General features: G+C 40.7%; 1 protein-coding gene across 3 annotated transcripts; it reads right to left on the bottom strand.

Annotated features, from left to right (window-relative positions):
- Positions 1-18,203: 18,203 nt before the first annotated feature.
- On the bottom strand, positions 18,204-50,110 carry LOC145347894 (zinc finger and BTB domain-containing protein 41-like). 3 transcript variants are annotated; one of them, XM_080195852.1, is made up of 12 exons: positions 50,042-50,110; positions 48,715-48,808; positions 40,629-41,918; positions 39,846-40,053; positions 38,120-38,189; positions 36,969-37,116; positions 33,967-34,096; positions 33,011-33,106; positions 30,116-30,222; positions 29,633-29,738; positions 27,262-27,350; positions 18,204-22,378 (listed from the first exon to the last, which is right to left on the bottom strand). In XM_080195852.1, exons 3-12 carry the CDS (start codon positions 41,740-41,742, stop codon positions 21,726-21,728), a joined length of 2,721 nt encoding a protein of 906 aa, XP_080051978.1. In that variant the 5' UTR covers positions 41,743-41,918; positions 48,715-48,808; positions 50,042-50,110; the 3' UTR covers positions 18,204-21,725. The 3 variants fall into 3 exon arrangements, with proteins under 3 accessions (XP_080051978.1, XP_080051979.1, XP_080051976.1); XM_080195853.1 differs by lacking the exon at positions 48,715-48,808 and having other exon boundaries at positions 50,042-50,108; XM_080195850.1 differs by lacking the exons at positions 48,715-48,808; positions 50,042-50,110 and having other exon boundaries at positions 40,629-41,782; positions 41,880-41,896.
- Positions 50,111-51,004: the final 894 nt, after the last annotated feature.

The raw sequence follows: 51,004 nt of genomic DNA, 5'->3' as shown, positions 1-51,004 counted from the left end.
TCCAATCAGAGCTCGGTCCTTCAAAAACGGCTCGCTCAATGACCATGCGCGGCTCCTCCGAAACATCGAATCCCCTCTGAAGGTTCGAACGACTGACGGTTGGTGGGGGGCGGGGCTGAAGTCTGGACTCTTTTTAAGGTGAAACCAAATAAACAAACGCAAGTTAAATCAGGACAAAATAAAAGGGGCAGCTCGCCAAAAGGAGGGGGAACTGCCCGAACAAAATCAAAGTACAAAGGAAACTTGAAAACATCAAATTAGAATGTGATGATTAGGGTCGATAATGCACCCCAGCCCTTGCAGTGCCCAACAGCGAGGAAGGCGTCAATTGCACTTGTGGTCACCGCATGCTCCCTCTCCAAGGACACCTGGCCGCGAATGTGGCCGCAGTAGGGAGGCAGACAGTCAGGGTGGGCGGCCCCCTCGATTGCCCGCTGCCTGGACCTGTAAATGGCGCGCTTCGCCAGGCCCAGAAGCAGGTTCACGAGGAGGTTACCGTCCCAACCAGCCCCTCTGCGCACCAGGTGTCTAGATCCAGAGCATGGGACTGAAGTGCAAACAAAACATTAATAAAAGATTCTTCAGGAAAACAAAAAGGGAGTATAACCTAAGACACAAAACTGGGGCGGATCTGTAATGTGTGGGCACGAGGCCCTTGGGTGGGGCCATCCCATTATCCAACTTGGGTTTCTGCCCATTGGGCATTGCAGGGGCTGGGGTGCATCATCGACCCAAATAATCCCATTTTAATTTGATGTTTTCAAGTTTCCTTTGTACTTTGATTTTGTTTGGGCTGTTCCCCCTACTTTTGGGGAACTGCCCCTTTTACTTTGTCCTGATTTAATCTGAGTTTGTTTATTTGGTTTGATCTTAAAAGAGGCCAACTTGGGTTTCCATGGTTTCCTCATTTTCGCTATAAAACATAAGGGCTTCTTCATACTCTCTGATTTGATCATTTGGTTAAATAAAATAATATCTTCAACATCGGTACACTGTATTTTGAGTCTTGTATTAGCTTTAGTAGCACCTTGAGAGGAAGCCCCCACCTCGTCTACAATTTGGCACTTCAGAAGGCAGGACAGGACTCCGCAGTGGGGGTGAGTATAGTTTTATATTGACTACCTCAATTAGTTAGAAGAGTCCTTGTCAAGACATCAGGACCTGTAAGTTGACTCACCTGAATCACTGCAAGGGGTTGTGGAGCACAATGTTACTGAGGGCTGGAGAAGCTGTGAGGAGTTTGGGATGCTTAATATGGAGGACCGGGGTGAAAAAGACTCCAGTTCAGTCTGGGTGCAGAGCCAGAGAGAGACCCATGCCCACAGGGAGCCGCACATCGGGTGACGAGTCTCCTAAAAAGAGAGGGAGCTGCACCACATTAGGTGACAAGACTAACAAAAGGTTGGCACAACAGTGAGATTATGCGAAGGGTTTTAAAAATAAAGAAGAAAACAAGAAATCCCCAAGTAGGGAGATGGGCAGGAGAGCAGTGAGAGTCCCAGTTGGGCTTAGAGCAGGACTCAAGGGGTTAACAGAGACAGTGCAGAAGAGATTTACAAGAATGGTTCCAGGGATGAGAAACTTCAGTAACGAATATGGAAGGGAGAGGTTGGGGCTGTTGTGCTTGGAGGAAAGAAAGCTAAGAGGAGATTTGATAGAGATGGTCAAAATCATGAAGTAGTTGGACAGAATGGATTGGGAGAAACAGTTCCCACTTGTAAAAAGATCAAGAATAAGAGGACACAGATTTAAAATGACTTACAAAAGAAGCAAGTGTGATCTGAGGGAAAAAAAACTTTTTCACACAGTGAATGTTTCAGGTTTGAAATGCACTGCCTAGGAATGTGATGAAGGCATGTTCAATCAAGAGGTCAATATATGATTGTTTAAGTAGAAGCAATATGCAGGGGTATGGGGAACAACAGGGGAAATGGCATTAAGTCATAGTCCAAATTTGGAAAGCTGATGCAGACATGATGGGCCAAATGGTCTCTTGTGCCATAACAATTCTGTGTGTTTCGGAACATTGCAGTAACAGTAGATTGTTTGGTCTGTCAAACATGCCCCACCATTCAGTTAGATCATGGCTGATCATCTACCTCAATGCTACATTCCAACAGTATCACCATATTCCTTCATGTCATTAGCCTCCTAAAATCTATTACTTTCTATCTTGAACATGTTCAATGATTTAAGCTTTCAAAGCCCTTCCAAAGATTCATAGCCCTCTAAGTGAAGAAATTCCTCCTCGCCTTTGTCTTCAATGGCCTGCTCCTTATCCTGAGATTATGTCCCCTCGTTTTAGACTTGCCAGCCAGGTGAAACATCTATTCTATATTCTTCCTGTCACAACCTGTAAGAATTTTGTGAGTCTTAATGAGGCCATCCTCATTGTGATGGGATAGTTCTTTCTCAGGTTGGAGGGCAGTAACCATTGGGGTGCCACAAGAATCAGTGCTGGGACTTAAGCACTTCACAACATGTATGAATGATTTAGAGGAAGCCAAATCTGCAGATTATACAAAGGTGGCAGGGAAGCAGATTGTAAGGAGAATATAATATGTTTACAGAGAGGTATTGACAGGTTAAGTGAGTGAGTAAAAAACTGGCAAATGGAATTCAATGTGGGAAAATGTAAGATTGTTCATTTTGTGAGAAAGAATGAGAAAACAGATTATTATTTAAATGGTGAGAGACTGCAGAAATAAAAGCACAAAAAGACTTGGAGGTCCTTGTTTATGAAACCCAGAAAAGTAACGGCAAGTGATGCTGGTTTTTATTTCAAGGGGTTGAGTATAAAAGTTGAGTATAAAAGTTGCAACTGTACAAGGTATTATGAGGCCACATTTAGAATACTGTTTACAGTTTTGGTCCCTTCATTTAAAGAAAGATATTGGGGGCAGTACAGCAAAGCTTGTTCTTGAGTCCTGAGAGACTGCCAATATGAGGAAAGATTAAACAGGTTGGGTCTGTACTCCTTGGAGTTGAGAAGAATGAGAAGTGATATGACTAAAAATTACAAGGATAAATGTTGGGAGGATGTTTCCACTCATGGGAGAGTGTAGGACCAGAGGGGTTAGTCACAGAATAAGGGGTGCTCAGTTAAGAAGGATTTGCAAAATACACCAGGTGAGGTCTCACCAAGGCTGTATATAACTGTAGCAATATATCCTTTTTCATGTCTTCACAAATAAATACGCTCTGATTTTATCATCAAAAGATTTCCAATCAATCAGTGGAGATGTTTGACCTCTTCAGGGATGCCATCTTGAAAATTTCCTGCTGTGACCATGTTCCAAGAAGAGCAGTTAGTTCAGGAGTCTGGCGTCAGGCAAATAAACAATTTGGCAGATGTGTTGTTGTAGAAGGGAGTGAGTTTCTGTAGGCATATTACCCTTCACTCCCCTAATCAGCCTTCGCAGTTCCCTGTTATGTTCCTGGAGGAGAGAAAGTGGTGATTGTGAATGTGTGTATGATGCCTTATGTAGCTGAAGAGCTGTATAATGTGACTGAGCTGTGATTAATTTCCATGAAGGATGCAACAGTGTAGGGTGTAAGAACCTCAGGCTACATTAAATGGCGGATGCTGTTGTTGAGGTCATGATGCTGCTGTTGGTGATGGTGGTCATTGAGCAGTATGTTTGAGATGAAACCTTGCCTTTCTTAAATTCATTCATGGGACTAGCTGGCCAGTATTTATTGCCCATCCCTAGGATTTGGAGGATCTTATGAAGGCAACATGATCCTTCTCCAATGCTTTGAAATGCCTGCTGCAGGTTGCCCAAGTTTCCAATGCATTATCAGAGAACAGGGCTCACTGCTGTTAGACTTGGGTTTGAGTTCCTGGTCCTCAGGTATACTTTTCCTCAGTCAACCAAAGGCTGATCTGGCACATAGGAGGCAACAATGAATTTTGCTGTCTGTTTGCTTTTGTTGAGAGAAAGCTCCCAAAAAATGAAAAATGATCCACATTTTCCAGAATCTCACCATGCTGCCCTGAGTAAGAGGGTGGATGGAATGGCCATACTTCAGAATTGTCACACTGTCATAGCTCTGGGAAGATCACATTGCTGTACAGTAGGGCCTGGTCACATTGCTATATTCTGGGAGATGGGTATAGTGCCTCTGAGCTATTGTGTGGCCACACAGTATTAGGACTACTGCTCTTGCTAAATATAAACATTAGCATGGGGCTAGCTGATTGGAATGGCCAATGTTTGTGTTACAGTTTGATGCAATACACTGATCATTACAAGTGTGCTGCAGTCATTTCATTTATTCATTCTCAGGATGTAGGTGTAATCTGCAAGCCAGCATTTATTGCCCATCCCCAATTGCTCTTGAGAAGATGTTGGAGAGCTGCCTTCTTCAAACACAGCAACCTCTATGGTTAAAATACTGTCATGGCATGGATAACGAGGGAGTTCCAGTTTGATCTGGTGACAATGAAGGAATACCAGAAGATGGAATGTGACTTGGAGGGGAACTTGCATTTGGTAGTGTTCCCAAGTGCCTAATGCCTTTCTCCTTCTAGGTGATAAAGTTTGCAGATTTGGGAGATGCTGTTTTATGAAGTCTTGGGGAGTTCCTACAGTGCGTCTAGTAGATGATTGTGCAACCATGTTGCATTACAGCCAGAGGAAGTAAATGTTTCTAGTTTGCTATAGGACAGCAGGGACTACACTTCAAACAAGCACTATTAGCTGTAAGGCACTTTGCAAGGCCAAATGGTTGTGAAAGGTACTAATATGAATGTTATGTCTTTCTATAGGCTGGTGGGTGAGTTATCGATCAAGCAGGTTGCCTTGTCCTGGATGATAATGAACTACTTGTGTTGGAACTACAGGCAAACGAGGGGCTGACTTGTACGTTGTAGATAGTGGAGAGCTTTTGGAGAGTGAAAATTTGAGTCACTTAAAAGCAGTTAGAGATAGGATTGCTCAGCTCTGTATAGCATGCTGCTTCTGTGAGTAGTATTTCCTGTGTTGCAGCTTCATGATGTTGGCACCTCATTTTTAAATGAATTTAAACAATTCTGGAAGATAGCATTTCTAAAGGGATTAGGTGAGACAACGGAGAGGTCAAAGGGAAAGAACATATATAAGAACATAGTGGAACCATGATAGGGTAGCTGTTTAGATCTCACAACAGACAGTTATAGATGGTCAGAACTCCCAGAAAGCAGTGTGCACAAAGCTGAAGAACCAGCTGCTGTTAGCCTTTGAGGACACCCCAAGAGAAAACAGGTGATAAAAATTACTGGAATTTTATAGCTTTTAAAATCTATAATGAGTTGCTGAAGAAAAAAGGGAAGCTTAGCTCTGAAGTTACTTTAAGATCTTTTGGAACTGTTTTAAAGTATTGTGTTATTCTACTTTTTTCTTTTATTTCTTAATAATTACTTTACTATAATATCATCACAGAGAAATAATTTCTGGATTACGGAACCTTTCCTCATTATACAAATTGTCAAAAAAATCATTTTGGTAGCTGTTTCAAGTTTCCCTTCCGGGATTGGGGCAGCTTGGCATTTACCATCGGCCATGCTATGACACAAGACTGAGATTTGTACTTTTCTATCACCATGAATAAGAAAAGTCTGGGATAGTCTGTTGGTTGCAGCAGTCCAATGCTCAGTTTGTAGCAGGCCAAATAGATGCAATATTAGGTTAAATGGTAGAGTTTCTTGGCTTTGGATAAGAAGGGCTAAAGACAGGAACAGAATGGGAGTTTATTGTAACCTTCATTTAATCAAATAGACTGAAAATTATAGGTGAAGTATGTGATCCTGGCAATTAGTAACTATACTTAAATATGAAAAATCAAAGAGTTGCATAGGAGTCCTGTAAATATTGTAAAACATATAAAGCATATATTTTTTAATCTTGACCATGACCTGAAAAATGATGGAAGTGCTTAGTCAAACAAAACAAAGGAAAAAATATTTTCACATAAAATCTTAGGCTGTCACCTAAGTGTTTACTGTGCAAACTGCTGAAGTAGCCAAAAGAAAGTTGGTTATTTTAATCAGACTACAGTTTGGAAGTCGGTAAGATACTTTTTTCAAATGGTCAGATCAGGTGCTTGAGTTGAATGATAAATAAGCTTAATGCTCTTTCATGCATACACATTTCTAAAAGCACAAACACTATTGCAAAGTTTTGGGGTTACCAGAAAAAGAACTATAGATTATAGAAAATTGTTATGGTATTAAAGTCGTAGAGGTTTACAGATGGAAACAGGCCCTTCGGCCCAATTTGTCCATGCCGCCCTTCTTTTTTTTCAAACCCCTATGTTAATCCCAATTGCCCGCATTTGGCCCATATCCCTCTACACCCATCTTACCCATGTAACTGTCTAAAGGCTTTTTAAAAGACAAAATACTATCTCTGGCAGCTTGTTCCAGACACTCACCACTCTATGTGTGAAAAAAATGCCTCTCTAGACACTTTTGTATCTCTCCCCTCTCACCTTAAACCTATGCCCTCTAGTTTTAGACTCCCCTACCTTTGGGAAAAGATATTGACTATCTAGCTGATCTGTGCCCCTCATTATTTTAAGGACCTGTATAAGATCACCCCTCAGCCTTCTACGCTCCAGAGAAGAAAGTCCCAGTCTATTCAGTCTTTCCTTATAACTCAAACCATCAAGTTCCGGTAGCATCCTAGTAAATCTTTTCTGCACTCTTTCTAGTTTAATAATATCCTTTCTACAATAGGGTGACCAGAACTGCACACAGTATTCCAAGTGTGCATACCAACGTCTTGTACAACTTCAATAAGACGTCCCAATTCCTGTAATCAGTGTTCTGACTGATGAAATCAAACATGCCAAATTACTTCTTCACCACTCTGTCCACCTGTGATTCCACTTTCAAGGAGCTATGAACATGTATCCCTAGATCTCTTTGTTCTGTAACACTCCCCAAAGCCCTACCATTAATTGAGTAAGTCCTGCCCTGATTTAATCTACCAAAAATGCATCACCTTGCATTTAGAACATAGAACATTACAGCGCAGAACAGGCCCTTCAGCCCACGATGTTGCGCCGACCAATTAAGAAAAAAGCAATGACCCTCTAACCTAAACCAATCCCTTTCCATCCATAAACCTATCCACGGACCTCTTAAACGTCCCCAAACTAGGCGCATCTACAACTGCAGCAGGCAGGGCATTCCATTCCCCCACCACCCTCTGGGTAAAGAACCTACCTCTGACATCCGTCCTATAACTACCACCCCTTAATTTAAAGCTTTGTCCCCTCGTGCTAGCTTTCTCCATCTGAGGAAAAAGGCTATCACTGTCCACCCTATCTAAACCTCTAATCATCTTGTATGTTTCAATAAGGTCCCCTCTTAGCCGCCTTCTTTCCAACGAAAACAACCCCAAATCCCTCAATCTCTCCTCATAGGACCTTCCCTCCATACCAGGCAACATCCTGGTAAACCTCCTCTGCACCCTCTCCAATGCCTCCACATCCTTCTTATAATGTGGGGACCAGAACCGTACACAATACTCCAAGTGCGGCCACACCAGAGTTTTGTACAGTTGCAACATGACGTTGCGGCTCCTAAATTCAATCCCCCTACCAATAAACGCCAAGACACCGTATGCCTTCCTAACAACCTTATCGACTTGATTTCCAACTTTCAGGGATCTGTGCACATATACACCTAGATCCCTCTGTTCATCAACACTATTCAGAGTCCTACCATTAGCCCTATACTCTACACATCTGTTATTCCTGCCAAAGTGAATTACCTCACATTTTTCCGCATTAAACTCCATCTGCCACCTCTCGGCCCAGCTCTGCAACTTGTCCAAGTCTCTCTGTAAACTATGATACCCCTCTTCACTATCTACCACTCCTCTGACTTTGGTGTCATCAGCAAATTTACTAATCCATCCTTCTATACCCTCATCCAGATCATTTATAAAAATTACAAACAGCAGTGGCCCAAAACAGATCCCTGAGCCACACCACTTGTAACCGAACTCCATGACGAATACTTTCCATCAACCACCACCCTCTGTCTTCTATCAGCTAGCCAATTCCTGATCCAATTAACTAAATCATCCTCAATCCCATACATCTGCATTTTCTGCAGAAGCCTTCCATGGTGAACCTTATCAAATGCCTTACTAAAGTCCATATATACCACGTCAACTGCCTTACCCCCATCCACCTCTTTGGTCACTTTCTCAAAAAACTCAATAAGGTTAGTAAGGCACGACCTACCCTTCACAAAACCATGCTGACTATCTCCAATCAATTCATTACTCTCTAAATAACTATAAATCCTATCCCTAATAATTTTTTCTAATACTTTGCCCACAACGGAAGTAAGACTCACCGGTCTATAATTCCCGGGGAAGTCTCTATTCCCCTTAAACACTGGGACAACATTCGCTATCCTCCAGTCTTCTGGCACTATACCTGTGACCAACGATGACCTGAAGATCAGAGCCAGAGGCTCTGCAATTGCCTCTCTTGCCTCCCAGAGAATCCTAGGGTAAATCCCGTCCGGCCCAGGGGACTTATCTATTTTCAAACCCTCAAGAATATCTAGCACATCCTCCTTATCTACTGCAATACTATCCAGTTTACAACCCTGTAACCCAGTGTTCTCCACAACTACATTTACATCTCCCTGCGTGAATACCGAAGAGAAATATTTGTTCAGTGCCTCTCCAATCTCTTCCGGTTCCATACATAACTTCCCACTGCTGTCTCTGACTGGCCCTAATCTTGCCCTAACCAATCTTCTATTCTTAACATATCTAAAGAAAGCCTTAGGATTCTCCTTAATCCTATCAGCCAAAGTCTTCTTGTGTCCTCTTTTAGCTCTTCTTAACTCACTCTTTAACTCCCTCCTGGCTAATCTATAGCTTTCCAGTGCACTACCTGAGCCCTCAAGCCTCATCCTGACATAAGCCTCCTTTTTCCTTTTAACCAGTGAATCAACTTTTTTAGTGCACCATGGTTCCCTTGCTCGACCATTTCCTCCTTGCCTGACAGGGACATACTTAGCAAGGACTCGCAGTAGCTGCTCTTTGAATAAATTCCACATTTCGGAGGTTCCAAGCCCCTGTAGTTTCCTAGTCCAACTTATGCTCCCTAATTCTCTCCTAATAGCCTCATAATTACCCTTACCCCAGCTATAACTACTGCCCCGAGGTTCATGCCTATCCCTTTCCATCACTAAGGTGAACGTAATCGAATTGTGGTCACTATCACCAAAATGTTCACCGACTTCCAAGTCTAACACCTGGTCTGGCTCATTTCCCAGCACCAAATCCAATATAGCCTCACATCTAGTTGGCCTATCTACATACTGAGTCAAAAAACCTTCCTGCATGCTTTGTGTAAAAACTGACCCCTCTAACGAGCTAGAGCTATAGCTATTCCAATCATTAGTAAAGTTAAAGTCTCCCATAACAATTACCCTATTACTTTCACTCCTGTCCAGGATCGTCTCTGCAATCCTTTCCTCTACCTCTCTAGAACTTTTAGGAGGTCTATAAAAGACTCCCAACATGGTGACCTCTCCTCTCCTATTTCTAATCTCAGCCCATACTACCTCAACAGATGAGACCTCATCAAACTTCTTTTCTGTCACTGTGATACAGTCCTTGACTAATAATGCTACTCCTCCCCCACTTCTACCTCCTTCTCTACTCCGACTGAAGCATTTGAACCCCGGAACCTGCAACAACCATTTCTGTCCCTGCTCTATCCATGTCTCTGAAATGGCCACAACATCAAAGTTCCAGGTACTGACCCACGCTGCAAGTTCATCCACCTTATTGCGAATACTCCTCGCATTAAAGTATACACATTTCAAACCATGCTCTACTCTACCCCCACGATGCCGCGTTTTGCAGTCCTCATCTATGACCCCCTCAATTTCATCCCTGCTACTCAGGATCCCACCCCCCCCTCTGAATCAGTTTAAACCCCCCTGCATAGCCTTTGCAAATTTTCCCCCCAAGATATTGGTTCCCCTCTGATTCAGGTGTAGACCATCACTCTTGTAGAGGTCCCACCTTCCCCAGAATGAGCCCCAATTGTTCAATAACCTGAACCCCTCCCTCCTGCACAATCCCCTCAGCCACGAGTTCATATTTTCCCTCTCTCTGTTCTTCTCTAAACTATCCCATGGCACAGGCAAGAGTCCCGAGATAACCACTCTGTTTGATTTGGCCCTAAGTTTCCACCCCAACTCCATAAATTTCTGTTTAATATCCCCTTCCCTTATCCTCCCTATGTCATGTGTCCCCACATGAACTATGACTTGGGGCTGACTCCCCTCTCCCTTGAGAGTCTTAAACACCCGCTCTGAGACATCCCGGACCCCAGCCCCTGGGAGGCAACACACCAGCCCTGAGTCCCTTCCATTACTGTTGACTCTCCTATCTGTCCCCCTAACTATGGAGTCCCCAATCACCAGGCCCAATCTTTTACTTCCCCTACCCACCTGAGCCTTCACAGCAGGCTCACCTCCAGAGACCTGCTCCCTTTGGCTATGTCCAGTTAATTCTTCCTCAACTGTAGCCTCCAGGACAGAAAACTTATTTTGGAGGGGAACAGCCCTAGGGGATTGTCTCCCCGATTGCTTCTTACCCCTCTTCCTAGCAGTTACCCAAGACTCATTTTTAGGAGTGACTATCTCTTTGTAACTCCTATCAATGTCCGCCTCAACCTCCCGAATTATCCGGAGTTCCTCCAATTCCAGCTCCAGCTCCTTAACACGATCCTCCAGAAGCTGCAAGTGTACACACTTCCTGCAGGTAAAATCAGAAGAACACTACTGGTGTCCCTCACCTCGTACATACCGCAGGAGGTGCAGCTTACTGCCTGAACCGCCATCTCTGAAACAATTTCCAGGAGGGGAGAGAAAAAAAACTTCCCACACACTTATTATTAGGTTAGAGGAGGGGGGAGGGTGGGATACTCTACTTGTGTAGCGGATCGGGTATCCTCCCTGTACCAATTTATAGGGTCAGAGGGACAAAAAAAAACTACAACTACCGGTAAGTCTCCTAATGACGACTTCCGGTTTCTAGCTAACTTAAAAAAAGAAAAAAAACCACCGCTGCTCGCAACCTTAAACTAGAAAGAAAAAGTTAAATTTTTTTTTAAAAATTACCTTAACCTCGACCTCCACGCACGCCCAAATCGCTGCCTCTCCATGCTGCTCCACAGGAACAATGAGACCGATACCCGGAGGTAAGTGCTTATAAAGTTAAAAAAAACTACAACTACCGGTAAGCCTCCTAATGACGACTTCCGGTTTCTAGCTAACTTAAAAAAAAACCCACCGCTGCTCACAACTTTGAACTAGAAAGAAAAAGTTAAAAAAATTTTTTAAAAATTACCTTAATCTCGACCTCCACGCACACCCAAATTGCTGCCTCTCTGTGCTGCTCTAAATTAAACTTCATCTAAATTAACTTCATCTATCTAAATTAAACTTCATCTGCCATTTGTCAGCCCACTGGCCCAACTGATCAAGATCCCGTTGCAATCAGAGACAACTTTCTTCACTGTCCACTATGCCACCAATCTTGGTGTCATCTAGAAATTTACTAACCGTGCCTCCTACACTCTCATCCAAATCATTAATTTAAATGACAAATAACAGTGGACCCAGCACTGATCCCTGAGACACACGGCTGGTCACAGGTCTCCAGATTGAAAAACAACTCTCAACAACCACTGTCTGGCTTCTGTCAAGAAGCCAATTTTGTATGCATTTAGATACCTCACCCTGGATCCTGTGAGATTTAACCTTATGCAACAACCTACCATGCAGTACCTTGTCAAAGGCCTTGCTAAAGTCCATGTAGACAGCATCAACTGCACTGCCCTCACCTACCCTCTTGGTTACCCTTTCAAAAAACTCAATCAAATTTGAGAGATATGCTTTCCACTCACAAAGCCATGCTGACTGTCCCTAATCAGTCCTTCTGTCTCTAAATGCCTGTAGATCCTGTCTCTCAAAATACCTTCCAACAACTTACCTTCCACAGATATGAGGCTCACTGGCCTGTTGTTCCCAGGTTTTTCCCTGCAGCCCTTTTTAAACAAAGGCACAACATTTGCCACCTTACCTGTGACCATCGATGATTCAAATATCTCAGCTAGGCAACCCGCAATTTCGTCCCTAGCCTCCCACAATGTCCTGTGATACACTTCATCAGGTCCTGGCACGTTATCTACCTGGATGCGTTTTAAGACTTCCAGCACCTCCTTCTCTGTAATATCCTCAAAACATCACTATTTATTTCCCCAAGTTCCCTAACATCCATGCTTTTCTCAATTGTAAATACTGATGAGAAATATTCATTTAGCATCTCACCCATCCGCACACAGATGACCTTGTTGATCCTTAAGAGGCCCTACTCTTTCCCTTGTTAATCTTTTGCCCTTTATGCATTTGTAGAAGCTCTTTGGATTCTCCTTTGCCTTATCTGCCAAAACAATCTCATGTTGTCCCCTTTTTGCCACCCTGATTTCTCTCTTAACTCTACTCCTACACTCCCTATACTCTTCAAAGGATTCACCTGATCCCAGCTGCCTATGCATGTCATGTGCCTCTTTCTTCTTGACCAGGGCCTCAATATCCAGGGTTCCCTACTTCTGCCAGCCTTGCCCTTCACTCTAAGAGGAATGTGTTTACCCTGAGCCCTGGTTAACACACTTCTGAAAGCCTGCCACTTACCAAATGTCCCTTTGCCTTCCCACAGACTCCCCCAAATAACTTTTGAAAGTTCTTGCCTGATATCATCAAAATTGGCCTTGCTCCAATTTAGAATTTTAACTTTGGGCCAGACCTGTCATTCTCCATTGCTATCTTAAAACCAATAGAGTTATGATCACTGGTCTCAAAGTGATCCCTCTCTAACACTTGTGTCACCTGCCCTTCCTTCTTTCCAAAGAGGAGGTCAAGTTTTGCCCCCTCTATAGTCAGGCCATTCACATATTGAATGAGAAATTCCTCCTGAATACACTCAACAAATTTCTCTCCATCCAACCCTCTAATACTATGGCTGTCCCAGTCAATGTTGGGAAATTTATAATCTCTGGCTATTACTACTCTATTTGAATGCAAAGCTATAGCTGAGAATTTAATTTAGTGCCTTTTCAAAACTAAAGTTTTGTAAACCACTGGGTCAATTTAAAATGCAGGTGCCTAATTAGAAACATTTCTACACATGAATAGATTGATACTCTCTTCTGCAAATTGAAATTAGTATTGGATTAATTTTTAATGGTAAAACTGAGAAATAGATTTTTATTCAAGGATATTAAGGGATAGAAGAAAGACAATAATATGGAGTTAGGCCATAAACCCCCAATTATCTCATTGAATGTGGAATAGGCTAAATGACCTAGTCCTATTGTTCCCTCTCCTTCAGCACATCATCTTGTTAATGTATGCCTACTTGTGATACTAAGAAATAAACTTCCTCAGAACCACATTTCACAACTTGCTCATCCTTAGATATCCACTTTTCACAAGCTCCATATTCTAGCCCACAGTCTGAGACTTGTCATAGTCTTGAATACCTTTTCTTAAGATCTCACTCAGTCCTCTGCTGACCAATCCTTTGGAGAAGAATGCATTCTTGTCATTGCTATTTTAGGTCTGATTCATTTATGACAGTTACCATCTTCTGACAAGTTACTTCCCATATACTAAAATTGTAATCCCTGTTCCAGCTGCTGACTAATTATCTTGACCTCTGCTTTTCCACCATTATTTCTTCCAATCCTCACTATTTTGTCTCTTATATATTCATGTTGCAAACTTTTACCACTTCATTGATTCTATCCATTATTGCTGAAGATCTTCTGCTTTGCAAACCGCCAGGGGGCATGGTTATCTGCAAATTTTCTACCTTCACCAATTGACCTCCTACTTTGACACCTTTTTGTGCTGCACCTAATTCTTTAACATCTATGCAGAAGCCATGATAAAAGAGCAACGGTGATAATTGACAGCCCTGTCTCAGCTTATGTCCAATTAAACCAGTTCAAAGAACAAAGAAAATTACAGCATAGGAACAGGCCCTTTGGCACTCCAAGCCTACACCGACCATGCTGCCCGACTTTACTAAAACCCCCTACCTTTCCGGAGACCGCATTCCTCTATTCCCACCCTATTCGTGTATTTATCAAGACACCCCTTAAAAGTCACTTCCACTACCTCACCTGGCAATGGGTTCCAGGCACCCATCACGATACGTGTGAAAAAAAACCTGACTCTTACATCTCCTTTAAACCTTGCCCTAAAACCTATGCCCCCTAGTAATTGACTCTTCCACCCTGGGAAAAAAGCTTCTGACTATCCACTCTGGCCTCATAATCTTACAGACTTTCCATCATTCCAGTGAGAATAAATCAAGTTTCTCCACCCTCTCCTCATGGCGAATGCCCTCCATACCAGGCAATATCCTGGAAAATCTTTTCTGTACTCACTCCAAAGCCTCTCCAAACCATCCTTCTGGTAGTGTGGTGACCAGAATTGAACATTATATTCAGAGTGTGGCCTAGCTACAGTTCTATAAAGCTGCAACATGATTTGCCCGTTTTTAAACTCAATGCCCTGGCTAATGAAGGCAAGCATACCGTATGCCTTCTTGACTACCATTTCCACCTGCATTGCCACTTTGTGACCTGTGTACTGTACACCCAGATCAATATCAATAAGGGTTCTGCCATTTACTTTATATTTCCTATCTGTATTAGACCTTCCAAAATGCATTACCTCAAATTTGTCCAGATTAAACTCCATCTGCCTTCTCTCGGCCCAAGTCTCCAACCAATCTATATCCTGCTGTGTCCTCTGATAATCCTCATCGCTATCTGCAAATCCACCAACCTTTCTATCATCTGCAAACTTACTAATTAAACCAGTTACATTTTCCTCCAAATCATTTATATATATTACAAACAGCAAAGGTCCCAGCATTGATTCCTGAGGAACGCCACTTGTCACAGCCCTCTATTCAAAAATGCACCTTTCCACTGCTACCTCTGTCTTCTTTGACTGAGCCAGTTTTGTACCCACCTTGCCATCTCACCTCCGATCCCATGCGACTTCACTTCTACACCAGTCTGCCATGAGGGACCTTGTCAAAGGCCTTATCGAAGTCCATGTAGACAACATCCACTGCCCATCAAATACTGTCCTGAGTGTAGCATTCTATCTTGGGTACTGTTGCAATCATTCTTTTACCTCTCCAGTGAGCTTTGCTCACTTCAAGCACATGAAACAGTTTATGCCAGTTCACCCATTCAAAAGCTATTTATAATCCACAATGTAGGTGTACAATTCTTGCTGGTATTCTACGCTTCTTTTACTGAACACATCACTGTTACAACTTTTCTAGTTCCACAACCCTTACTGAAATCAAATTGATCAAAGCTGATATCATGGCTTAATATGACTTCCAATCCACTTTCTAGAATATTTAACATTCCTTTTGATGAATGTGTAACCAACTTATGATGCAATGGCCTTCCCATTTTGTGGTAATTACCTTCTTCAATTGGACAGCCATGCTCCTTAGAATGTCTTCTTGCCATTCTCCCTTAGCGTACAGGGAATCAATTCTCTTGCTGTCTTCTTTCCAAGTTCACTTATCATTTCTGCAGGGATTCCATCACATCCTTCTGCTTTTCTTAGCTTGTGTTTTTTTTAAATAGCTCTAAATATTTCACACTCCGTACTGTTAAGCTGATAAATATCAAGCTGGTCAAATCTCAGAAGGGAAATTGGAAACAACTAATTTCAACTGTAGTTGCAATTTGTATTGTATGAGGTTTGAAATCCAGAAAATAATGATTTAGTATATGTTTATTTAAAAAATGGAGGAAAAACAATAAAGTAAACAATAAACACATTTAACTGAGACAATGGTTTTACACAGTATCACTACTTTAGATAGTTCCAAACAGTCTGAACAACCTTCAAAACTAACTCTCTTAAAATCTCTCAGGTGCTGTGGAACAGATTGGAGATTGATAAAAATCCAGGAACTTTTAACTCACCATGTTTTTATGTCTGAGTTGCATCTAAAGTAAATCAGCAATTTTTCCAAATCAAGCTTCCTTCATGGCTTACTGGGAGATATGATGTGGGTATGCCGGCGTTGGACTGGCGTAAACACAGTAAAAAGTCTGACAACACCAGGTTTTAGTCCAACCGATTTATTTGATAATAGACTCACAAGCTTTTGGGGTTAGCCCCTTCGTCAGGTGAATGGAGAGTTCTGGCCTCAGAGCATATACAGCACAGACAGTTGAGAGATTACTGATTAGAATGCGAATCCTTACACCTAACATCTTCATGCACAGGTTCGAACAAGACTTCTTCACTGCACAGAATCTTCAACCAATGCTGTACACTAGATACATCGATGACATTTTCTTCCTTTGGCCTCATGGTGAACAATCACTGAAACAACTATATGACGGTATCAACAAATTCCACCCCACCATCAGACTCACCATGGACTATTCCCCAGAATCAGTTGCATTCTTGGACACACGCATCTCCATTAAGGACGGTCACCTCAGCACCTCACTGTTCCGCAAGCCCACAGACAATCTCACAATGCTCCACTTCTCCAGTTTCCACCCTAAACATGTTAAAGAAGCCATTCCCTATGGACAAGCCTTCCGTATACACAGGATTTGCTCAGATGAGGAGGATCGTGACAGACACCTCCAGACCCTGAAAGATGCCCTCATAAGAACAGGATATGATGCTCGACTCATAGATCGACAGTTCCGATGCGCCACAGCGAAAAACCGCACCAATTTCCTCAGAAGGCAAACATGGGACACAGTGGACAGAGTACCCTTCGTCGTCCAGTACTTCCCCGGAGCGGAGAAGCTATGACATCTTCTCTGGAGTCTTCAACATATCATTGATGAAGACGAACATCTCGCCAGGGCTATCCCCACACCCCCACTTCTTGCCTTCAGACAACCACACAACCTCAGACCATTGTTCGCAGCAAACTTCCCAGCCTTCAGGAGAACAGTGACCACAATACCACACAACCCTGCCACAGCAACCTCTGCAAGACATGCCGGATCATCGACATGGATACCATCATCACACGTGAGAATACCATCCACCAGGTACATGGTAAATACTCTTGCAACTCGGCCAACATTGTCTACCTGATACGTTGCAAGAAAGGATGTCCCGAAGCATGGTACATTGGGGAGACCATGCAGACGCTACAACAACGGATGAATGAACATCGCTCGACAATCACCAGGCAAGACTGTTCCCTTCCTGTTGGCGAACACTTCGGTGGTCACAGGCGTTCAGCCTCTGACCTTCGGGTAAGCATTCTCCAAGGCGGCCTTCACGACGCGACAGCACAGAGTCGCTGAACAGAGACTGATAGCCAAGTTCCACACACATGAGGACGGTCTCAACAGGGATCTTGGGTTCATGTCGCACTATCTGTAACCCCCGTGACTTGCCTGGGTTTGCAAAACCTCACTTACTGTACTGTCTGGAGACAATACACATCTCTGTAACCTGTGATCAGTGCTCCTTCCACTCACATTGTCAGCCACTTCAGGTCTTGAACAGCAGGTTAGGTGTAAGGATTCGCATTCTAATCAGTAATCTCTAAACTGTCTGTGCTTTATATGCTCTGTCTGAGGCCAGAACTCTCCATTCACCTGACGAAGGGGCTAACCCCAAAAGCTTGAGAGTCTATTATCAAATAAATCGGTTGGACTAAAACCTGGTGTTGTCAGACTTTTTACCGTGTTTACTGGGAGATATACAGCTATTCTTGTTGTTGCCCAAGATCCAGAACCAGCTGTCTTGCATTGGTTTCACTATCTGCTTAAATACAGTTTTTCCCTGTGATCTTTCTCTTATGACCTAATTTCTTTAGAACTGCACTCTGCTAGACTTGATCCTCCCCAAATCTCTCCACCACTCTACCATCTTTTCCTCTTTAAGGTGTTCCTTAAAACCTAACTATTTGCCATTCTCCTGTAAAATGACTTGGGATATCTTTACTGTAAATGTACACTATAATTGCAAATCAGCATTGGTTAATCTGAAAGACCTTTAAAGGTATTGAGGGGGCTGTTATTTCAGGAAAGTGATACAACAAGTGATTAATAGCTTTTAAAAAAGTCAACTACTGCAAACCAAGTCAATTATGTAATAGCTTCATTATAATCTCAAAGTTTATCAGTGAATGAAAAATGAGTTGAGGCTTTCAAACAAACAACAGTATTATTAATGCTAGAGCGACAAGCTTGGAGCTGTTGCCTTTAGGCCAGGAACAAAGTCTTCGTTAGAATTTATTAGCGATAACAATATCCACAGTGAATACACACAATCATGCAAATTTTTTGTGACATCTTACATTACAATTGCTAAGTTTCATTACAGTAATTAAACTTGTGTCTTTCCTACTTTACTATGGTCTTGGCTTGTTAAACTCAGCTGAAAGCCATTATTGCATACCTCTTTCATGAACTTCGCTCTTGATTTTATACAAATGGGTGGATTTTGAGGGCAAAGCATTCGCTTCATCATTACTGGACATTGAAGAGGCCAATTTCCAGAAGGCACGTGTACACTAGAATGCACTAAGACACTACTCTCAAGGGTTGGCGATTTCAAACATCAAATAAGGAACCAGAGTGAACTTGGGCCAATTGCTGCTGGTACCTACTTAATTACTTTACACTTGTAAAGTTTTGAGGCGAGCAGCCTCAATACACAAATACTTGAACTAAAATGGAAACATTCCTGAAGAGCAGACATTATAAAATCTGATCAATCTTTTTAAAAAAGCAAATGTTTTTTAAGAATGCCTCTGCGCTGGAACCCTGGGTTCGATTCCAACCTTGGGCGATTTTGTGGAGTTTGTACGTTCTCCCTGGTTTGTGTGGGTTTCCTCCAGGTGCTCTGGTTTCCTCCCACAGTCCAAAGATGTACAGGTTATGTGGATTGACCATACTAAATTGCCCCTTACTGTCCCAAGATGTGTAGGTAGGGGGAAATTAGTGGGGTAAATGCGTGCTGTTATGGAGATAGGGTGGGGGTAGACATAGTTAAGTTGCTCTGTTGAGTCAATGCAGGCTCAGTGAGCTGAATGGTTTCCTTCTGCACTGTACAGATTTTTGATTAATCATAAACTTGTTTTTGCATTGCATTGATTGTAAACTATGCCTCCAACTGCATGCCATTTTCACTCAAACTAATCTGTGCTGCTGTGCCTCACAGCAACCCACACCACTTGGGAATGCTTCCTCAAAATGACTGAAATTTTCACCACCAAGACCGTGATAGGTTCATGGAGATTTGTTCGATGTCGGCAGCGACTGCTGACTGCAAAATCTGAGCCATTATGTTTTCAAGAAGGATATCTTCTTATACATATATTTGTTTTTATTCAAATAGTTTCAAACATTTGGTATTTCACTAAAGTGCACAGTGCATGTGCATATATTTTAATATAACATCTTTATTCCCGCAATAGTTTTCACTTCGTTTCTTCATATGACTTTAAAAATCTTTATTTAGCAACAAAATTTAAAAACATCGCATTGGTTTCATACTTCAGAGGTCTGTTAGATTCAGTTCAATTCAACAATGAGCTGACTTACAATCTATTATACATTAAACTTATCTTGTCTGGTAAACTCAGGATGCCTGTATTTTTAAGACATTTTAAGTATTAACATCCTTGATTTTCCTCCACTGTGTTTAAATACATTATTTTGATGCATCAGTTAAGTTTCTTTTTTCCCTGCTATTGGCAAGCTAAGTACCTTATCAAAAGCAAATCTAATGTTTTTTCTGAAAGTGTTACATTTATAACAAATCTTTTGAAAATATATATTAAACATCAATCTCTATCTTTGAATTCTTCACATCATCGCAGTTAACTTTTGGCAAGCTATTCAGGCAGGTGTCTCTGGTGTCACCCCTCTGAAGTTTGGGAAAGGAAGGAAAAAACACGTGCTAAGCAGTGCAATACATGATTGATTAAAATAGACAAAGAAGTTGTTCATCTTCAGTCTCTCCTGAAATATTGAAATTCAGAAAAGGCTAGGAAGAGGGAATAATTCTGAAACGAATCAATCTATTTTAATTTATTCAAGGGAGCAAACATTCGCACGGGCGATATCCTGAACTGACTTAAATCAATGTTTCACCTAACTGATTCCAATGTAGTGATATAAAAGATTAGGGATGGCAAATGAGCTCAGGAAAATTACTTTCAGAATTAATTGCAGAGAAAAGTTATAAGGTTAAATACATAGCATTCGCAGGACAATTATATTCTCTCAAAGAATGTAAATAGACCAAGGAATACTTTTAATATAAAATACTCCAATTCAAGTATTTAAAAAATTAAAATGCCTACTTTGTAAATATACCTGGAATATTTTCCTATCCTTCTTGCCTTCAACTGTCATTTCAATACTCATCTGACCTATAGAATGCAGGCAATTTGTATCGATCAGTGGCTTTTTTCATTACTTTGAAGTTACTTAGTAAGGATTTCAGCGAGAAACTTCAGTTCCATCTAAATATATGGACAACTTTGACCATCAAGTACTGATGCTGCTAATTGCTGAGTGCTCTTACAAGTGACATCAGATTGAGTAACTGAGATACACATGTAAATTACGTAGAGCTACCTGCAACTCCGCAGGGTGAAGGACCTCGTGCTCATGATGTGTTAAGTAAAATCAAAAGGATGGATTTTCCACCATTTTGGTGCGATAATTGTAGTTCTTCAAATTAAAGTACATTGGTATTGTACTTCATGCCTCCCTGGATTTATTTGCTGGTTTTCTTGAATGGCACATTCGTTCTCTGCTAATCTAAACTCCAGATTCTTGTAGAGAACGAAAGCTTATCTTTGGAAGGATCATCACATGGTCTATTTTGTTTTCATTTACCAGCTGGTTTAACATTAAGATTTCTTATTCTGGGTTTAAGTTATTTTGCTATCTAGCAGTTTTTCATACAGAAAAAAAATTACATTTCATTTGGTACATGTTTCCCATAAAAATTCTCTATCAATTTATTTTCAGCATTAAAAAAAGGTCTACTTTCCTTTCAATGGGACTGAAGAGAATGGATCTTGCTATTAGCAAGTTTGACAAGATATTTCCACAACTCAAATTTGGAAAACCTAGGTTCTTACTAAAATGTTTCTTAAAGAATCAGACATCCTTCAGACTTTTCAAGTTGAATTTTTAACTAATGTAGAATATAGCCTTCATCAAACAAGGATGACAAGACCTAAAGCTCAGATATCTTTTCATCTTCCAAGAATGAAGATATTGTGGTCAAACAATAAATATAATCAGTTTAATATTAATCTTTGGAATAGGTTAATATATAAAATCATTCAAGTCCTCTTATAAACAGTGCTGAAGCATAATTTCAGTTATATACAATATGTGCCTTGCACTGTCACTCAAATCTGACTGGAAGGGCAGGATGTAAAGAGAAACATGATAAATACCTCCTTTTTAAAATACATTATTATGACATACCTGGTATCAAAACACGGATAACTGAGGGAAATTATACCAATTTGCAACATAATTTGTAAGCAATATCAAACTAGCTTTGATTTAAAAGTTCATTTTTTACTTTTCTGGATAAGACAGTGACTCTCTAGATGGCAAACTGTTCATTGCAATCAATGGTCTGCATTGGAAATAGTTTGTACTGGTGTACCCGTGTCAAGTCCAAGTAAAGTTCCAAGATACGACTGCTCTCTTGGGTCTAACATTTGATCAGCACGAACTGGATGCACAATATTAGCTGGTTGGGGTGTAAGAGTGTACTTCTCCAGAAATGCAAGGTCTGTAGTTCTTTGATAATCAGTCTGCTGATGAGGCTGTTGGGAGTGAAGGAGGACATGAGGTTGCGAAGCCAAAGTTGCAACATGTTGGGCTGCATCAGATTGAACAGTACTATCAGCAATCCGTACTGGTACAAGTGTTACATCTCCATGAGTGTTCTGAATTGCTGTTTTGCCATCTCCTTGGTAAACCTTATTTTGATCCAAATATGATTTTGCATCTGTTTGGTACATTTTGTCGTCTTGTGCATATAATAACTGCTGGGATACCATTTTCACTTCAGAAGCAGCCACAATTGACTGTTCTGGAGACTTGGTGCCATGAACATGATCCATATGATATTTTAGCTTGTCTTTCCGTTTGAACGTTGCATTGCAATGATGACAGTTGAAGGGACGGGCATCAGAATGAATAACCATGTGTTTTGTTAAAGTCTTCTTAATTCGAAACGCTTGGTTACAAACTTGACATTTGTAAGGTTTTTCACCTTTAATACAGAAAACATCTTGACTATTTGAACTTTAAACAATTTTGAATATTGATCAATTTACTATCAATAACCTATTCAGCACTACTATTTTTCAGAGAGGAAGTAATCATTAGTACTACAGAAGTTATCTGGAATAATGTATGCCATCAAGCCCAAATTAAAACAACTCAATTTTGCACAAATTAGTAGAACTCAGTGTAAATTCTCAGGACTTTCACTAAATTCTCTAAAGAATCAAAACTGTTGAAAACAGGATCAGAGATTTCTTAGAAGTGATAGCAACAGTCTTGCATGAGGGCGCCAATTCTTCCACAGATATTGTGGGACCTTGCACTTAAAACCAAAACGGGACTCTGTACCCTCAAGACAGGAAAAATACCAATTATATCACTTTTTCCAGAATTAGTAATCGATTCAAAGAGCCATAGAGCCATACAGATATATAAATTATATTTCTGCCTATATATACACTTACGAACAACGTATAATCTTAAGCAAAGTTAATATAGATATTTTTGCGTTAAGGTAAAAAACGGTTTCAGTTTCATTCAGGTTTTGTTCATGACCCTTGGTGCCTGGGTGTCTGGATAGACTTGTAATGAAAAGGTTTCAGGTCATTTGGGTTTGTATATTTACATTTACATTTTTAATGAAGTCTTACATCCCCTGAAGTTAGAAAGATGGGTTAAAAGAGGTTGAAAGTTCAGCGATTTGGGAAAAAAACAAAGTAGAAAAGCTTGTCGTTGCCTAGCGACAATGATCAAGGGACAGTAGTTAACTGAATGATCAGTTACAAGATTCAGTAAGGTGATCAGTTTAAAGGAGGTGCTACTGGAAGACATGGCTTAGGGATCTGCAGTTGAAGAAGCGGTAAATTCGGAGTATGGTTTTTGGGTCTCAGGGAGAGATATGAGTTGGGTGAATGCAACTACACCAGTCTCAAGCAAGGAGCTTTTGTGTCAACTCTTTGCTGGTTTATATGTCTGCAAAGATATTGCTGCAGTAAAGGAATAGTGGGAATTTGAATTAACTTGTATTTTTATTCAGATCTTTCCAACCTCTTTGTCTGGTGTAATATAGTTCATTTTTCTTGTTTAAGAAAAATTTTCTTTTGTGTTAGAAGTTCACCAGCAGACTTCTGTGAATTTGTTCAGTAACTTTCCTCCAGTTTCTAAAAAAAGTCAGGATCTATTAAGCCAGGTTTCATTCTGACCTGTCCAGATTTAACAGCAGCTGGGATCATAACACTGTACAGTAAAATTTGTAATTGTAATGCCAAACAAAAAATAAAATCTATCACATGCTTTCTCAGATCCTTATGCATTACACAATAGATCTGTATCATAACTTGCAAGGCAATTACAAACATTTGTCATAAATTTCTGACCTGATCACGCAAATTCAAATGATAGTACTTATTAGGTTGCCTTGAGTTGTGCAAATACATCAACGTATATGATGAGTGTGGATTCAGTTAGTACATGCTAGGCACCTTCATTTATGCAGGGGATTGGGCAGAGTTTGCTCCATAAAAAAAGGCCCACATACCTTCTAATGCCTCTCCATTTGCAAGTAAAACCCATGCATCTAGTACTTGGAGTGGCCCACAAATAAATATTGCACAAAAGCAGCATGCACTATGAAACATCTTCACTACGGATAGTCTATAGTGGGACTTTTGGGAATAGCACAGTCTTAAAGGCAGTGCCCCCGAAATGAATTCAGCAGAGGAATTCCTGGATTTTTTTTTAAAAAATTGGTGTCATATATAGGCTTACATAAGAACATAAGAAATAGGAGCAGGAGTAGGCCATCTAGCCCTTCGAGCCTGCCCCGCCATTCAATAAGATCATGGCTGATCTGTCGTGGCTCAGTTCCACTTTCCCGCCCTCTCCCCATAACCTTTAATCCCCTCGCTTATCAAAAACCTATCAACCCGCGTCTTAAAAATATTTAGCGAGGTAGCCTCCACCACTTCAACAGGCAGAGAATTCCAGAGATTCACCACCCTTTGAGTGAAGAAGTTCCTCCTCAACTCCGTTCTAAACCGCACCCCCCTTTATCTTGAGGCTGTGCCCCCTAGTCCTACTGTCCTTTCTGAGCAGGAAGAGTCTCTCCACCTCTATCCTATCCATCCCATTCATCATCTTATACGTCTCAATGAGATCTCCCCTCATTCTTCTAAACTCTAACGAGTACAAGCCTAGTTTATTCAGCCTCTCCTCATAGCTCAAGCCCCTCAACTCCGGCATCAGCCTAGTAAACCTCCTCTGCACTCCCTCCAAGGCCAAAATATCCTTGCTTAAGTGCAGCGACCAAAACTGCACACAGTACTCCAGCTGCGGCCTCACCAGTGCCCTATACAGCTGCAGCAAGACCTCCCTACTTTTATATTCAATTCCCCTCGCTGTGAAGGCCAGCATCCCATTAGCCTTCCTGACCACCTGCAGGCTGGGTTTTTGCGACTCATGCACAAGGACCCCGAGGTCCCTCTGCACCGTCGCCTGCTGCAGTTTTTCGCCACGTAAGTAATAGTCCTTCCTACCATTATTCCTACCAAAGTGGACCACCTCACACTTGCCAACATTAAATTCCATTTGCCAGTTCCTGGCCCATTCGCCCAGCCTATCTAGATCCTTCTGCAGACACTCCACACCCTCCGCGCGATTTGCCGTTCCACCAATCTTGGCGTCATCAGCAAATTTCGACACCATACACTCGGTTCCCTCCTCCAGATCATCTATATAAATGGTGAATAGCTGAGGCCCCAGCACCGACCCCTGGGGCACTGCACTAGTCACCAACCGCCAATCCGAATAGCACCCATTGACCCCCACTCTCTGTCTCCTAATGGTAGGAAGGACTATTACTTATGTGGCGAAAAACTGCAGCAGACGACAATGCAGAGGGACCTCGGGGTCCTTGTGCATGAGTTGCAAAAACCCAGCCTGCAGGTGCAGCAGGTGGTCAGGGAGGCTAATGGGATGCTGGCCTTCATAGCGAGGGGGATTGAATATAAAAGTAGGGAGGTCTTGCTGCAGCTGTATAGGGCATTGGTGAGGCCGCAGCTGGAGTACTGTGTGCAGTTTTGGTCGCCGCACTTACGCAAGGATATTTTGGCCTTGGAGGGAGTGCAGAGGAGGTTTACTAGGCTGATACCGGAGTTGAGGGGGTTGAGCTATGAGGAGAGGCTGAATAAACTAGGCTTGTACTCATTAGAGTTTAGAAGAATGAGGGGAGATCTCATTGAGACATATACAATGATGAATGGGATGGATAGGATAGAGGTGGAGAGACTCTTCCCGCTCAGAAAGGACAGTAGGACTAGGGGGCACAGCCTCAAGATAAAGTGGGGGGGGGGGGGGGGGGGGTGGTTTAGAACGGAGTTGAGGAGGAACTTCTTCACTCAAAGGGTGATGAATCTCTGGAATTCTCTGCCCGTTGAAGTGGTGGAGGCTGCCTCACTAAATATTTTTAAGACGCGGGTTGATGGGTTTTTGATAAACGAGGGGATTAAGGGTTATGGGGAGAGGGCGGGAATGTGGAACTGAGCCACGACAGATCAGCCATGATCTTATTGAATGGCGGGGCAGGCTCAAAGGGCTAGATGGCCTACTCCTGCTCCTATTTCTTATGTTCTTACCTTCTCCAATAACCTCTTGTGAAGTACCTTGTCAAATGTCTTCTGAAAATCAAGAAAGACCACATCCACCGCCCTAGATACATCCTCAGAACTCCAATAAATTTGTCAGACACGACTTCCCCTTAATGAAACCGTGCTGCGTCTGCTCTATCAAGCAATTCCCCTCAAGATGCCTCACTATTTCCTCCTTGATGACGGATTCTAACATTTTACCTACAACAGAAGTTAAACTAACCGGCCTATAATTCCCTGCCTTTTGCCTGCCACCCTTCTTAAACAACGGCGTAACATTAGCCGTTTTCCAATCTTCCAGCACTTCCCCAGAATCCAGTGACGTTTGGAAAATAACCAAGGCATCCACTATCACCTCCGCCATTTCTTTCAGAACCCTCGATGCATTCCATCCGGTCCTGGGGACTTGTCCACAATCAGTACCTCCAGTCTGTCGAGCACCGCCTCTCTAGTAATAATAATGTCATTGAGACCCTCCAGTCCTACCATCCAGCAGATTATTCACGTCCTCCTCCGTGAAGACCGAAACAAAAAAGTTATTCAAGGCCTCCTCAGCCATTTCCCCATCCCCTACCACTAAGTCCCCCCTCTCATCCTCTAAGGGTCCAACGTTCACCCTAGCCAGCCTCTTCCTTTTTATATATTTATAAAAACTCTTGCTATCCTTTTTTATATTAAGCGCTAGCCCAGCTTCATAGTTTCTCCTACCCTTCTTTATCAACTTCTTTGTCAATCTTTGTTGACTTTTAAACCTCTCCCAATCCTCTTCTCGCCCACTACTCTTAGCTACTCTAAACGCCTCCGCTTTTAATTTAACACTTTCCTTCACCTCCTTCGTTATCCACAGCTTATTACCTCTCCTCCTACGGTCCTTTTTAACCATCAGAATAAATTTCCGATTAACACTGCAATGAAATTACTGTGAAAATCCTCTCGTTGCCAACTCTGGCATTTATTCCGGTACACTGAGGGCGAATTTAGCTTGGCCGATGCACCTAGGTAGAACGTCTTTCAGACTGTGGGAAGAAACCACACCACCCAGAGGGAACCCACACAGACATGTGGGAAGAATGCATAGACTCCTCTCAGACAGTGGCACAAGCCAGGAATCAAACCCAGGTCCCTGGCACTGTGAGGCAGTAGTGATCGCCACTGTACCTCCCCCCATTTATACTGAAAAACGTTTTCATCGTTGTACCTTACAAAAGAAGATCTATCAGCTTACCTGAATGAGTCCTAAAATGCATATCCAAGCTTGATTTCCCTTTGAATTCTTTTTTGCATACTTCACATTGGTGAAGAGTAGCCTTGTACCTATGATTAGTAAAGAAAAATATTAGATGTACTTATGTTACCTTCTTAAAAAAAATCTTTAAACTCAGTTGTCAAAGACAGTTTAATCCAGATCAATTATAATTTGCATCAATTTTACATATTCACCTGCCTTTATGAAAATGCTGGAAGACATATCTAACTTGCTTATATGAACAGTATCCATTCTGAACAGTCAACGTTCTTCCATTTCTTTTTTTTTCCAGAAGCTGTGAAAATTGCCACAGCAACTTTCAAGGAATTGCATCTTCAGTTATTAAGAATACAAGACAGCAATTCAGCCGTCTTGGATATGATCAGATTCTCCAATTACACCATAATGTTTCATGCATTAAGTGTACGTTTCATTACTGGTTTGTTCAAGGCCTGTCCATGTTAGCTTGGATCTAGCTTGAAATGTATGCTAATGAGACAGCTTTCTAACCCTTCATTTCAATATTGGACTTCTTGTCCAATATCTTGTCTTAGATGAGCCATGTCTTCTATCAGCTAAGGATGGTACTGGCTTTGGTTCCATCCAGGCTTGTACTGTCGCCACAGATTTCATTCCCCTACTAGGCCATTGTCTGTGGCTGAATCAAAAAGACTGTATTTACACCTCCATATCATCACCCAACCCCACTTCTACCCTCAACACATCTGTTGTTGAAATTTCCACATAAAATTTTGTTACTTCAAGTTTAACTACATCAATGCTCTCCTAGCTCACCACCCACTCTCCATTAGCTTCAGCTCATCTAACTCTATGTTGCATACATCCTTACCCAGACTAATCCTCGTTCAGCAATGTCATAACACTGCCCAGACTGCACTGACTTAAATTTTTGTCACTCTTCCTGGGGTTGAGTATCCATTTTCTTTAAACTCATGTTCACATTTGTCCTATGTGAAATGTACTAAATGCAAGTTCTTGGTAACCACCAATCAGGCATATCCATAAATGAGGACAGAGGAAAGACAGTTACAATCAAGGATGGTAGTCCATGGGGCCAGAGAGTACTCAGGTGCAGGCCAAGGGAGTCCCATGGAGGATTGATGCTGGTCAGTGCTATAGTTACCTAGAAACTAGAAGTGATTTTAGTTCTTCTAATTTTTATCAGGGTAACTATTGCTATAACACCATCCAAAATTTGCAATTTAAATACATTTTCAGCAGTGCAGGGTAATTGGCCAGAGACAATTTGAACTTCCCAGATAACTGCCATGCAATCCTTTCCTGGGGACCTCCAGGGATGGTGTGTCCCCAGGATATCTTTAGGATTCCTCCAGATACACTGCCCTGGAGATTTGAAGTTATGACCCATAAATATGAAAATTTGTGTTTTCTAAAGTACTGTGTTAAAAATGAACACATGTAGGTTTTAGCCAAGATCTCCTTATTCCCTGGCGACAGAGGACTCAGTGAAACCCCACTTCTACCCCGACACCCATCCCACACACATGCCCCTCTTCCCAACACCTGTCCCCTACACACACAATCCCTCTTATACCACCCTCTTCTGGTCTTCCACACCCCACCTCAATTTGGTATTTCCTACTGCCCCAGCCTCTGCACAGAGTGCTGTTTGTGATTTTGACAAGAATAGTTTGTGCGCTGTGATGGGACAGAAATGAGATTGCAGAATTTTGGTCAGTGGTAGGGGTGACGGCACATGACTGAAGCACAAGAATACATTCCAAGATTTTGTCAGAAAGGAAACATTTGGAATGGAACAGTAATTAAGAAAAGGATTACAAGTTTGAAGGAGAATTATCTGAGAAGGATTTACTTATTTTAACTGTTGTTTGAGGAATTCTGGATCACACCAGAGGATACTGCAAACTTGGACACACAGAAATCCACACATTTCTTGCCTTTACAGCACAAAGGAAAGATGAAGATGGCAATTTGTAAGGAGGGAGAGATGCGGAACTAGTGGAGGTGTCAATATCAATGTATGGCTTTATGCAGCCTGTCAAGCTTGCTCTGCAGATCAGAGAACACTATTAACAAAATAAGAGAGCAAATTAGGGGAATTTTTCTTGGGAATTTGAAAAATTTAAATAGTCAAGGATAAAGCAAGAAACAAAAAGGGTGGTGGGGATAATTGGAAGGAATTGACAGATGAAATGAGGAACTGAAGGGAAAAGGAAAGTATTCAGCCAGGAAAAATAAATCTAATTATCTAGTCATTTTAATTATACAATTATAACAATAGGCTTATTTCCCCATAATTATTCAAGTATCAGGTATAACTCCAAATGAAAAGCAGTACTCGACTTACTTCTGCCAGACTTTTTCACCCAAATGGACGCTTCTATAGTGCACACTGAGATGATCCCGACGGCCAAAACATTTTCCACATTCTTCACATTGGTGAGCTTTTTCTCCTTTGGAGAGAAAACAAAGTTTGATATCAATATATGAAGTGGATTGCTATTCAAATAATTGTATTCCTCTACTCTAAACAGTTCATGCTCCAGACAAAAAAAAGTTATAAAGACAGCAAAATCTTATGGGAAATCAGAATGGATGAAGATGCTAAAACAGTGAGTGAATGCAGAAAATTAAAGGGTGTCTTTTTTGTGAATTTAACATCCAATGCAGGAAATAGAAATTTGAAACATAAGGGATGGTTAGTAGGCAGGGACAGAAAGTTAAGGAGAACCACTCCTCCAGTCAGCCAACTAATTCAGGCATTGACTGGAACCATCAAGTCATGTATTTGCTCTTTGGACAGTGTGCATGAGAGACACAAATACTTCACCTGAATGAGTTTTTCGGTGTTTTGTGAGATGGTCATGACGAATAAAGGTTTTTCCACAGTCTTCACATTCGTAACGCTTGTCATCATGGTGCACCCGGAGATGTAGTCTAGTAACAAAATGCAAGTTTATAAACATTTCAAATAACATTTCTTGCAACACCATTGACCTCATGAATCTAAGCAACATGTCCAAAACATATAATTAAAATACTTCTAACAAAAAGAACAGAATAACAATTGCATTTATCATTGTAAGTTCACTCCTTTTATTTGTAAAGGTTTTAACAAAGTTATTATTCATTTTAGTAAAAATTAAGAATTTTGCCTATACCAAATGTTCTTGGAAAGTACTCTGATGTTACTACAGAAGACTGAGGTGAATGCAAATCATCTGTATTCACAGAACAAAAAGGCCCAATGCATACTTAAGCATGAGAGAACTTTGACTAGTGTCACTCTTAATTGTAGGCAAATTTATACTAAACTTCGCAAATTTACACAGTCAATCTTATTCAATCATTCTACTTCTAGTGTCCAAAGATGCGTAGGTTAGATGGATTAGTTGTAGTAAATATGTGGGTTTACAGGGACAGGACAGGGGAGGAGGCCTGGGTAAGATACTCTGTCAGACATTCGATGCAGACCTGATGGGCCGAATGGCCTCTGTGATTCTATTACTGATTCCTTAACCTCCAATAAGATAATTAAGTAAAAATGCAAAAATCCAAACAAACTAGGTATGTGCAAAGTTTAAGATTTTTCCACAATAACTATCACCTTTAGCATAACTTACTCATGCTCAGCTCTTTTTCACAAAATGAGAAATAATCTTCCAGTCATCATTCTAATTTCAGTGCCCCCCCCCCGGCCTGTTAATTGGCCTGGATTCTCCTCGAGAACATGAACCAGCATTCATAGCAAATACACAGAACAATTTTACCATCCAGTCTTCAAAACACACACATCTTAATTCCATTTTAAGCAGTGTAATAATGGTCATGTCCGTGCAAGAGTACCCTTTAAGTAGAACACAAAATTTACTGCTATAATCTACCACACATTTTCTGTTTCAACACTGAATATTAACAATGTCACTTGACTTAATACACCAACCTCTGAGCAACAACATCTACTAATTGACTACAGTTCTCACGTACATAGTGTGTTAACAAGCCAACCCTGTAAAGCAACAGCTTGTAACATACCCAAGATGATCCCCAATATATATATCACAATTAACATAACTTTGCAACGCAAAAAAAAATGTACAATTTGTCAAGGAACATCATCGCAGATGATTCTTATCAGTCAAATATCCACACTCAGCTCTGACTATAATGGATGCAGATCTTTTTTATGCATTGGGCAAAAGGAAAACAGTTCATTGTGAAATTCAGGCCTCATTTAAACAAATCAGTGATATTCTCATTGCAGAGATGCTTGTTGTCAACACTGATGGGAGTAGAAATTAGATCAGGAACTCAAGGGCTTGCAGGGACCCAAGGGAACAGTCCCCAACATGTCATTAATTCTGAGGAAGGGGATTTGCAGAAGGGATATCTTAACCTGACCTGTTTTCTGCCTCCAGCCCTGGTACAGCTGTCAATTTAGTTATCAGATCTGAACTTTTAGCTATGAAGTGGGTCCCACTGGTCTGTGGCTTAGTCGGCCTGCTATGTTAGATCTGAGATCAGTTAAGGTGATGAAAAGCAGGAGAATATTGGGAATGTGGTCTGACTGTCCTTGCCACCTTATCCCTTGTTTGCAGTGAGTTGGGAGTTGTAATTGACTCGCAAAAATCCTATTTTTTTTTAAAGTTTATATATTCAGAAAAAAGTACATTTCAGGGACCGTTTTAATTTGAATGAAATGAAATTCTGGTTTTACCTTGCTCTCTATGGACTTCAATGCAGATTACAACTGGGAAGGTCATAGAACCAGTATTACATCCAATTCTGTCGGTTTCCAATTAGAAACAAGTGTACTGCAGTATTTATTAACTGATTAGGGAAAGCCAAGCATGAAAGGGCACACAGCGGCAAGTACTGCTGCCTCACAGCACCAGAGACCCAAGCTCAAATCAGGCCTTGGGTCACTATATTTGAAGTTTGCACATTCTCCCCTGTGTAGGTTTCCTCTGGGTGCTCCGGTTTCCTCCTGCCGTCCAAAGATCTGCAGGTTAGGTTGATTGGCTATGCTAAATTGACCCTAGTGTCAGAGGGATTAGCAAGATAAATGTGTGGTGTTATGGGAATACGACCTGGGTGGGACTATGGTTGGTATAGACTCGATGGGCTGAATAGTTTCCTTCTGCATTGTAGGTATGATTCTGTACTCCTAATTTAAGAATATTTAAAATACAAAATGCTATGGTCTATTAGAAGTCTGAGACACAATGCCCAGGAGCAGCGTTTTTAGTTTGTATCCATGATGCCATATACGCAAAGTTCCAATCATAGCCACAATACTAAGAGTAAAGAGTGAGCAATACTGGGTCACTTTCATATACCTCTGATGGTAGAATTGCAGCATGAATGCAGGTTACCTACTACTTTCTTGGCTAGAGATTGCTTGCATTCTCTGCAAACAATGAAAGAGGAAGAAGAGAATAAATCTTTTGTACAAACATCTCAAAAATTACCTTGAACTGAGATTAAATGTCCTAGCTAAGACCCAGAATATTCCATAGGACACATTTAAAATAAACCTGATTGCCACCCATGTTAAAATAAAGCAGATTGGAAAATCAGTGTTTTGTGTGTGTCCTGGAACAGCAGGTCAAGTAGAATAGAAGAAATGCATTATAAATTAACATTCTGGAGTTGTATTGGGTTACATTTAGAAATCAGAAAATGATATTGTACAGGATCATTTCTTACTCCTGCATGTTGTTACCTGTATGAACTACCGTGCCGGAAGCTCTGTCCACAAATGCTACACAGATGTGGCTTTTCACCACTATGGATTCGGAGATGTTCTTTTAACGTGGTTCTGTATATTATAAAAATAAAATGGGAAAATAAATTGAAGATGGCTTCAAACACGTACTTGAGTTTTGTTCTTTCACCACTGAAAATAAGCAGAGCTAACTTCTCTACCCCCATGACTCCATAAACAACATATCTCAAAAGAATTTTAATTTAATATATAGAAAGAATATGGCCCAAGGAAGACCTGAATAAAGTTTAACGTTAAAGTTGGAAGATCTGGAATATTTTAAAAGATATATTAAAATAAGGAGATAGGATAAATTTACTTATTTTTAAAGAATTTTGTGGCTGTTTGATTTTTTAAAAATTATTAATTGTTGTGGAATATTGTGGATTCTGTCAGCTGTCAACACTTCAGCATAACTTTCAGAGCAGATTGTTGAATATGGATTGACTTAAAGCCTCCTCAGTGAGATGGAAGCACTTAATAAAAAGATTTATATTTTCAACTTTATAGTTACAGGGTAACAACCAGGCAGGGAAAAGCTTCAATGAAAAACCGAGTAATTATAATAACATTATAACACAATATGGCAAAAGCATGCACTCCAAATGCCTTCTTCACTTTTTCATTATGTAACCATTACTGTCAAATTATGGGCATAGATTTCAAACTCAGTTCAATTCAAAGCTAGTAAAGAAAGAACAAAATAATAGCATGTATTGTAAATGAATGTCGCCATTTAAACATCACCATGGTTTTCATTTTACCATGCAGCATTAATAAAATAGCCTATTGGGTGAAGTAGATTTATAGATACAGCTTTTTTTCCACATTACATACCAGAAATAAACATATCTATGCCTTCTCTAACAGAGCCTAAAAATTGCAGCTATTTTTTGTATTTAATCTAATTTTACCTTTCCCTTACTGATTTCCCACAAATAAAGCAAGTCCACTTTCTTTTTCCTCCATGAGTGCACTCAATATGACGTTTAAGGTTCCCAGTATCATTAAACTGACGACCACAAATATCACATGGAAAAGGCCCTAAAACGTGAGAAATAAAAATGATCAATGTTAGCTCCAAGTTCCCAATCTTGGGTCATTGGTCTGAAGTTCTGTAGTATCAAACTGTCAAAATTGTACTACATTACATTTAACTCCACTCAAATAACAAAATACTACTGATCTTAACACTACAATCTAGGCTATAATCTCTGCAGTATGTCATCCAGAACCTATAATATTTACTCTTCAACACACAATGCCTGTGTTTATTTTTCTGCCAGGGAGAGGGGGTCAATAGTTTACTCTTTAGTTTGAAAAAGGACAATTAAAAACAGAAGTTCATTTATTGTAATCAATGCATGGTGTGCTTAAATATTTTAAGCATTCAATAAGATCTGTCATCTTTTGTTTGATTATAGTCTAAAGCTGCTATCCAACGGCACCCTGAGAACTAGATACTTTGTACAGAATATCTCCTCCATTAACATATGAAGTTCTATTCTGTACATTAATGGGGACTGGTGCCCATAATCCACTTCATCTCAGAGAATAATACCTTCCACAATGTTACTTTGTGCAAAATGTTCATCCTAAACTTTTCTGATTTATTTTTTGTGAAGGAGGTGGTGAACAAACACAAATTGAACTGATTTTTTATAAAGAAAATGATTAGTAATCTAATTCCAGAGAATCAAGGGTGGAAAAGCTCTTCATTCTCTTAAAAATTTCTTAATTCACTAATGAGATGTGGGCGTCACTGGCTTGGCCAGCATTTATTGCCCATCGCTAACTGTCCTTGGGAAGATGGTGCTGAACTGCCTTTTTAAGCCTTAACAGTCCATGTAGTATAGATACAATCAGCGTACTGTTCCAGAATTTTGATTCTATGACGGTGAACAAATGGTGATATAGTTTCAAGTCAGATGGTGAGTGACTCGAATGGGAGCTTCCAAGTGGTAGCATTCCCATGTGTTGGCTGCCCTTGTCCTTCTAGATTATAGTAGGGTGTGGGTTTGGAAGGTGCTGTCTAAGGAGCCTTAGTGAGTTGCTATAGTGCAGCTTGTCGATGGCACACACTGCTGCCACTGTGTCAGTGGTGGAGAGAGTGAATGTTTGTGGATGGGATGCCAATCGAGCTTCTTGAGTGTTGTTGGAGCTGCATTCATCCATTCATTAAGTGGAGAGTATTCCATCACATTCTGTTCATTAAACAAGACATTACCTGTTACATGACTATTCAGAAAGCTAATGTGTTTAATTCCTTCCTTGAGGGAGAAATTTCAATTTGCTTAACAAAAACTAAAAGTTTTTCCAAGAGGTCCTAACTTGTACTTCATTGATCAGGAAGAACTGGGATTTTAAAATGTTTTTACATTCCTCCAGGTGTCCCTTAGCAACTTGCAACCAACGGATTGCTTTTGCATGCAGTCACTTTCTTAAGTAGCATCACTGGATCTTTTAAGATCACCTCAGCAGGCAAAAAACAAGCCTCACCTGAACATCTCATCCGAAAGTTATCTAAAAAATGCAGCAATTCACTAAAGTTTAGCTTAGATTACTTGGTCAAATCAATTACGGGAATAGAGCGTATAATCGTCTGAAACATAAGCAAAAGTGCTCCCAACTGAATTAAGCAAACACAATTATATTCACAACGTAATGGGTGGAAACTACATTTATTTCTGCTCAAATATGTTCTATACTCTAGATCACAAGAATTAAATATACATGTTTCATATTACTGTTAACTACAAATTTGACTATAAGTATTGATTATTATATCCCTTCTGTCTGCATTTAATGACTAACAATTCAAACTAGCAGTGCAGTACAAGACTACATTTAATCTAGCAAATGGTTTATTGCATGTGGGGCAATTGTTGACCCAAAGGTCCAGTAATGTTGAAGGGTAGGATCAGTTAAAATTACAGAATTATTGTGGCACATTTGGCTCATCGTGTCCATGTCAACTCTCCACTTCTTTACTCTCCACAATTTACCTTGTGCCACTTCCTCACCTTCTCCTCATAGCCCTGCACATTCTTCCCTTTCAGATAACAACCCAATACCTTCTTGAATGCCTCAATTGAACCTGCTACACTCTCAGATAGTGCATTCCAGATCTTAACCACTCACTACATGAAAAAGCTTTTCCTCATGTCACCATTACTTCTTTTATTAATTAAAATAATTCTGCACCCCATTGTTCCTGATCCTCCCATATCTACTTAATCCAGATCTCTCATGATTTTGAGTGTCTCTAACAATTCTCCTCTCAACCTTCTCTATTTCAGGGAGAACAGTCCTAACTTCTCTAACCTATATACAGAACTGAAATTCCTCATTTCTGGAGCCATTCGCATGAATTTTTTCTACACACTCTAATGCCATCACATTTTTCTGGAAGTGTGACATCCAGAACAGGATACAATACTCCAGTTGAGGCCAAACCATTGTTCTATACAAGTTTAATATAATTTTCTTGCTTTTATGCGGTACGTCCCCATCGCTAAAGCCTAGATGCTTTATGCTTTATTCCCTGATCTCTCAACCTTTCCAGCCACGTACAATGATTTATGCACATATATACCCAGGATCCCTTAACTCCTGCACCCCCTTTAGAATTGTACTATTATTGTCACTTCGTGACAATCTTCCTACCAAAATGAATCAGTTCACACTTCACAACATTAAATTTAAACAAACTTCTGAATTGTAAGGACAAGATGCAAGTATACAAAGAGAAAAATGTGTGCTATAAAACAATGAAATTGTAAAAATGGAACCACTTTCAGGCTAAACTACAAAACTAAATGGCAACCACAAACAAAACCAGTTTTGGAATGAAATGATATCAAGTTTTTGGGTGATATTTCTCATTTGACATTTTATTTGTCAGACTTGTCCATACCCAGATGAAACTTTTCCTGATGTTTCAGTCTTGCAAATCTTGACTTGAAATGTTCCTCGCAGTAACCACATTTGAATGGCTTATCCTGTGTGTGAAGGATCATGTGCTCCTCAAGATGAGGTCTCCGTGTGAAGGTTTTATTACATTGCTATGACCAAAAAAAATGAAGAATCAACACAAACTTACAATACTTCAAGTACTGCAAGCTGCTAACCCCAAGGGGTGACAGCAGTTTATCTCTCGTATCGCTTATACTTCATTTGATTTAATTTACTATTGTCACATGTATTAAGTATACAGTGAAAAGTATTGTTTCTAGCACACTATACAGACAGGGCATACCATTCATAAAGAAGGAAAGGCGAGGGTATAGAACGTGTTATAGTCATAGCTAGGATATAGAGATATATCAACTAAATATGAAGTAGGTCCATTCAAAAGTCTGGTGGCAGCAGGGAGGAAGTCAGTTGAATTGGTTGGTACGTGACCTCAGACTTTGTATCTTTTTCCCGACAGAAGAAGGTGGAAGAAAGTATGACTGGGGTGTGTGGGGTCCTTGATTATGCTGGCTGCTTTTCAGAGGCAGCAGGAAGTGTAGACAGAGTCAATGGATGGGAAGCTGCTTTGCGTTCACAACTTTTTGTAGTTTCTTGTGGTCTTGGACAGAGAAGGAGCCATACCAAGCTGTGGTACAACCAGAAAGAATGCTTTCTATAGTGCATCTATAAAAGTTGGTAAGCATCGTCGTGGACATGCCAAATTTCCTTAGCCTCTCGAGAAAGTAGAGGTTTTGGTGGGCTGTTAAGAGTTAAGTCTTAACTATAGCATTGGCATGGAGGGACCAGGACAAGTTGTTGGTGACCTGGACACGTAGAAACATGAAGCGCTCAACCATCTCCACTTAATTCCTGTTGATGTAGACAGGCACATGTCCTCCACTACGCTTTCTGAAGTCGATGACTATTTCTTTCGTTTTAGTGATATTAAGATTATTGTCATTGCACCAGTTCCCCAGTTTTTTTTTCCTGTACTCGTCTCATTGTTTGAGATCCCACCCACTACGGTGCTGTCATCATTAAACTTGAAAATTGAGTTGGAGGGGAATGCCATTATCCATGCCATTCTTGGGTTTGGCACAGAAAGGAACTTACTTCACACTTCCAGGCTTCACTCTTCTTCTTTCTGGCAGCAAAAAACTCTTGTATGTTAGCTGGGTGGAATCTGGAAGTATTCCCAAATTAGATAAATTAGTATTTGTTGCCATTACAAAATGATAATAAGGATAAAAGCACACTTTAAAAGAAACAATTTTTGGCAAATATTTCACAGGGACCCTTGTTCTAAATTTCAAATCCTCAACATTCTAAAAGTTAGCTAATTTCATCTTCCCCTCATTCTTATGCTTGATGCTTTAAGACCTAAGCAGTTTTACATTTATTATATAGAGTATACATGGGGAATAATAAAAGTATTTAACCGCTTCTCTAATTGTTTACTCACTGTTCCACATCTTGGTATAGCAAACTGGTAAAACCACAAGTGTACAAACATGGACAAAAGAGCTGAATTCCAGAAGTGAGATGAGAGCAATGGCTCTTGACATCAAGGCTGCATTCAACCAAGCGTGGTATCAAGGAGCACTAGCAAAACTGGAATCAATGGGCATCAGGGGCAAACTCTGTTGGTTGGGGTCATACCTGGTACATAGGAAGATGGTTGTGGTTGTGGAGGGTCAGTCATCTCAGCTCCAGAACATCTTTGCTGGAGTCTGTCAAGGTAGTGTCCTAGGCCCATCCATCTTTAGCTACTTCAATGACTTTCCCTCCAACTTAAGGTCAGAAATGGGGATGTTTGCTGATGATTGCACACTGTTCAGCACCACTTGTGACTCCTCAGATACTGAAGCAGTCTATGTTCAAATGCAACAAGATCTGAACAATATCCAGGCTTGGGCTGACAAGTGGCAAGTAATATTCGTGCCACATAAATGCCAGACAATGACCATCACCAATAAGACTACCACCCCTTGACATTCAATGGGGTGTCACCATTAGTGAATCCCCCGTCGTCAACCACTAATGTTCAGTAGTAGCCATGCACATTGCCTACATGATGCACTGCAGCAATTCACCAAAGATCCTTAAACAGCACCTTCCAAACACACAGCCACTTCCATCTAGCAGGACAAGGGCAGCAGATATACAGGAAAACCACCACCTGCAAGTTCCCCTCCAAGCCACTCACTGTCCTGAATTGGAAATATATTGCTGTTCTTTCACAGTCACTCGGTCAAAATCCTGGAATTCCCTCTCTAATTGCATTTTGGGTCAATGCATAGCACGTGGACTGCAGCGATTCAAGAAGATGGCACACTACCACCTTCTCAAAGGCAAATAGGGATGGGCAAATAAATGCTGATCAGGAAGTGAAACCCATGTCCCATGAATGAATAAAAAAATTCACATTGCTGTTTGTGAAAATTTACTCCATGCAAATTGGTTGCCACATTTCTACTATCACATACATAACGAATGATCAAAAAATAGTTCACTGACTGTAAAGTGCTTCAAGACACCTGCATATTTGAGAGATACTACACAGTAAATAAATACAAATTCCTCTTTTAAAGAAAGAGGGCAATTTTCTCAATATTTACTTATCAACTGTTTCAACGTTATTGGGCACATTTGTCAATTTGAACAAAACGGATATGATCATAAAACAACTACATTGCTAAAATAGTCTGAGAAAAATTGTAAAATGAGAAATACTAGTTCCCCTTTGACAAACCAAATGCAATTTGGCTACCATAAGAATACAGGAAACAGACGGACATGCAAATATTTCAACAGAATATTTTTAACTGTATACACTTACCTCCTCACGTGTTTTGCTAATGTTTTTTTGCTTGCATGTAGCTTGTTACAGAATGGGCATTTTTGTTCTTTTCTTTGAATAGCAGCTTGTGCATTATGCTTCTTTCTGTGAGCAGTTAAATTGGATTTGGTGGAGTAACGCTGATTACAAATATCACACTCAAAAGGTTTCTCCCCTGTATGCACACGGGTGTGACATTCATATTTTCCTATAAAATCCAAAATGCAATTAGGAATGTCAGAATACAAGATAATGGTACAGAAAATTTTCAGTAAATGGCTGATTACACAGTCTATATATGTATCCAGCTCAATGCTCCATCGCATACAGCACATAGTTTTCATCCACAATAGCCCCCACCATAGCAAGTTTCTGATCTCAGGTATGACATCAAGTGGAGTCGGCACTTCTTCACAATAAAATCAGAGAGAAACAAGCATTTGGGGGAAGGGGAACAGGCCGTCAGTCATTAAGCTACAAGCAGATATCTGAAGAGGCATACGTTTACTTGCCCAGTCTCACAGCTGCGGAATGGAATGCAAAGAAAAAATACACAAAATCATGATCAAGTATCGTAAAATAGAATTCTGTGCAAGTAAACATGTGCCACATGTTAGTTTTTAAAGTCACAATTGGAAAATTAAATTGCAATCACCCGCTTTAGGCCAAATTTAAAATAATTTTAAACTCTGACTTTGTTTCTACAAGGGAACCATATCCTACTAAATGGTAGCAACAGGCAATACAATTACCCCCAAAAAAGGGGCTATTTATCTTACCAACCTATTCGATCAAAACTTTTATCACATTTCGGACACTGGAGTGTTTTCTTGCTCCCAGTCTGTGAAATGACTGGATCTAGTTCTTTAGGAATATTTTGCTCAATTTCTTCTGCATTGAGAGCTTCATCCTCATCAGTTTCTTCATCATTCGTATCCTCCCTTCTCATTTCTTCCCCAAACTTTTCATCAACTCCTATTTCATCTTCACTCTCTATTCCATCACTATCATCATGCTTCTCCGTGTCACTACAATTTTTACTGGAATATTCATCTTCAGACACATCTGTATTTTCGTCATTACTTTTACTCTCAAACTTTGCTGGACACTTGCGAGTACGAGTCGACCACCTCCTTGTAGAAAGTTCAATCTGTGCCACATCAACATATTCTTCTTGCTCAACAGAACTGGCACCATGAGCTTTAGCTATATGGTTTTCTAGGGATTTTTTGTAACAGAAACTTTTACTGCAGAAGGTGCATACATTTTGTGATTTGGCAGCAGGTTCAACAGAATTATTTTCTTCTAAATGCTGGTCATTTTCAATGAACAAGTCTGTTTGGGTTGACCTGGACACATTTTCATTACCAGTCAACAATTTAACTGCATCTATAATGTCTAGAAACTGTGCCGCTTCCAAAACTGAAGGGATATCATTTTCCTGGATAAAGAACTCAGACGTGTACAGAAATTCCAACAAGTGATGGAAAACATAGTAACTTACATGGTCCAGCTGGATACTATCCATTTTTGGGTTTTTGCTTAAACAAGCATGGAAATAACTGCTACCCACTGCAACAACCACCTTATGGGCACAAAAATGCTTCCCTTCTACCATGATAACCAAATCACAGAAAGGTGACTGCTTGAGTCGATCATCGTTCATATACTTCAACAGATTTTTGTTATGCAGCAGTGACCTCAGATGAACAATTGGTGAGGATGATCCTAAAGCAACATCTAGATTGTCTGCAGCATTTGAAAGGCCTTGTATTGATCTGGGGCCATAACAGAGGTTTTCAAATTTTGTGGTTTGTAAGTCTAAGAAAACATCTTTGCAGGGTGCTCCAGTTAAACTTGAACTAGTTTTATGAGAAATGTCAGTATTTTGAGACATGATGTTTATGAAAATTGCAGCAGCCGTTCGACTTCTCAGTCTGCCGACAGATAATGGAATATCATTGTAGAACAAAAATATGTTCTTTTAGTACAAAGTTTGCTTGTAACCATAACTGATATTAGATGATCTCATACTTCATAATCTTCTTAGTCTTGGGTTGATATTCATCAGGCCTGCAAGAAAATCACCCAAACAGATTATTACAATAAGAAAGGCCTTTGAGTGTTGCAATGAATACCAGTTAACTGAATATTTAAAAAGGGCTTATGCAGAGTTAGTAACTGGTACAATACTGAGATAAGAGTTGGTTAATGATCTCATTGTAAAGGATCTAGGGCAGAGTGATCATACAGAACATAATTTCATATTTGGTTTGATGGTGAGAGGTTTAATCTAAAATAAAGATAATTAGAAAGGTATGAAGACAGTTGGCTAAAGTGGACTAGGAAAACAGATTAAAAGTGAAGACAATAGAAAACAGTTAAGTAATTCTAAGGAAAAATTTCATAATTTTCAAAGACATGCCATTCAGAAAAAGTAGAAAAATCATGTACCGCTAGCTTAAGAAGTAGCAAATTGAAGAAAAAGCAGATAGTGTTGTAAAGATTAATGATAGGCCAGAAGATTCAGATTTTTTTTTAGAAACCAGAAAAGAATGACTTAAACATAAGAAACAGGAGCAGGAGTAGGCCATCTAGCCCTTCGAGCCTGCCCCGCCATTCAATGAGATCATGGCTGATCTGAAGTGGATCAGTTCCACTTTCCCGCTTTCTCCTCGTAACCCTTAATTCCCTTGTCTGTCAAAAACCTATCTACCCGTGACTTAAATACATTTAGCAAGGTAGCCTCCACCACTTCAACGGGCAGAGAATTCCAGAGATTCGCCACCCTTTGAGTGAAGAAGTTCCTCCTCAACTCTGATCTAAACTACCCCCCCCCTTATCTTGAGGCTGTGCCCTCTAGTCGGGCTATCCTTTTTAAGCGGGAAGAATCTCTCTACCTCTACCCTATCCATCCCTTTCATTATCTTATACGTCTCTATAAGATCTCCCCTCGTCCTTCTAAACTCCAACGAGTACAGACCCAGTCTATTCAGTCTCTCTTCATAGTCCGATCCCCTCATCTCCAGTATCAGCCTAGTGAACCTCTTCTGCACTCCGTCCAAGGCCAAGATATCCTTCCGCAAGTGTGGCGACCAGAACTGCGCACAGTACTCCAGCTGCGGCCTCACCAGTGCCCTGTACAGTTGCAGAAAGACCTCCCTACTTTTATATTCTATCCCCCCTCGCTATAAAGGCCAACATTCCATTTGCCTTCTTGATCACCTGCTGCACCTGCAGACTGGGTTTTTGCGACTCATGCACAGGACCCGCAGGTCCCTCTGCACCGTAACATGCTGCTGCTTTTCGCCCTTTAAAGAATAATCCTTCCTACTATTATTTCTGCCAAAGTGGATAACCTCACACTTGCTAACATTATACTCCATCTGTCAGGTCCTCACCCACTCGCTCAGCCTATCCAGATCCCTCTGCAGACTCTCCACACCCTCCATGCAATTTGCTTTTCCACTCATCTTCGTGTCATCCGCAAATTTCGTTACCCTACACTCAGCCCCCTCCTCCAGATCATCTATATAAGTGGTAAATAGCTGAGGCCCCAGCACCGATCCCTGCGGCACTCCACTAGTCACCAACTGCCAATCAGAATATCACCCATTGATACCAACTCTCTGCTTCCTATTAGACAACCAATCTTCTATCCATGCTAACACCTTACCCCCAACTCTGTGCACCCTAACCTTCTATAGCAACCTTTTATGAGGCACCTTATCAAACGCCTTTTGAAAATCTAGAAACACCACATCCACCGGTTCTCCTCTGTCTACCGCACTAGTCACATCCTCATAGAAATCCAATAAATTCAACAAACACGACTTCTCCTTAACAAGTCCGTGCTGCATCTGCTCTATCAAACCATTCCTTTCTAGGGGCCTCGCTATTTCTTCTTTGATGACGGATTCAAGCATTTTTCCAACTACAGACGTTAAACTAACCAGCCTATAATTCCCTGCCTTTTGTCTGCTACCTTTTTTAAATAGTGGCGTAACATTAGCCATTTTCCAATCTTCCGGCACTTCCCTGAAATCCAGTGAACTTCGGTAAATAATCACTCAGGCATCCACTATCAGCTCTGCCATTTCCTTCAGAACCCTGGGATGCATTCCGTCCGGTCCTGGGGACTTGTCCACCTTCAGTTCCATTAGTCTATCAAGTACTACCTCTCTAGCGACAGCAATCGTATTCAGGCCCTCAACTCCTACCATCCTTCTATCTTTAAGATCCGGCAAACTATTCTTGTCCTCCTCCACGAAGACCGAAGCAAAAAACTTATTTAAGGTCTCAACCATTTCCTCATCTCCCACCACTAAATCCCCCCTCTCATCCTCTAAAGGTCCAACATTCACTCTAGCCAGCCTCCTCTTCTTTATATATTTGTAAAAACTCTTACTGTTCTTTTTTATATTTAGTGCTAGTTTAGCTTCATAGTCTATCCTTCATCAACTTCTTAGTCAGTCTTTGTTGATTTTTGAACTTTTCCCAATCTTCTAATCGCCCACTACTTTTTAGCGACTCTGAATGCATCAGCTTTTAATTTAATACTTTCCTTTATTTCCTTCAATAACCACGGCTGGTTATCCCTTCTCCTACATTCCTTCTTTACCATCAGAATATACTTCTGCTGAGCACCGAAAAAGATCTCCTTAAAGATCCTCCACTGTTCCTCAGCCGTCCTACCAACCAATCTGTGCCCCCAATCTACATTTGCCAATTCCTCTCTCATCCTATTGTACTCCCCTCTGTTCAAACAGAGGACATAGGTTTGGGACCCTACTTTCTCATCCTCCATCTGCATCAAAAACTCAACCATTCAATGATCGCTCGTCCCAAGAGGATCCCTCACAATAAGATCCCTAATTCTTCCTGTTTCGTTACACAACACCAGATCTAAGATAGCTCGCTCCCTCATAGGTTCCGGCACACACTGTTCAAGGAAACTATCCCGACAGCATTCCAAGAACTCTTCCTCAAGCCCACCACGTCTGACGTGGGTCAACCAATCAACATGCAGGTTAAAATCCCCCATAATTATTGCTGTTCCATTTCTGCACGCATCATTTATTTGCTTGTTTATAGCCTGCCCCACCTCTAAGTTATTATTTGGGGGCCTACAGACGACACCCACCAGCGTCTTCCTCTCCTTACTATTCCTTATCTCCACCCACCCTATGTGGGTGGAGATAAGGAATAGTAAGGGAAGACGCTGTTGACCATGTGATAGATCCAAAAATAGGGAGAAAGTAGACTATGAAAATAAACAAAGAAATTCAAAAAGACAGTAAGTTTCGCCGGGTACATAAAAAGGAAGAGAGTAGCTAAAGTAAATGTTATATCCTTAAGAGTATGAGCCTGAGGAATAAATAATGGCAAACGAGGAAATGGCGCCGACTAAATAAATAGCTTGGTCTACTCCTGCTCCTAATTCTTATGTCTTTATTGTATTTAATTTCATAGTAGGACACAATAAAAGCATCCAAATAAGAGTATAAAATCAATGTGCAAAAGGGAGGGTAAATGTGTAGGATTATGGCGACAGGGTGGAAAGAAGGGCTGGGGGGGGGGGGGGGGAATGCTCTTACAGAAAGTTGGTGCAGGCTCAATGAGCTAAACGGCCTCTTTCTGCACTGCAGAAATTCTATTAAAAAAAAGTACAAAACTAATGGGTCATAATGTTGGCAAGTCCCCCAGATCCTTGGTCCTAAAAAATTGGCTGCAGTGATGCTGGATTAATCTTCCAAAATTCCCCAAATTCGGAAAGGCCCTGGCAGACTGGAAAACCATAAATATAACACCCATGTTCAAAAAAGTAGGGCGACAATAAAATATACAATAGATCAGTTAGCTTAACATTCGCAAATGAACGAAGGAGGCAACAGCAGGGCATTCAGAAAATCATACTACAGGTGGAATATTCTTTATCCATACATCTGAAAACCAAACACATCCAAAATCCAAACTTTTTTTTGAATGCCTGTGCAGTTAATTTATATGCTAATAAAGCAAAATAATATATTACAGGTGTAAAAATGTTAACAGATAGGAAAATAAGATAAGCGTGTTGGCAAATGGAAAAATAACCTAGTATTTGTACCACGGCTGGTTTTGGCCTAGGCTACTAGGCCAAAGTTGACCATGTGATAGATCCAAAAACGGAAAACGTCTATCGAAGTGCTTTTGGTCCCTAGGATTTTGGATAAAGGATACATATATATAAAATCAAACAGAACCAGCATAGTTTTATGAAAGGGAAATCATGATTTACAAATTGTTAGAGTTCTTTGAGAAATGCACTTGGTGGATAAAAAGAAACCAAATGATAAAGCATATTTGGATTTTGTCATGCCAAGATGACAATGAATACATACATCTATATCAATCTCTTTTCATAGGACAATCATATCCTACCCTGGGTAAGGAGCCTAAAACTGTGTACAGTACTCCAGTGGCAGAAAAAGTATAAACTGTACTTTTTGACAAATATATTTAAACAACCTTAGAGAACAAAACACTAGTTCCAATACGGTTTTAATTCAAAGCTTTCATCAAAGCAATACAGTTTTTTAAAATCAATTTATTACAACAGCTATATTACAAGAATTAGTCATCCATATAAACTCTGGTTGAAATGCAGAGTTCAGGAAAGTTCTGGCTTTTAAATCTGGCCTATCCTATGGTAAATACTTGAAATAAGGTGAAAAGCAAACTAAAATTTGAAATTTCCATAAACTACAGCATCAAAAGCACTAACGTCATAGGAGTAGGATTATTGTGCACCTGCCTATACTCAACAAGTGTTTGTTTATAGTTTATTTATTTATCACAAATATGCTTATATTCACACTGTAATGGTGTTACTGTGAAAATCCCCTTTGTGTTTGCAATTACAATAAAACAGAAATTCTGGAAATCACTTGGTCTGGCAGAAACTGTGGTGACAGAAAGAGCTAGCATTATAAGACTGTGACCATTCATCAAAACCAGTAGCAAAGGCTCCTGTTTTTCTCTCTCCACAGATGTTGCCATATCTGCTGAGTATTTCCAGCATTTTCCATTTTTATTTTGGATATCCTGCATCTTCAGGGTTTTGCTTTCGTCTAAAATTTAAAGTTTGTACGATAGAAACAAATGAAGGAACAAGTACAAGACTACCCTCAAAGAAAATAAGAGGATGAGAAATAAACTGCATGCAATCAAAAAAAGGCAATGAAATCTCACTGAAGGCTGCATTAGTCTAACTTAGTGGGAAGTAAAAAAATGCTCCAATTCTCATTACTGAAGGGCCTTATAGCTAGTCTGGTCCACAGATGCCCAATTCTTTACATAAAAAAATTAAACAACAAGCAGACAATTCAACCATACTGAGCCTCATAACCAAGTCCAATTCTGTCCTCATCCAACAGTAACTGGTGTGCAATCAGGTCACCTGATAGGAACCAGGTATGTGAATCCTATTTGACTTTCCCTTATTAATTGAATGTCACTTAAGACCGATTGCTTCTCAGGCTAATATCACCAAATTTAGCACAGGATCAAATCTGTAAAAAGCTATTCATGGAGACTCACTTTGATAACATTCATTGTTATTCTTATAGGCCAGGGAAATTCAGCACTCAGGTAACCATTTGTTGCAAGGATATTCATTAATTCATTTGCTATCCTGAATAAGCGTTTAGAGCAACTTGCATGCCTTTCATTTAGGTTGCTTGATTTAGAAAGTCAGATTCTAATAACTTAAGTAGAAACATTTAAATTATCGCTCTTTTTAGCTCTCTGAGCATACTGTATGCAAGTAGGAATTTTAGTGTAAGTGACGGCCAAGAAACATATACTGATACACAGGAATCAGACTTGCCGAATTAGTTCAGAATATTAACTAAAATTCAGAGGCCAGGAATCAGGAACTGGCCAGAACAATCCATACTGAATTCATAAAACACAGACCAACAGGAACTTGACTCCATTTTGGGGATGCATTTGTGAAGTAATGATTGGCAGTTCTGGAATGCTCATTTTAACAGCAAGGTGTAACAGAACTACTAAATGCAGATAAACGAAGCAGGGTAGTGGTCCGCAGTAAAGAACTTGGAACTGTAAAAGATATGTTGGTCAGCGGAATATCATGCATCAGAAAATAGAAAAGGGCACCAGAGGAAAGGTGTGTTTCAGGAGCAGAAAAGTGACAGGTTCATGTTGGCTATTATTTCACCAGCAATTTAAATCCCGACATTCAACCTCCTGTTTCCAAGGACACAAGTTAATAGAAGGCTGCATTCAAAATTTGGGATTTAACTGGAATCACAGAGGTGGCCTCAGTCTCTTATTCAGTATGCAATTAAGCAATTGCAATGTGCTGAAAAAAAATGACCTTTCCAAATAGCCAAAATATCTCTGGGCAGATTGATATGTTGCCAGAGAAAAAGAATGCCTACCATGTCTTAATGCTTGGGAAAGTAGCCACTTTTTCAGCGACTAAATTGTTTAAAGCTTTATTTTCTTGCATTCAAAAGTAAGCAGTATAAAGAACTGAAGAATATTTGCTACTTAGCTTCAGCATCAAGTGCTCCAATAGCCAGGTCTTGCACATACACAAGGCTGACATCCCAAAAACATGTTTGAACCACACTGTTTTTCTGCAATTAAAATCAGTTATCCAATAATTTAAATTAAGCAACTTTCAATTGTTGTAAACAGAGCATGTAAACAGGCCCTTAGACCTAATTTATCCATACCACCCTTTTTTTAAAAATCCCAAAGCTAATCCCAGTTGCCCACATTTGGCCCATATCCCTCTATACCCATTTTACCCATGTAGTTATCTAAATGCATTTTAAAAGACAAAAATTGTACTTGCCTCTACTACTACTTCTGGTAGCTTGTTCCAGACTCTCACCACCTTCTGTGAAAAAATTGCTCCTCTGGACACTTTTGTATCTCTCCCCTCTCACCTTAAAAATACATGGATAGCAGCAGAGGTCCATTTCAAGCAATCCTTATTTCAGTACTCTTAACATAATTAAACATCCCAAGGCATTTCACAAGAACATTAACAAAATTTGGCTCTAAGCCACAAAAGGAGATATACCTAATCAAAAGCTTAGCCAAAGAAGCAAGTTTTAAGAAGTGAACCAAGATAGTGAGGCACAGAGGTTTAAGAAAGGGAGTCCAGAGATTAGGGTCCGAGCAGCTGAAGCCATATACATCAACTGTAGAGCAAATAAAATGAGAGCTGTGCAAACATCTTGCAGAATTACAGTGCTGGATTTGTTACAGAGCGGTGCCACTGTAAATCAGCGAGTTCAGGGAGGATGGGTAAACAGGACTTGGTGCAAGTTGTAGATGACCTTAAATTTACAGAAGCTAAAAAAAGTGGAAAATCAGCCAGAAGTGAATTAGAATGGTCAAGGTATTGATGTGGCTTTCAGCAGTAGGTGGAAGTGGAAATAGTGGAGTAATGGTGCAGATGTGTCAGGAACTCATCTCGCAGATTGAACACAGCACCAAAGATTGCAAACAATCTGGTTCAGTCTCAAGACAATTGACAAAGAGAGGAATGGAATCGATAACTCTCTTACAATCTTAGTTCGGCACTGCAAAACAGTCCAAAATTGGGTGGTGATGTCCTTCTCTCATCGCAGTCACCAGGGTGTCAGAACTTCCATCCCATCAGCTTGGGCTGGATTCACACCAAGTTCAGAGAAGGGTTGCTCACTGAGACATTAAGTCCAAGCTTGATATCCTCCCACTAAGGCAATAGAAAATACGGCACCATCACCTTCCACTGACATGAAAGCTATGCTTTGTCAAGCCTTAGTCTCGGAAAGATTCAGCCCACAGATGAACAGAGTTTGTTGTGCAAGTGGGTGCACCATGATAGGGAGAGTCACACTGAGCCCCTGCTCTGCTTTAAGACCAGAAGCGCCAGACTGACACCGTGGTTCCCCAAACATTGACGGCAACAGGTCAGGGCCCCGCCTTCCACCTGCCTCCCCGAGCGGAGCCCCGGAATCAGTCAAGCGGCCCAAGCAGGGCCCTACCCTACCCTGCCCTACCTGCTGCCCCAATCCGGGGCTCCCCCCCGCTGCGGCCCGGACTCCCTGTCGCACCGCTCGCCATTCTCCAGCAAGACCCGGGCCTCCCCGCTCGCGCTCCCCCTTTTACTGGTTTTTTAATTTTCAAACCTTTGTTTCCGCTCGCGGCCAAAACCAGGAGAGCGCCGGGTGGCCCCGCACATGCGCGGCGAGCGGCCCGGTATCCCCGCACATGCGCGGAATGCGCCTGGGAAGAGCCTAAGGTTCAGTCAAGGCAACTTGGCTGTGACAGCTATGTGATTGCTGAAGTTGCAGCATATTCTCGATACGTAAATTGGCAGCACCTATGTTAAGGTTACATCACAGATGGAGGCCCAGGTGCCAGTGCCAGCTCTTTTGCAAGTGTAATTGGCATTGCCCCATTCCCTTGCCATTGACCGATCCCCCTAGCTCTGCATATTCTGCAACTGGCCTGTCTGGAGACAATACACATCTTTTTAACCTATGCTTAATACTACCTCCACTCACATCGTCTGAACCTTTAAGACTTGAACAGCTGTAAAAACTCGCATTCGAATGAGTATTCTGTAAACCCAGTGTGTGTCTTTACATCCTCTGTTTGTGATCAGAACTCTCCACTCACCTGATGAAGGGTCAGAGGCCCAAAAGCTAGTAGTTTTTGCTATCAAATAAACCTGTTGGACTTTAACCTGGTTTTGTGAAACTTCTTACTGTATTCTGTGACTGTCAGACTGTCTCACTTACTATCCTGTCTGGGGACAATATACATTTTTTTTAACCTATGCTTAATGCTATCTCCACTCACATTGACTGCACCTTTAAGACTTGATTAGCTGTAAAGACTCACATTCTAATCAGTATTCTGTAAACTGAGTGTGTGCCTTTGTATGCCATGTTTGTGATCGGAACTCCCCACTCACGTGACGAAGAAGCAAAGCCCCGAAAGGTCATGGCGTTTGCTACCAAATAAACCTGCTGTACTTTAAGCTGATGTTGTGAGACTTCTTACTGTATTCTGCGACTGACAAAGGGTCGTCTTGACACAAAACGTTGGCTCTATTCCCTCTCCGCAGATACTGTCAGACAACTGAG

This window comes from Carcharhinus amblyrhynchos, chromosome 9 (assembly GCF_965287045.1).
Source record: "Carcharhinus amblyrhynchos chromosome 9, sCarAmb.v2.hapA, whole genome shotgun sequence".
NCBI lineage: Eukaryota > Metazoa > Chordata > Chondrichthyes > Carcharhiniformes > Carcharhinidae > Carcharhinus > Carcharhinus amblyrhynchos.
This window is presented reverse-complemented; position numbering and strand designations above follow the sequence as displayed.

Bases quoted from the DNA above. Each gene is read 5' to 3' on its own strand.
- LOC145347894 (XM_080195850.1), bottom strand. The intron at 38,190-39,845 runs GTAAGTGTATAC...GAATACTTCCAG, and splicing joins TTAGCAAAACACGTGAGGAG to ATTCCACCCAGCTAACATAC. The intron at 30,223-33,010 runs GTAACAACATGC...TTTTGTTACTAG, and splicing joins CGGCACGGTAGTTCATACAG to ACTACATCTCCGGGTGCACC.